The 72,089-nt window shown below is 35.1% G+C and overlaps 1 protein-coding gene across 1 annotated transcript; it reads left to right on the top strand.

Moving 5' to 3' along the window:
• The first annotated feature begins 29,620 nt into the window (after positions 1-29,620).
• Positions 29,621-64,294, top strand: LOC131039231 (uncharacterized). The gene is made up of 2 exons (XM_057971936.2): positions 29,621-29,950; positions 63,021-64,294. The coding sequence occupies exon 2, from the start codon at positions 63,057-63,059 to the stop codon at positions 64,008-64,010; it is 954 nt and encodes a 317-aa protein (XP_057827919.2). The 5' UTR covers positions 29,621-29,950; positions 63,021-63,056; the 3' UTR covers positions 64,011-64,294.
• The last annotated feature ends 7,795 nt before the right edge of the window (positions 64,295-72,089 follow it).

The raw sequence follows: 72,089 nt of genomic DNA, 5'->3' as shown, positions 1-72,089 counted from the left end.
TGGACCCATTTGGCTTTATCTTTATCTTACCTACAAGGATAAGATCATCTCCAATATCAACTGTTAAGGTTCATTTGAGTCGGTTGTGCTAACAATGCATGCACATCCTCTAAAAGCTTGAACCTTTCCTCAAACTTTGTTTATGAGTGTTTGCCAATTGGTGATGGTTTGTGGTGCAAGATGGTAGAACCAATCAGTAGCAACACCTTGGAGAGTTTCAACAAAAAGTATCACTAAAACATCTTCATGTTCCACACCAAGCACACCACATGCAATATAGAAGGCAGCAATGTGCTCATCGGTATGTTTTCTATCATCCTCGTAGAACTTGGGAAATTTCTTCCTTGAACCATTAGGAAGAGCATGTAAAGGCAGATTCAGATTCAACGGACTGAAAGTATTCCCCCAAGGACCTTGGACAGCCATTTTACATGTCCTTGGTGAAAGCTTGAGAATTACAAGAACATAAATTAGAATGAATATGATATTGGTATACTTCAACCAAAAGCATGAGGCCTTTGGATGTGTATCATATCCCTAGCAGAGTCACCACAAATTATTGGTGGAAAATTTTGTACACCTGGGAAAATGTGCAAAATTATGGTTTCAACCAAAGCGTGTTAAAAACTCTCCTTAATTTCGTTGAATGCAACCTTTCCTTCTAGACTCCAGTGGAAATTAGTTTTACCCTTCATCATATCAACGATATGGCGATTCTTCTCAGCAAAATCAAGAATAAACCTATGCAGGAAATTAATCTTTCTGAAGAAAGAAAGAATAGTAGTCTTACTAGTAGGTAAAGGAAGATTTTAAATAGATTTAACCCTTTCTGGATCAATTTTGATCCCTTCATTCGACACAACGCGTCCAAGGAGTTTTCCTTCTGTCACCCTATAAGTTGACTTCTTAGGATTAAGAGAATTATCGTGATTGCAACACCTTTCAAGCACATATTGCAAATGAAAGAGATGGTTCTCATGATCTTTAGAGAGAATAGTGAGATCATCTAGGTATACAACAATATACTTACCAAGGTGTAGCGTTGTAAATTGTACGCCCTTAATTGGGTGATATAATTCCACGCTTAGTTTAGCACCCACCTTGGTGTGTTGTGTTACCCCCATATTTTTGCTCGTGCCTAGAGTCTCATAATTAGTTAAAATCAGTTATTGTTAATATTTTAATGCTGAAGTTTTTGTGGCCAAAGTCCATGTCAAGTGAGAGATTTTAATTGTTTTATTTTTAGCTTACCCATATGCCCAAACAATTAAATCTCACATTTTATGTGTCATATGCAAAAATGATTTCTGGGTTATGCTCTACTGGGCTCATTTATTCTACTGTTAAAATTTCATAACAAACGGAGCTCTCAGTAAAAAGTTATGCAGGTTTTTCTATGGCAGCCCAAAGGAACAATTATCATTGAACTTGAACCTTGAACAATTATTATCATGGCAGCCCAAAGGTTCAAGCAGTTCAAAAGGTTCAAGGTTCAACACGCAGCCAAATATGAAAACAAAATGATAAAGAAAATATAATATGAGTGCAGTTTGTGTTTTTGAACCTTCTGATTGAACCCCGCAGGTTCAAGGTTCAATCAGTTCAAAAAGTTCAAAAACTTCAAAGTTCAAATTTCGGGTTCATTGTAATTTTTGGTCTTTGAACTTGAACTTTGAACCTTCTTTGGTTCAAGCATGCAGGTTCAAGGTTCAAGGTTCGATTTCAAAAGTTCAAATTCAGAATTCCAAGATTCATCAGATGCAGGTTCAAAGTGTGTGAGTTCCAGATTTTAAAAAAAAGTTCAAAAATCCAATAACATTGGCATGGCTAATGTTTGTAATTTTCAAAGTAATTTGGAACCACAGATTTTCTGAGATGGAAAAATAGAGGCTCGGTGCGAGGGGCATAACGTTCAATTGAACCGTTGGATCGCGCTGAAATTTTAATATGTTTTAGAAAACCTAGTTTTATAAACTATCACCGGAGCGATTTAAAAAATATGGTAGGATTAAAAAGATATTTATCTCTAAGTACAATTCTATCAAAAATTTCGAGATAAAAGATTTGAAGCAAAATAAATAAAAAGTTGTCGGAAGAAGAGGATAAAGGAAAAGATTAATTAATAATCTTTTCAAGAATCAGTTATTGATAACTGATATTCTTAGCTATATATATGTAATGAAAGAAAAGAGAGAGGGTTCTAAAACTGTGATTTTGGAAACAATAGAAGAGTTTTTTTTTAGGAATTGTGGGAAGTGTAAACGATAGCAGACTGTTTTACTTGTTAATTTCAGTGAAATACTCCATCTTCGAATGGAATGGAATGTCTGATACAACTTTTGAAACCTGTGCGTTTGAATATATAAAAGATTTCTGTTGGGATATTTATATGTTCATGTATTGGATTCCTTTCTCTGATTTTTATCTAATATCAAGTCTGTGAATCAATCTGATGAATGAAATTGGCTGAAAGCATTTGAATATTCTGATTCCCCTTGTCTTATGAGGCATGAGCGAGTATCAATCAGAGTTCAAATATTTTGATCACTTTATATAGGTTAATCGTTATTTGAAGTTTAATGTTTTGTTATACGCTCCAATAATCATTGTGAGACGTTTATTTTGTGTTGACAAGTGAATGTTAAAGCCTTTCTTTGCTTTCTGGTTAAAAGTGAATTATATGATAAATTTTGGTCAAAATTCATTGTAAATCTTGTAAAGAGGGAGTTGTACCTCTCAATTCAGAGGAAGATTATCAATTCAATGATAATCTATCCAACTGTTGGTGCTCTTTGTCCTTTATCCCGGGTATTTGGAGTTAGTATGTGTATGTATTTGTTGAAGGACAAATCTGTTCACTAACAGATTTTTGGTGACTCTGCTGGGGAATCGGAATCAAAGATTAGTGCATTTTGTTTCCTCAGATTTTTAGATTTATCTATGTGTGTGCAGGATTGGCAACTCTGTTAAATCATCATGCAAAATCAAAAGGTTGCAAAAATGGGGAAAAGACCAAATCCCACCATCTTGGAAATTCTTGAGATGGATGATAAAGTGTTGCATGACTTTTGGGATCGCTACAAAGAAAATATCACTGAAGCTGTAAAAACAAAGAAAAGTATGGAAGATGACCATGTATCTGCACTTTTATGGATGAGCCTATACACTCGGTTTCACAAGTTGAAAGAGCTGGAAGAAAGAACAAATTTGCTGCAAGCACATGAAGAGAGAATATCACAACTTAAAGAGGAATTAAGAGTTGATGATGAAGATGCTCCAGCTATTCCATTTTCTTTTCATTCTTACAACTATCCAGTCTTGAGTGAGCAAGAAATCCAAGGAGTAACGATTCAGCCTCATGAAGATTTAATATATGATCAAGACAACATTTGAGGACTTATGAGCTTGAATGAAAAAGATTCGTTGAAATCTTTTTCCTCTCCAGAAGTAGAAAGTTTCAGTTTTGAAATTATTGAAAATCAGCTTATCCCAGCAAGTTTTAAAGAAGAAAGTTTTCAGATCAACACACAGCCAGATTATGCAGCCTTCAATTTTATAGAAGAAGATGGTAAGAATGATTATTTGCAAGATTTTAATGAATCTATTCTGGAGTCATTTCACTTTGAAGATGCAATGATATTACTTGAAGATTTATCTAGTGAGGCTTGTGTTAGAAATAAAATAAAACCTTTCTCTATTGAAGATTTTTCTGAAAATGTGAAAGAAAAAGAAGCTTTTGAAAATAATCTAGAGCAAAAAAGCAACCAAGTTGTTACAATGGTGCAGTTTTCAGAATTTTTGGAGGTTTTGAAAGACATTTCTTTCTGTGAAGAGGAAGTCATATGTCAGTTTTTGTCATCCATTGAAGGAGAAGACTCTTTTACAGTAAGCTCAGGTATTGATGCATTTCAGGCTTTGGTTGTGGATAGGGAGTTTTCAGAGTTGATTGCAGTAAAAAAAGATAAAGTTTTTTCAGCTAGTGTAGATCCTATGCTTGATGAAGTCTTTTTTTATTCCAAGCTCAATATAAATGTTGAAAATCTTTTAAGAGTGGTGATTTTAATAGTAAAAATTCTAAAGTTGATGCAGCCATTCCTTCAGAAACCTCTGACTGTTATTATTTGCAATCAAAAATAGAAAAATGCTTGAATAGTACCATGTAGACAGTTCAAGAAAATTCAGAAATTTATGATGAAAGGTGGCTTTTTGAAGATGATTCGAGAGTTAGCATTAAAGCAGTCGCCAGAGGGTCATTATTCTTAGCTACATTTCATGGTCACAATCCATTGCTGAGGAAAGGCTCATATTTTTCCCAGCCAGTTAACGGTTTTGCATGAGCAGCATGGAGTTTCCATGTGGTAAAGGGATTTCCCACCTCTGTACATATTTGTAAATAAATTTTTGGTGTGATCTAGGTGCAGCTTGTCTTAGTTTTTCAGCCTTGGTTTAGTGTGGGTTTTGGCTTGTTAGTTTTGTCTTGTTGCCTCTTCCACCCTCTCTCTAAGCAGCTCCCCATGCTTTGTTTCTCCTTGACTCTGTTACCCAATGGATGCTAGGCACTAATCTCTCCCAAAGACATTCTGGATTCTCCTAGTCCTTTACACTCCTGGTCCCCAATCAAAGCCAATGTTACCCCCATATTTTTTCTCATGCCTAAAGTCTCATAATCAGCTAAAATCAGTTATTGTTAATATTTTAATGCTGAAGTTTTTGTGGCCAAAGTCCATGTCAACTGAGAGATTTTAATTGTTTTATTTTAGCTTACCCATATGCCCAAACAATTAAATATCACATTTTATGTGTCATATGCAAAAATTATTTATGGGTTATGCTCTACTAGGCCCATTTATTCTACTATTAAAATTTCATAACAAACGGAGCTCTCAGTAAAAAGTTATGCAGGTTTTTCTATGGCAGCCCAAAGGAACAATTATCATTGAACTTGAACCTTGAACCTCCTTAGGTTCAAGCAGTTCAAAAGGTTCAAGGTTCAACACGCAGCCAAATATGAAAACAAAATGATAAAGCAAATATAATATGAGTGCAGTTTGTGTTTTTGAACCTTTTGATTGAACCCCACAGGTTCAAGGTTCAAGAGGTTCAAAAACTTCAAAAACTTCAAAGTTCAAATTTCGGGTTCATTGTAATTTTTGGTCTTTGAACTTGAACTTTGAACCTTCTTTGGTTCAAGCACGCAGGTTCAAGGTTCAAGGTTCGATTTCAAAAGTTCAAATTCAGAATTCCAAGATTCATCATATGCAAGTTCAAAGTGTGTGAGTTCCAGATTTTAAAAAAAAGTTCAAAAATCCAATAACATTGGCATGGCTAATGTTTGTAATTTTCAAAGTAATTTGGAACCACAGATTTTCTGAGATGGAAAAACGGAGGCTCGGTGCGGGGGGCATAACGTTCAATTGAACCGTTGGATCACGCTGAAATTTTAATATGTTTTAGAAAACCTAGTTTTCTAAATTGTCACTGGAGAGAGTTAAAAAATATGGTCGGGTTAAAAAGATATTTATCTCTTAGTACAATTCTATCAAAAATTTTGAGATAAAAGATTTGAAGCAAAATAAATAAAAAGTTGTCGGAAGAAGAGGATAAAAGAAAAGATTAATTAATAATCTTTTCAAGAATCAGTTATTGATAACTGATATTCTTAGCTATATATATGTAATGAAAGAAAAGAGAGAGGGTTTTGAAACTGTGATTTTGGAAACAATAGAAGAGTTTTTTTTTAGGAATTGTGGGAAGTTTAAACGATAGCAAACTGTTTTACTTGTTAATTCAGTGAAATACTCCATCTTCGAATGTAATGGAATGTCTGATACAATTTTTGAAACCTATGCGTTTGAATATATAAACGATTTCTGTTGGGATATTTATATGTTCATGTATTGGATTCCTTTCTCTGATTTTTATCTAATATCAAGTCTATGAATCAATCTGATGAATGAAATTAGCTGAAAGCATTTGAATATTCTGATTCCCCTTGTCCTGTGAGGCATGAGCGAGTATCAATCAGAGTTCAAATATTTTGATTACTTTATATAGGTTAATGTTTTGTTATACGCTCCGATAATCATTGTGAGACGTTCATTTTGTGTTGACAAGTGAATGTTAAAGCCTTTCTTTGCTTTCTGGTTAAAAGTGAATTATATGATAAAATTTGGTCAAAATTCATTGTAAATCTTGTAAAGAGGGAGTTGTACCTCTCAATTCAGAGGAAGATTATCAATTCAATGATAATCTATCCAACTGTTGGTGCTCTTTGTCCTTTATCCCGAGCATTTGGAGTTAGTATGTGTATGTATTTGTTGAAGGACAAATCTGTTCACTAACATGTTGCATCTTGCATTTTAAATTCCCTTTAAGAATTTAATTAAATCTAAGGTCCTTTTTCATCCCTCTACACATCATAAAATTGGGCCCTTAATTCTAGGTGTGCCCCCTTTTTTTTATTCTTTCAATTAATTAATTAATCAAAAGCCCTAATTATGTCATATTTCGACCTTCAAGGCACAATTTCACATATCTAAACACCTTGAATTGTCGCACCAACCTGGGGTTGACTTTATAATCATAGTACCTTTCATCCCTAAAAATTTGGAAATTGATCGGACCATGATAATTCACCATGGTTCCAACTTTCTCCTTGAATTTTGAGATCATGTTTTGGCGGTATTATAATTTTTAAATCCGACTTGGTGCAAAATTATATCAATTATAAGTCAGCCTATCATCAAAAACAAAGATAGGAATTCATACATATAGCCTTTCCTTTTCTCATTTGAAAAATCCAACAACTCTAGCAATTGAAGGAGACTATTATGAAGTGAAAGTACAGGTTATGTGGAGTCTTCAACCAACAAGTCGGACATTCATCAAGTCTTCATCAACCATTTTTCATCATCAATTGAAGCTTTGAAGATATTGGATAATAATAGGAGATCACCAACTGTTGATTGGCTTGTACCTCTCCCTTAGGGTTTGGTATGGTTTCATGTTATTTTCATTTCCTTATATGAGCTTCATAACACTTATTTTCACATCTACATTATTGCTTTAGATCCATTATTGTATTTGTGATTTGAAGCATTGACATTTACATTATGTTCATTTATTGTTTTATGCTCATATTGTAGGATAGAACTCTAATTCTTGCATTTTAGCACATTTAGGATCTTATATACACATAAGGTTCTTGTACACACATTTTCAGTACATTATTGGCTATTTGTGGAGGTATAAATCACCAAAACAAGGGGTTTGACTAAGGCAAAACCCTATATAGCCACCCAAACACCATTTTCCAAGTTACAAGTGCAGGTGCAAAAATCTAACGGACTCATGCTCTTCGAGAAAGACAAAACACAGGTGCAAATCCAGATCCAAAAGCAACCCTCAATTTCCTAAGACCAATGGTGACTAGTGCACATCTGAATCTCATTTCTAGTTTTGTACTTTGTGTCATCACTTTAGATCCTCTCTCTATCTTAGTTACTCATATCACTGTATTTTGCATATCTCATCTTCATAAGCAACAAAGGAATAGAAAGCCTAAAGATATTCCTTGACTCTCTCTCTCTCTCTCTCTCTCTCTCTCTCTCTCTCTCTCTCTCTCTCTCTCTCTCTCTCTCTCTCTCTCTCTCTCTCTCTCTCTCTCTCTCTCTCTCTCTCTCTCTCTCTCTCTCACGTAAGAAGTAGTCAAAAAGAATCATTTCCTTAGGATCTTTCATATTCTAATGTGTGCATGAGAGTAGGATTAGGTCCTAGATCATGTGATTCCATTTTCATACCACACACAAGGATACCATAGAAGGTTAAGTCCATAGCTCTTTAGAAAGCAACACCTGCATTAATCAACCCAAAGGGAATCCTATGATATGCAAATGTGCCCCATGGAGTAGTGAATGCAGTCTTGTGCTGATTTGATTCACTTAGCTCAATCTGATTGTATCCTGAAAACCCATCCAACATGGACATCATTTGAGCTCCTGCCACTGTCTACAACACTTGATCCACTATTAGTAAAGGATAATTATCCTTTAGTGACAGCTAATTCAGATTTCTAAATTCTACACATATACGTATTTCTCCATTCTTTATACACACCAGAACTATATTTGCTACCCACGTTGAATGGTGAATAGGAAAAATAATCTGAGAGTTCAGCATTTTTTGAATTTCTGAGAGAATAGTACCTAAGATTTTAGGATTATATTGGCACTGCTTCTACCTAAAGGGTATTGTGTCAGCTTTAAGAGGTATATCATGTTGCACCTCCTTAGGATAAAAAGACTTGAGATCATCATAAGAGTATGCTAGCACATCCTTGTATTGGCATAAAAGTTAAATAAACTAATCTTTCTTTTCAGGAGTGCAATTGTTTCCAATATTTACAAACTTTGGATCATCTTCTGATCCAATGTTGTACTTATCATATCCCATAGAAGAGTTTGGATTCACCTATTGTTGTTTCTTTATATAGCAATCATGCTTCTCAAAAAACTTCCCAAGTAAAACTAAACCTTTAGGAATCGTGTTTCCCTTTAGTTGGAGAATCTCTTCATCTGATTCAAATGTTGTATTTGACATTGAGTCAGAAGAAGAAGAATTACTTCCTTCAAAATACAAATTGTTGAAATTATCCTCAGTTTGAAGGAATTCTATAATTTGTTTGTCATCATTGAAAATTTGCCAATGATCCCAATTGTCAGGCACATTGGATATACAGATCAACTCAGTGACATACTTTTCTTGATAAAAATCTTGATGTGGGATTAAGAGAGTAGCTGAAACTGCAAGAGAATCAGCCCTATCATTATATCCCTAGGTACTACCAAAATATTGAAAGCATCAAAACTTTCAATATTGTCCACACAAGGTTGTGGTAATTCTTAAGTCTTCCATTCCTAGTTTGATACACATTTCTTATCTGACAAACTGCTAACTCTACATCACCTTATGCATGGAGATTCTTGATTCCTCTTTATGAGAAACCTCCATACCCAACAAGAGTGACTCATATTCAGTCGTGTTGTTGGTGTTGTCAAACTGTAATATAAAAGAGTAGGGAAATATTTCTCCCTTGGGAGAAATAAGAACAATGTCGGCTCCTGGCCCATTAGCAGCACAACTTCCATCAAATTCCAAGGTCCAAACATAATTAGAGCTACTGGTGCTTTCTCCTTAAAAGCTTTGAGAACTTTGAGGAGAACTTCTATCTTCTACACCTAAAATAGGTGATTGAGTTTCTTCTGTCATAGTAGAACATTGGGCATATTTTGTTGGAATGGGAGATTGAGTATTTTCAACTGTGACATAAGACTTAGTAGAGCTAGTTTCTGATATTTGATCCTCAATAGCATCATCAAACCTCTCACTATCTAAGAGAAGTGAATAATCTGAACCATCAGATGGCTAATCTTTAGAAAATTCTGACACTTCATCAATATGCAAGTAATAATTCCCAAAGCCTGCAAATTCAAAAAGAATTTGAGCATGGGGATCATTAGACTTGACCACAATATACTTATTTTCCCTTTCAGGTACCAATTTTTGCACAACACCTTTAAGTTATTCTTGCCTCGGTCATGTCCATGTTAAGTTCACCCCCTACATCTTTACAAAAGTTACGACCAACTAACTTTCCATAAGAAGTAGGAACATCTGCAACTAGGACATACATATGTATCTTCTTGTCAAGGAAAGTTGTGAATGTGAACTATGCATCCTTTATTTTTCCAATCAAAGGCATTTGTTTATTTTCCATAGAATAACAATTACCAAAAGTTTTAGTCAGGGTTAATCATAGGGTATGAGCTACCTTTGCTGGCATAACATTATCGGAAGCTCCAAAATCTAGAATACAATTACTCAATTTGAAACCATTAATCAGGAAAGAAACATAAAAAGGTTATATCTTTCCTAGAACAGTTGGTGGAGTGCTCATCAAGTTATTAGGCAAGTTATTGGGTTCTAGAATAATGTGATGTAGAGCCAGGTGATAACCTTCTCTCACCCACAACTACTATGTCAAATCAATTTGTTTTGTTTAATCAAGGTTTCAAACAACACACCTACCAATTTCTCAACTCACACAACAATTTGTGTGACCAGATCCATAAAGGATTAGTATCTTTCGGTACTGATGGAATGAAAACACTCTACCCTTGTGTGAATGCTAGCCAATCTTCTGATACCGGTGGGATGGAAACTTATTGGATTTTGTCTATTGGTGGTCCATCCAACTCAAAAAATACATAAGATCTGACTGTCAAATGTGTTAGGTGGTACTAGTCTCACAACTATCCTATTTGTCTAGTAGCCCTATCGGTTGAGTTCTCCATGCACAACTTAATAAAATTTCAAAGGAAAAGACAAGATAAGGGAAGATTTAGATACCCTTTATCAAGTTACAAAATTCCCCAAAAGTTTATACCCTAACCCCAATTTTGAAAGGTCCATACCCTTACGGTCCTTCCAGACCTAATTAAGCCAATTAGGCCTAATTTACAAAGCAAGTACCCCTTTTATTATTCCCTCGACTAAACCAACACCTTTTCAAGGTGGGTTAAGGTGTAAAACCACCAAATCCAAGGTTTCAAGACTTGGTCTCATCTTCTTTGTCTACTGCAAGTGATTTTCACTTCTATAGTTCAGACGATCACATAGAGATGCTCGCCTAGGGTCAATTCAATCTCTTCGGGCTTGGAGCCTCACTGAAAACCAACACCAAAATATTATAGTAAAATGTCCCCTCTAACATTTTCCCACAGTTTTTTTGGTCCTCTGGTGAAAATGTCAGATTAAGGGCATCTTTTCAGTGAAACCCTAGGTGTTGGCAAGGTTTGTGACTAGTTCGAGTAGGTTTTGATGGATCTCTACAACTTGATTATCTCAATACCTCAAACTTGATTCAAATGAAAGGAAAGAGACTTCCCCAACTCATCCAATTGGATTCAGGCATCCACAAATCCGTACCGGTCATAAATGAACATCAAACACTCAGAATTTTAGGAAACTCCAAGTATATTGTATTGCTCCAAAACTCCAAAACATCACCAAATTAAACAACTTCAACAACAACAACCCTAGAATCAATCCAAGTGGGCCTAATATAGCCTCCCTAACGGTTTCCAACCAACTTTTCAAACTTTAGAATTGTTGGAGGATTAGTTACCCCTTTTTTTAAAAATTTGCAATGACAACAAAAGTTATCAACTTGCACTTTTTAAATTTGGTGACTCCAAGGTGCATTCGGCCTATTCCAAGGATTGGTCTAATGTTTCTAATACCAATATTTATTGCCTGACTCATGCCTAGACTCCTACTGACCCACATGGTCATTTGTCCATGGTGGCTTATAAAATGCAACCATGACAATGCCTTACACCAATTGGGTCTTATTGACTCGCAAACCTATCAACCTACTACATATGATGTCAATGTGACAAGTCATTACATTTTCACCTCATGGGTGATATTAGACTCTTTAGGCTTCACTTGTGTCTTTGGGTGCTCCTACACCATACTCCCCGGGTGGTTGAATCTCAAGTCCACTTGAGATGAGTTCCTGCAATGTAGTCCCATGTTTCTTCACCTGGTCTTCATCCATCCATACTGCATCTGCCTTAGGTAGTCCTTTCCACTTGACAAGGTATTGTTTGTAGACCTTATTCCTAGTTTTCTTTGCAATCTTGGTGTCCAATATCCTCTCAAGTTTGGGTGGCCCTTGACTTGGAAATTTTTTCAGTATGTCTGCAGCATCTTCCATTGGGAATGTACCATCTTCCTACCCTGTACCTTTGAATGGTGTCAAATATACAACATTAAAGATTGGGGATATACCTACATCTGAAGGTAATTGGATTTCATATGCATTGTTCCCAAACTTCTTGAGTATTTGACAAGGTCCAACCTTCCTCATCATGAGCTTTGTGTGTTTCCCTTTTGGCAATCTCTCCTTTTTTAGATTTGCCCATACCATGTCTCCAACTTGGAACTACACATCTCTATTTCTTATGCCAGCCTGCTCCTTGTACTTATTTGTACTTCTCTACAATTGCATCCTGACTTGGTCATGAATCTCCTTTATCCCTTCAACAAATTCTTCTCCACAAGCACCGATATGTTCAGTTGAGGGAAAGTTTCTCAATTCCAACACACCTCTTGGATTCAACCCATAGACAATTTGGAAAGGGCTTCTTCTTGTACTCCTATTAACGGATTCATTATAGGCATATTCTGCTTGGGAGACGATGGAATCCCACTTTTCACCATGCTGCTTGGTGAGGCACCTTAACAAGTTTTCGAGTGACCTATTGACCACATCTGTCTGGCCATCTGTTTGGGGATGATAAGTTGAACTAAAAGACAAGTTTGCGCCTAACTTCCTCCATAAAGTCCTCCAAAAATGCCCTACAAATTTCACATCTTTGTTTGACACAATATTCAAGGGTAAAGCATGTATTCTCACAACTTCATTAAAGAAAAGGTTTGCAACATATGTAGCATCACTTGTGCTCTTGCATGGCAAGAAATGTGACATCTTGTTAAACCTGTCAACAACCACAAAAACACTGTCAAAACCTTTTTGAGTTCTTGGCAAACCCCTCACAAAGTCCATGCTCACACTTTCCCAAGGTCTTGAAGGAATGGGAAATGGCTAGTATAGTCCTGCGTTTGTTGTTGTCCCCTTGACCTTTTGACAAACCACACATGAATCCAAAAAAGTTGTAACATCTGTCTGCAATTTAGGCCAATGATAAAATCTTCTCACCAACTCAAGAGTTTTGTCTAATCCAAAGTGTCCTTTGATGCAACCACTATGCTTCTCCTTAATTATGTTATCCCTCATTGAACATTTTCGGATGCATAACTGGCATCCTTTAAAAAGAAGACCATCCTGAATCAAATAATTAGAATAATCTAAATGATACCTACTATCAAACTCAGTGCATACCTTATGGATGTCTTTGAAATCTTCATTTGTAGAATACATATCCTTGAGGGAGTCAACTCCCACACTCTCCGATTTGATTTTTCAAACTGTTAGTTCCCTCCTACTAAGAGAATCTGCAACTTTGTTTGAGACACCTTTCTTGTGTTTAATTGTAAAGGTGTAGGCCTGAATGGACTCAACCCACTTCATATGTTTATGGCTTAATTTCTCCTAACTATTTAGGAAGCTTAGTGCCTGATTATTTGTATACAAAACAAACTCTTTGGGAATCAAATAGTGCCTCCACTTCTTTAGTGCTTGAACTAATGCATACATCAAAAAATCATAGGAAGAATATTTATTTTTAGCATCATTCAACTTTTCACTAAAAAATGCAATTGGTCTACCTTCCTGGCTGAGTGCTGCACCTATTTCCAAATGACTTGCATCACATTCAATCTAAAAGATTTTGTCAAAATCAGGTAAGGCAAGAACTGGTTGTTGGGATACCTTTTTCTTCAACATTTAAAATGCTTCATTTGCCTCCTTGGTCCATGAAAATTTGCACTTTTGTCCACCCCTGATAGTCTCTAACATGGGAGCACAAATCTGGCTAAAATTCCTGATAAACTTCCTATAAATGGTAGCAAGGCCATGAAAAATCCTTACATCACCAATTGTTCTAGGAGTTGGCCATGTGAGAATGGCATTCATTTTATCAGCATCCATTTTTAGATTTCCTCTAGAAATCACAAACCCAAGGTAAGTCAGTTCTTCCTGCAAAAACACACACTTTTCCATGTTTATCATTAGTTTCTCTTCATTCAACCTTCTCAAGACCATATCCAAATGTTTTAGGTTCTTCTCCTTTGTCTTTCTAAACACTAAGATGTCATCTAGATATACTATGACAAATTTACCAATGAACTCCTTCAACACCTCATTCATGAGTCTCATGAAAGTGCTAGGGGCATTTGACAATCCAAATGGAATCACCCTCCATTCATACAATCCTTCATTTATTTTAAAAGCATTTTTGCATTCATCACCTACTCTAATCCTTATTTGGTGATAACCACTTTTTAAATCAATCTTGGAATAATATCTTGTACCTCCTAAACAATCAAGCAAATCTTCTATTCTAGGCATAGGGAATTTATACCTGATGGTTATCTTGTTAATGGCTCAAGAATTAGTGAATAATCTTCATGTTCCCTCCTTCTTTGGTGCTAACATAGTCGAGACTACACAAGGGCTCAATCTCTTCCCTATCAAACCTTTATCAAGCAGCTCTTGGATTTGCCTTGCAACTTCCTCATTTTGTAGGCTGGCTTGTTTGGTAAGGTGGCACCGGGAATGAAGTCAATGCAATGGCTTATCTCCCTTATTGGTGGTAGGGCCCTTGGCAACTCTTCTGCAGCTATGTCCTTGTATTTTCTCAACAATTCCTTCACCTCCTCAAGGATTTTCACCCTTTTCTTTTCTACCTTGCCATCTGCAGTGGGTTCTTCTTCTTGCCTTGGTACTGACATCATTGCAAAACAAGGTGTTCCTTCTTCCTTGATTTCCTTGAGGAACTCTTCTCCTTCCATGATCATGATCTTGGCCTCCTTCTCCTTTTGATCCTCACTATTATCAAGCAGGGGTATCAATTCAATTACCTTTTCATCTTTGGTGATGGAGTGGGTGTTCTTGTGTCTATCATGATGGGCCTTGAGGTCATATTGCCATGGCCTCCCAAAAAGAAGATGACAGGCATCCATCTCAACAATATCAAACATAATTTTATCATTGTATGCTCCTATCTGAAATTCAACCCATGATTTCTCCTCTGCCAAGGTTTGTTTTCCTTTAGTAAGCCAAGAAACTTTATATGTAAATGGATGAGGAATTCTTCTCAATTTTAGTTTATCTACCATTTCTAAGGATACTAAATTTTTAGTTGAACCCAAATCTATTATAGCCTTACATACCTTGCCTCCTACTTTGCATGTGGTCTAGAAGAGTGTCTTCCTTTGTGGAAGTTCAGTATTACTTGGTACCTTCAACAATGTTCTCCTCATCATCAAGGCCTCTCCTCTCTCTGGAAGTCCATAGGAATCATGTGAATTGACACTCTGACAATCAGTATCTTGAACCAAATGTGTTCTCCTCTCTCCTTGGGAGCTTGATCCGGTATTCTCAGGGAACTTGGCTACGGTATGACCTACTTGATTGCAGTTGTAGCATCTCAAAGGCTATGATCTTCTTCCACCAAATCTACCTCTATGATTGGGTCTTCTTCCTCTGAAACCCCCTCTTGTGTTACCATCTACATGTTGACTTTCTTGATTAGCCTCTCCTTGTGGCCTAGGACTATGTCCTCTACCATTCATATGGCTTCCATCTCTGAATTTTTTGCCCCCTCTACCTCTATTATTCTAATCATTCTTTCTCTTTAACTTCTCCTCTGCCCTTAGTGCTAATTGAAAGCACTTGTTTACTGTCTCAGGTGCTAGTATGTTGATCTCATCTTGGATACTATATTTCAATCCACTAAGATATCTTGCCACTTTCTCTAGTTTCCTCCTCATGGTGTTTGGTCCTTAGACTCAACCTATGGAGCTCCTCGGTATATGTACTCACATCAAGGTCTTTTTGTCTCAAACCTTGTAACTTCTTGTAGACTTGGACTCCATAGTCTACTGGGATGAATTGCGCCTTCACTTTTGCCAACATTCTATCCCATGAGGTTATCATACCTCTACCTTCCTTCACCCTCTCTCCTTGCAGGTAATTCCACCAAGTGAGCGTTGCTCATTTCATCCTAGACTTAGCAAAGATAACCTTCTTATTCTCAGGGGTCTCATTGCATTCAAAATGGTTGTTCAATGCCTCAATCCAATCCATCACTTCTTCTACATTTATTTTCCCACTAAACATAAGGATGCCATCTTTACTTGATGAGGATTATCTGTCAATGGACTTTAGGACCTTAACAAATGCTCTCTGATCTGCAGGTAACTCAGCTTCTTGCCTTAGGGTTTCTTCTTCTCCCCCCTATTCTTCTTCTCCATCAGAGACACATTCACCCTCCTTTCCTTTGCCTTTGGCCTTCTTTAACTCCCTCACTCTGTTTTCAAACATCTTCTCAAACAACTTCTTGATGGCATCTTGAGACATACTCTTAAAAGCCATGTTTCTAGCCTCTCCCTCACTTCCTTCCTCGGGCATACACCAAAAATCACTTTCCCCAAGTGATCCAACTCTCTCTGATACAAATATGATGCATAGCTAGGCAACAAACAATGTGATAACCTTCTCTAACCCACAAATACTATGTCCAAATCAAGTTGTTTTGTTTATTCAAGGTGTCAAATAACACACCTACCAAGTTCTCAACTCACACAATAATTTTTGTGACCAGATCCATAAAGGATTAGTATCTTCTGGTATGGATGGAATGAAAACACTCTACCCTTGTGTGAATGGTAGACAATCTTCCGGTACCAATGGGACGTATACCTATTGGGTTTTGTCTATTGTTGTTCCAACCAACTCAAAAAATCCATAAGATCTGACTGTCAAATGTGTTAGGGAGTACTAGTCTCACAACTATCCTATTTGTCTAGTAGCCCTATCGGTTGACTAGTAGCCCTACCGGTTGAGTTCTCCATGCACAACTTAATAAAATTTCAAAGGACAAGAAAATATAAGGAAATATTAAGATACCCTTTATCAATTTACACAATTCCCCAAAATCTTAGACCCTAACCCCAATTTTGAAAGGTCTATACCCTTACTGTCCTTCCAAACCTAATTAAGCCAATTATGCCTAATTTACAAAGCAAGTACCCCTTGTATTAGTACCCTGGCTATACCAACACTTTTACAAGGTGGGGTAAGGTGTCAAACCACCAAATCCAAGGTTTCAGGACTTGATTCCATCTTCTTTGTCTACTGCAAGTGATTTTCACTTCTACAGTTCTGGTTGTCACATAGAGATGCCCGCCTAGGGTCAATTCAATCTCTTCAGGATTGGATCCTCCCTACAAACCAACACCAAAATATTATGGTTCAATTTCCCCTCTAACATTTTCCCACAGGTTGTTTGGTCCTTTAGTGAAAATGTCAGATTAAGGGCATCTTTTCAGTGAAACCCTAGGTGTTGGCAGGGTTTGTGACTAGTCCGGATAGGTTTTGATGGATCTCTACAACCCAATTATTTCAAGACCTCAAAATTGATTCAAATTAAAGGTAAGAGACTTCCCTAACTCATCCCATTGGTTTCAGGCATCCACCAATCCGTACCGATCAGAAATGAACATCAAACGCGCAGAATTTCAAGAAACTCCAAGTATATTGTATTGCTCCAAAACTCCAAAACATCACCAATTTCAACAACTTCAACAAAAAAAACCTTGGAATCAATCCAAGTGGGCCTAATATATCCTCCCTAATGGTTTCCAACCAACTTTTCAAACTTTGGAACCGTTGGAAGATTAGTTACCCCTTTTTACAACATTTTGCAATGACAACAAAAGTTGTCAACTTGCACTTTTCAAATTTCGTGACTCCAAGGTGCATTTTTCCTATTCCAAGGATTGGTATGATGTTTCTAAGACCAATATTTATTTCCTAACTCATTCCTAGACTCCTATTGACCCACATGGTCATTTGTCCATGATGGCTTATAAAATGCAACCATGACAATGCCTTACATCAATTGGGTTTTATTGACTCACAAACCTATCAACCTACTACATATGATGTCAATGTGACAAGGTCGTTACATTTTAACCTCATGGGTGATATTAGACTCTTTAGGCTTCATTTGTGTCTTTGGGTGCTCCTGCACCATAATGGGAGTATTTTCAACAACATGACAAGTGTCCTTGTTTCTAACAAACTTTCTCAATCTATCAAATTGATGTAGGTTGTCTTGTAGATACTCAACCTCAAACATTTGAATTTTAGTCTTCTTAGCATGGTCAATAATAACAAAATCTTAAACCAAAACAACTAAGGAAGAAGGAATACTTTCAGCTTGTGGCTTGGGGTTAGGTGCACTAGGCTTAGGATCATTAGAAGAAATAAAAGGAGGGTCGTTACCACTTCCTTTATTTCTTGAAGCATCCTTAGGAAGAAGCAGCAGTGTTCCTCTCTTGGAAATAGTAATGGGTACTTGAAAGTCACCATTGTCTTTGTAGCTTCTTCTTTTTGAGCTATCCATGTATGGGAACGTGTCATCACAACATATGCTTGACTATGAATTCCTTCAACTCTCACTGAATCATCATAGTGCATATAACTTATGGTAGAATCGTCAGCTGCATCATCATCTTCTTGGTGAAAAGCTACAATATCTTTGGTTTGAAAATCAAAGAATGAAAATTCACATCGATCTGTTTCATGATATCCCACAACTATGTTTTGCAGAGGTGGCTAAAGCGCAAGCCTCTTAGGAGGAGGAGGCAACTTGGACTGATTCTTAGTAGCATAACTAGTAGTAGAATTGGGATATGTTCTTCTGGGAATATCCTTATAAGGGGCATCAAAAGAACCTTGGGAAATCTACTTCTTCAAAGCAAGAAGTTCATTTGCTAATGTTTGCACCATATGATCAGTAGTGCCTGAGGTAGACACTTCTGATAATGAGTTTACTTTAGATCGGTTGGGATCTCTTCTGATTTTTCTATCTAAGATCAAGTCGACCTCAATTTTTGTAGCCATAGTTTGAGAAATGACCAGGTCTCTTGGAGTATCTCTTCTTAGTAGAAAACTGACTTCAGGAAGTTGTGTGTTGATGAAAAATCACTTAAGATTTGCATGAGTGGGTTGAGAAACAACAAGAATTTTGTTTTCCAGCTTATTAAATTTGGCAATGAATTTGCGCATGCATTCATGCGTGTCTTTCTTCATTTATGTCAGTTGAGCCGACAAAGCATGTTCATCCTCACCAAGCTTGCAACATTCCTCGAACTTATCTTTGAGTGTATTCCAAGATGTGATAGAACCCGCAAAAAGATTATATAACCAATCAGCTAAAATACCTTGCAAAGTTTCTACGAACAACCGAACCGCAACATCTTGATGCTCTACTCCAAGCACACCACAGGCCATATAGAAGGCCTTAATATGCTCATTGGGATGATGTTTTTTGTCTTCATAGAACTTATGAATATTCTTTTGTGAGCCTTCTGGAAGAGGATGAAGAGGTGGAGTTAAGGCCAATGGACCAAAAGTTGCCCCCCAGGGAACTACCGCAGTAGCAACATCAACCATCTTGGGAATAACAGGAATAGAAGGAATTAACGGCTTGATAAAGAAAGGTGAGGCTTCACTTGGGATAGGATTTTTCTTCTTGGATGGTGGGAAGCTGGCAGTTCGTGAAAGAGAAGATGTAGTAGTAAGGAGATCAAACTTCACTTGTTCAGCCAAACTTGGTATAACTTCCTAAGAACTTTCACCCTTCTTGCGGTGAACACAATGACAAACTCCCTCCAATGTGGAGAACTAGAAAGAAACCTAAGAAAATAAATTCTTAAAATAATAAGACACTAAATTTCAAACAAAAGTGTGAGGCTTCAAATTGCGTTTGATCCCCAACAGAGTCGCCAAAAATTGTTGGTTGAAAATTTTGTACACCTGGGAAGATGTGCAAAGTTGTGGTTTCAACCACAACACGTGCATTAAAAACTCTCCTAATTTAAGGGAAGGCTCCCCTTTTCTACTATTACTAACTAAACACTAATCTAACTGGGGTGGGATAACATCCCTTTCTCTTTTTTCAAAAAAAATGGTATTCTTCTCTTTTTAGAAAAGAAACAACAGTTAAGAAAACAAATATAGAAACTTAAGGAACTTTAACAATAACAAGAATGTTTATACAAAAAGGAAGTGAAGTTTATGTGAAAGCTCAAAGTCTTCCATCACTTCTCTGGGACAAGAAAATGGAAACAAAGCTCAAAGTCTTTACTTTTCACTATCCTATCTACATTTCTAAAATAATTAAAATAAGAACAACATACAACATATAACAACACAAAGTCTGATGATATGGTGCACTCCTAAACCACTACAAATGGGAATAACTACAAGCACAAAGTCTTGTATTTCCTCTCGGTTATTAACACTTGGCTATAATAATTTAACCCTTAATACTTGTAGCACAAAGTCTACAAGAAATCATATCAAAGCTCCTTTCAACAATCTCATTAGAATCTCAAGAAAATGCAAAAAAATATACCAATATGATACAAGAACACAATAAATATAAGGGCAAGACTTCAACACAAAGTTTGAAACTCAAAAGCCTTCTTGATATTACTTGACAAAATAATTTAAAAGTATGAAGCACAAAGCCTTTATGATTGTAAATTTATGCAAAGTTTTCTTGCTTGTTGAAAATGATAAAAATTACATAGAGCACCCTCCAATATATATAGGAGAGGGGCTAAGAGAAAAACGTGGGAGAAATCCAACTAACTAAGACTTATTCCACAACTAACTATGACTTATTCCAAATTACAGTCCTATTGTCTTTCAACTTGTAATTTGTTTACATGTAATTACAAGTTACAAGAATGCAAGTAATGTGATTACTAGCAATTACAATTTTTGGCATTACATGTAATTTATCAAAGGGAAATTACAAATGCATAATTGAAACTAATCTAAGTGTCCAAGACACGACTCTATTTACATCATCCTCTGTCTAGGAGGTCTGCATGCTGCTACAAGATGTTGGCACTTGAATTATTTAAGATTAGTGAGGATATTTGTCCAAGAACATCAACTTGCATCATTGATCTAGTTCTTATGTCATTTTCCAATGAACTCTAATCTTATCTTCTTGCTTGGGGTAATATTGATTCCTCAAGAGAAGTTATCTCTATGCATATGACATTATACTCTTTTCATTTAATGTCATCAACATATGACAACACTGGATTTTGCTTACTGTCCTTACATGCATTGAAATCCCTTGCAATTGGATCTCTAGGACCCGATTACAAGTACAAAAGTATTTAACATTCTTGCAATATTGGCTTACAATTGGGTTTCAAAGACCCGATTGCAAGTAATAATATAACGGCAATAGAAAGACTTCCAATCGGGTTTCTAAGACCCTACTGCAAGCAACTTGTAATCGGGTTTCTAAGACCCTACTTCAAGTAAATTTAACTTGTAATCGGGTTTCTAAGACCCTATTGGAAGTAACTTGTAATCGGGTTTCTAAGACCCTACTGCAAGTAAAGTTAACTTGCAATTTGAGCAAAAAGTTCCTACTTGCAATGACATCAAAAAATTCCTACTTGCAATGACATCAAGAAGTTCCTACTTGTAGTGGCATCAAAAACTTCATACTTGCAATGACATCAAAAAGTTCCTACTTGCAATGACTACAAAAATTTCCTACTTACAATGAGGAACTCAAAACCCGAAATTGCACAAAAAGCTAGGAAAATGAAAGCAAAAACCAACCAAAACTTGGACAACAATGACAAACACACCCACTAATGATTTTACATTAACAAATATGAGTTTTAACCCTCATAAAATATGCCATGGAGAATAAAACTACAAATTTTGAGTAAAAATTTGTAGGGGTTGTCAATTTTTTGAAAGTTCAAAAATTGAGACAACAAATATAACATGGTTTATCATAAAAATGTTGATGAGAAATATACAATGATCATACAACTTAACTAAGTAAATTTTGACTAAGTTAAAATGATAAATGGGAATGAGGTGGTAAATAAGTTCTTAGTATATTCAAAACAGTTTAATTTTATCTTTATATTGATTATATATTGTGATTGATGGGACAATGTCTAGATCTAATCTTGTAATGATGTGAAAGCGGTATAGAAAGGCTAAGAATAATGTTTATAATATATAAGATGAGTCCACTTTGATAATCCAATCAAAATGGTTCGATGATTGTCCCCTTGAATGCAACTATTTTGTCTACCTATTGACTTGCATGATGTGTTTGCATTTGGATTTACTCATGTTAGAGACAACTGGGGTATTATAGTTTACCTTAGGAGTTTGTTGTAAGTGGAGGGAGGTATTAAACCTCCTTGGAATTTATTCAAACACCTTTGTCAATGTGTAAAGATCAAATACATGCAAGACAAAGATATAGAATGTCTATAGTCATGTAGTATCAATTGATTTTGATACAAATTTGATGAATTCAATTGATAAAGTGTGTGAGATTATTTGTAATGATAATTTCTTCTCCTTAATGATCTAAGGCTTCTTCTCAAATACAATATCCCATATGATTAAATTCTATAATAACAATATTTAAAGTGATAAATATAAGATTATAATCAACTTACATATAAATTTGAAAAATTAAACATTAAAATAGTACCTAATTTATAAGAACAACACCAAAAAAAAAAATTAAAAAATAAAAAGATATTTAATATGCACTAAGTTTCTCCTCTACAATAACTTTTTTTTTTTTTATTTCCAAACTCTAGACCCTAAAATGTTATATTACCTACAAGAGGTATTATAATGGTCTAAATGCATGAGTCACAAAGGATCTTAAAAGGGACCAAACCTTACCTTACCTTTGCTTTAATGTTTGTGGATACCATTTTCAAATGGAGGATAGAAGAATGCATATGAAAATGAAATGGATAAATTTAACATGCATTGAGAACTATTACTAGCCTCTACACTATTGAGAGATGGAGTGACCTCATTGAGAAGAAACATGGATGCATGTTAATTGGAAGGGCTTTCATGTATTGAGAATGATAGATTTTTCTATAAAGGGTAGACAACTTTAATTGTTTTTGATTAATGAAAAAGAAGGTTTTGAAGGGGCCCCGAAACTCTATACAAGCAAGATTAAAACAGCAAAGCCACGAGAAACAGAGAGAAACAGAACAAAAAGAAAAAAACCAGCGGAAAACCGAGAAGAACCCACAAAAGCCCCTAAAAGCCAGCAGGCTGTCCAGGAATCAGATTTTATCCAGGGCTTTAGCCAGGGTGCTGCTAATGGAGGATAGACAACTTTAATTGTTTCTAATAGATAAATGATAATTTTTTAGTGTGAGATAATGGTTTTTTTTACATTTGTGAGCTTGAAAATATATAAGAAAAAATTCTATCGATTAATAAATAAAATGATAATCACACAAGTGTATTAGAAACTATAATTGATAATAAACAATTTAAATTATTAGAAAGTATTTATTGTTATAGTTATCTTATTACAATAAATGTTTTGATTCATATAATTTTTAGACATTAATTATAACAATTATTAAACTATTTAAAATTATTATTTAGACGGAATATAGATATCTCTATCTTGAGATCCTTATGACCTTGTCATTTAGGTACAACCTTAATAATATTTAGAGATAAAATATTATTAATAGATTCTTAAAAAAATATTATAAAATATTAGAGAATAGTTATAATATAATATTTATAGTATATATAATTTAAGAGGATGTTCACATAAAATTTTATATTTTCTTAAGAGAATAGTTATTACTATAGTATTTGTAGTATATACAATTAATAAAGATGTTGACATAGATTTAGATATTAATTTAGAAAAATAAATAATATGTTAATAATAAGTACTTAAATTTAAAAAATAAAAGTGAATAGAGTCTATATCATCATATTCAAAATGGTGTTTTATGAATTTTTGTGTTGTACACAAAAAACGTTATTATTTTAATTTTTATTTAAAAGTCATTATTTTAATCCTTAACTATTAAGCATTGTATTATCTATTTAACAATACAAATACACATTTAATAATATTTATTAGTTAATTAAGATTCAAATAACAATGAAACAATTAACAAGTGCCACATAGTGGCTAGTACTTGCCTTGTTTTTAGTATAGTTTTAATAATAATTATGATTTAATTTTAATAATGATTATATTTTAAAAATTATAATAATTAAGATAAAAAAAAATTAAACATAATTATTTCATAATAATTAAAAATTTACTAGAAAAAATAATATAAATTAAAGAAATCTTAATAATTTTTTTATTTCACAAAATAAAGTTAAATAATTGAAATAATTTTATATTTAAATCTACTTAAAAAACTAAAATATAATAAACAAAAATATGTAAACAAAACTATATAAAAAATTAAATATTAAGAAAAATTAAAATTAATAATAAATAACAATAGTTTGATAGATAATAATTTTATTAAGTCAAATTAATTAAATAAAAATAGTAATAATTTTTTAAATTCATTGTAATTTAAATATAATAAAATATATATAAAAGTATAATTAGTTTGAAACATATTAATTCAATAAAAGAAAATTGTAACTAAAAAAACAAATCAATTTATTTTGTTATACCATAACATTTTTTTTACTTATGTAATTATTATTATAAATATATAAAGTTAAATTAAATTAAAAAATTAAAGAAAAAGAATAAGTAATAATATCGATTAAATTTTAGTAAAGACTCTTGAAATGAAATGTCGTTGTACAATTAGACTTTGGTAAATAAAAAGATTGAAAAAATTAAAAGTTAAAATTTGTTTTTGATTGATTCAAATTAATTTTTTTAATAACTAGTTAACTGAAAAAACAAAAAACTCATTATAATAGTATTGCCTAACAGCAAGTACTAATAAGAGATAATTTAGACACTTATTATTTTTGTATTATATAAAAACATTATAGCTATTATTTTAGTTTTAATTTAAAAGTCAACATTTTAATCCTTAACCATTAAGCATTGTATTATCTATTTAACAATAAAAAACACATTTAATAATATTTATTGATTAAATAAAATTCAAATAACAATGAAACAATTAATAAGAAAATAATCCTAAGAAGACTTATCAGGAATACACATTTAATAATATTTATTAATTAAATAAAATTCAAATAACAATGAAACAATTAATAAGAGAATAATCCTAAGAAGACTTATCAGTAATCTCATTTGCCCTTGACTTTTTGTATTGAAAGGCTTTATCTAACTGTCGTCAGGGAAGTTGTTGAGAACTATTAGTATAAAGAATGCAACTGATGAAGAAGGAAGACAAACTATATAGTGTGGTCTGTGGAGTAAGGTGATGAGACCAGCTCTTAAGCTTTTTTGTTGCTCTTGATGAACAGCTCTTTCAAGTTTTGAAGGAGATAAAAAACACAGAGGGAGGGAGATAAAAAGATCGTCTACATCTCAAGGTAACAAATGTTGTCCAACACATTTGTTTGTTATTATTTTCTTTAGCCTGATCTGAAAAATCCCAAAACTAAGATCTCTGCATTTCTCAACTGCCTGCAGGATTAAGAATGAAGATCACTGTTTGAACATCAATAGTAGACAGTTGTTCCTGTGTGTATGCACTTCAGAGCAGGTAGGTATTACTAAGTTTTAGTGATCCTATATTTTGTTTTTAATCGGTATTAGGAAATGCGGATGATGGTTCTTTCTTCAGTTATTCTCTTTCATTTTGATGATGGTTCATGGTGTATGATTTGAAATGTATCTAAAAATTATTCGAAAAATATTCCAAAGAAACTCTTTAGGTGATTTGGCAGTTATATTTCCTTTAAATGACTGATTTTTATTCTGGTTTCCACACTGTCTCTTCAATGTTATGTTACTGGTTCTCTGTCTGCAGGCCCCGGATTCATATCTGATTCAAACCCAATTCGGTTTCCAGGTTGATCCAGCCTGAGATTCCACTAGGTGCTGTTATTTGACTGAAATTCTGTAGAATCTGAACCCTTCAAGAATTTCGTAGAATCTGTGAGAACCCAAAATGAATTCAGGAGATTTTGACAATTTGTTTTGTTCCTGTTCCTTTTAATCTGACTGGAAACAGTGGAGAACTAAAAAACAAAAATATGGGCTGGTCTGCTCTGCAGTGGGGCAAATCCGGGAAGAAAGTCATCCCAGTTGATGGAAAACAATTGAATCATGATTTTTTTTTCCCCAAACCCATTAATCTGAACCTGGATCAAATTCAGAATCGATTATAGTGAGTGGGTGTTGCTCAGAATTTTTATGAGATTATATGAGCCTTAAAAGATCTTTTAATAATGGACTATTATAAAATTTTAGGCTTTTTCAATAGATCTTTAGTCTTTTGGTGAAGTTGAATGGTTCTTATTGAGCTGGTCTAGAATCGAGTCTTGCTGAGTGCAAGACTCCAACATTAAATGATAAATTTATCATTTTTAGCTCAAAATTTCAACAAGGTGGCGGTCTCATGATTATTTTTTAATTTAAAAGAATACTAAATTGCAATTATATGATTAGTTCATAAAACTATGTTCGATTGCTAAGTAATTGGGACTTCTATGTTCTTAGATGGTTTTTATGTTTCAACTATGTATCAAGGCCTATAAACTCTTGGGATGCTTCCTAATGATATTGTTATATTGATTCATACTAGTTTTAGATTATTGTCATTTTATTTTTTTCGGTGACATCATTTCAACTCTTCAACTTGGAACAAATGTTTTATTCATGTTTATCAAGACCTGCTAGGTTTATTGTGAATTACATGCTTTATTTTGGTCACTCACAAGTGAGAACTTTTGAGAAGCCGAGACACATTGTCAATTGGTTCCCTAACAAGTTCCAAGTTTTTACCTACTCAGACAATGTTATTATGGCGGCTATCAAGATTGGTCAAATGTAGGTCATTTTACGCATGGCAACTCTATCCTTTAGATCCAATTATCTCCAAATTTCATAGACAACTCCAAAACATGATTTTGAACACATTGTCATTATGGCCTTTTCTCTACATGTAGATTTAAAGCCATTTATTTACTAATTTTCATTTTATTTTTTTAAATAAAAGTGGCAAAGCCACTAAATTTAACAGAGTTTACATATCTAATGGAGGGTTGAATTGAAACAAAATCCCCATGGAGAAAAAAGGAAACCCACGTAGAGCCCTTACAAACCAGAATATATCCCTATACAAAGGAGACCTGGGTAAACATACAAGAGATCTCAACAGGCAAAGCCCACAAAAATCAAATTACAACAATTTGCGATATAGAAGAAAATACATTTCAAAACTTGAGGCCATGATAGCAAATAGCAAGGTGGTGAAATGAGATGCCGCACTAAATGAAAGGACACCGCCAGTTGCTCAATCCCTCTTCCAGAGGAATTTGTTGCAAGGGATGGGCACATAGTAATAAGCCATCAAACTAAGACGCAAGGCTCAATAATTTGTGCATACCAATGAAACAATCCAAAGCATTTGTCATCACCCCTGCATCCAGGAAGTCTAGCAAATGCTCTGGGTCAAGGAGAGAGTCCTTATACACGTCATAGATTATAAGAAAGAGCTCAACACAACACCCATTAGAAGCAATTTCATCAATTTCTTAGAAACCTCAAATCATAAAATCACCAACAATGAAAGAGTAATTAAAAAGTGTGTTATCAAGAGTAGAGAGAGAAGATATGTGGCTTCCATTTTTAGTCCTTACTCATTTTCACTATATGCTAACATTTTTAGTACTTATTTTTACTATAAGCTAGTTTCTTAGTTTTGTATGTTTCCAACTTTCACAATTTATCAAGTCTTTAGTCCACTTGTCAACCTTAGTTCATGTAGTTGTAAATTAGTGTTAGGCTAGTTGGAGATAGCCAAGTAGGTAACAATAATTTGCACATTTTTTGCATACACAACCACACTTAAGAAGAACCTAACCTTACACATTTTTATAAAAAGATTCATCATTAAGGTTCAAATTCACTATCAATGACTTATGGATTTGTTGTAATAATCAGCAAAAACATTTTAAATCCTTGATATAAATATGAGTGGAGAATAAGGGCAAGGGTTGAATTCAATCGATACTAAATGAAGTAACAATAATCAAAGAATTGTGAATAAAGATAAAGGATGGGCTAGAGCAAGACCTTCAGTGGTGTAAGATCATTCAGGGTCACCAACATATAGAGGATTAACACCTAGCCTCTAGAATTTAATTTAATTGTCTAATATTAAAATGATGGATATGCAATAATTAGACCTTGTGTAGACCAAATGAAAATTGAGGCATAATTTAATATGATAAATGTAAATGAGATTGCCAAAAAGTCCTTAGCTATATCAATACACTTTCATTTTGCCTTTGGATTGTATGATATGTTGTGATTAATGAGACAAATTCTAGATCTAATATTTTAATAATGTGTAGGTGGTCATTGTCTCAGACAAACCTATTCACATGATCTAGTCCAAATGGTTTGGTCATGTCCTTGCATGCAATTGCCCTATGCACCTATCAACTTTCATAATGTGTTTGCATATGGATGTACTTCTATTTGAGATAAATAAGGTGTCGATATACACCTTAGATGTATATTGTAAGTGGAAGGAACCATGCAATTTCCTTGAAACCAAGTCAATATTTGTCATAACCCTATTTTTTAAATATTTATTTAATATTTTCATATTAAAATGTAAAAATAATAATAATAATTAATTTAATATTTTAATATTCAAGATAATATATACTTACATTCTATATTGAAAACTATAATAATTAGAAACTTAAATTCTATATAACTTACATTTAACTTGAAATGATTCTAATTCCTTAAAAATATCCATTTATTTTCTAGAAGGGAAAGTAAACATTTTTTTTAATAAATTTAGCAATTAAAAAGAAAGAAAATAAAGAGACCTTTTCTTTTTTAGCTTCCCACGTGGGAAGACATGAATATAAGTAGGTTAAGAATTTAATTAAGGAAAAAAAACTTAGTATATGAAAAGATTTTTTTTTTAAACTAATAGGGGAAGAGCATCAGTAGTTGTCATAGCTAACTTCGCGCACCCACAGATCCTAAATGGTACATCGGTTTTTGATTTATTTATTTTTAGTTGTCTTCATATGCGACTTAACTGCTTATAGCTATCGATCTGGCTTTTGGGTAGTAACGATGCACGTTGTGGAATCAATTATGTGCACAAAGGTCAAAAAGTACACATTTCAAAGTGTCGCCTGATACCTAACTAAAGATGTTCCAGTAACCGTCAACTCAAAATCGCTAGTACTTGTTGACAAATGTCCCAATAGTGGTGCACAAATGTTCCAATAATAGTACACAAATGGGACAAATGTTCCAATAGTTGTGCACAAATGGGTCAATTAATTACAAAAAATAATCGACTATTGGTACAAAATAAATTTATTAATGGTATTTTCACTATGACGACTATTGGAGGGTCAACATGACAATAAAATGATGGTTATTGGAACTATGTTATCTATTGATGCTCTTCCCCTAACTTGTAAAAACAATTAAAGAAAGTTTCCTTATTCCACGTAGGAAGTAGTTTTTGCAGATAAGGAGGAGATAATAGTCAAACTAGCCATGGAAAGGGAGTCATCCAAATCAATAAATAAACTTGGACAATGGTGTATGTTTTTAACTCCGATTAAGACTGAAAAGTCGGAGACGTTGAAGACTTTCAATGCACTGGCAGATGGCAGACTGCAACACTTCATGTCTGCAGATTGGAGTTATGTCAATTGAGTTATGATGTTGACAGAAGCCCATGCCTAATAAAATTCTTACCATTCTTGTCATAAATATGTTACAGTCAACCATGCTCTAAAAACCAGCCATCCATAGCTATTGAATTTTCTATATATTGCAGTGAGTTTGTAAATTGTTGGGTACCCGAGGTGAGATTAACTTAGTAGATCTTTAAGATGGCTATGGTATTTGTGAGAAGGAGAAGAAGCTCAGGCTAGATGTTTGTACGAGGAGCAAAATGTGAGGTGTTCCAGAGCATAATATGAGATGGAATGTCTTAAGGATTACAAACTGTCAAAATCAGAAAGCATAGTTTAATGCTAAACTTTGGGCCCGGGCAATTTGGGAACTTTTCAGATTTTGTTTGTGCTATGATCAGCAGATCACCATTACTTTTTCCTTCAAAGGAGTTCTATGCAAAAACCTTGAAGGCTATTAAGGTAGAAGCAAAACTGGAGGCTTTGCTACAGGTAGGTCCTCTGATAAATGCGCATCATCTATTTTCATGACTGATATATTATGGAATTCTCTACTTGTATGCCAAAATAAATAATAGTACCTCCTTATTCAGAATCAACTATTGATTTGGAAATAACTGTCTTATAGCTTAAGTCCAGTCCATATATCCTTGCTCAGATCTGTGTATGAAAATAACTCTAGGAGAAAAATTCATTCCTATCTCCCCCATGCATATCTATTTATCTAGGTTCAATGCATACATATTGCTCTCTTGAGATGCTTGTCCCTCGTAAATCTCAATGATGTTCTGCTCTCATTAGTCTCAGCTCTTCAAATCGCTATAAGTTTAGCCTTGATAATACTAGAACATGGTTAGCTGCCAAGCTATAAATGGAGTGATTCTATACATTTAGAAGCCATTGGTTCCTATTAGGGGTCATCGCTAATATGGCACCATTTAATAAAACCCAACATCTTCCTTTTTTGCAGTTGATCGGATATAACATCAAGACACTGGTCAGTCTTAAATCACACACATTAAGTAACATATTAAGTTTAGAGAATGTAAGTCAATTTTGAGTGTTTAACACTTTTAAGTCTAGAAGTGCATTCTTAGTGTCTAGAAATGCATTCTTTGTGTGACCACACACCTTAAGCAACATATTAAGCTTAGAAAATGTCAGTCAACTCTGAGTATTTAATACTTTTAAGCCTAAAAATGTAAGCTTAATGTGTGTGATTTAAATCATTCTCAAGACACTCTAGATGTTTGTTCATGATTTCTCTTATCATCTTATCATAACACAATCTTTTGTCCCTGAATTAACCCAATTTACATGCATACCTCTAGTTGGACAAAAGTTATCAATCCTATACAATTCCTATACGTTGCAGCATTAAGTTTCTATGATCTTGGGATGAAGTCTTACCATAATCCACTAACGTCGCCAGTGAGGGATTTAGCATCCTTTCCCATTTGGGAAATTTAAATTTCTTAACTTTGTTCTTTCATTAAGAAGTATTATGCTTACTTAGTGAGATCGATGCAATAGTCATCGCAGGTATAATTAGTCAATAGTGTAAATACATATTGATTATCTAATGAGAGACTTAGAGAGCAAATGAATCACGTATTCAGATCTCTTAACAGTTGACCTTTGATGAAAGTTAATTAATGGAATTAATGAGGAGAAATATTAATTTCCAAGACTATTGAATTGTCTTAATTAAGGATAATAATTATAAATATGCTATTAAAATGTGAAGTGATGATTAAAAGTGTTAGAATTTATTTATAAGTAACTGTTTGTAGTTTTTCAATAGAGATATCGGTTATAGGCAAAACCCGTAAGAATATATGATTAAAATTGATGATATCACTTAAATTGTTTCAATGGTGTGATCTTGATTTAAACTTACATAAAATCATAGGTACTCAGTTGATATGTATACCACTAAGTATGGTAATCCATAAATCACCTAAGCATCTATTTTATAGTTATAGATAGCTTATAACCATCAGGGAATCCATTATTATGTTGGCAAAATTTAAGTGAGATAATAAGTAATGATATTAATATATCCTTATATTCAAAATGAATATTGTGTAAATGAGAATAAGTTTTAAATATATGAAAGTATAATTGTAGTTATCTTTGAAGCGTTAGAATCCATAAATCCCTATAAGGCCTTTAAGTTACTCAAAGTTAGAGATTATTTTTATAACTATTTCATATTATGGAGAGATCGTAGATTTCTTTAGACTAATCGGATTTTTTTCAATATGGATAAGTTGTGAGTTATTATTAGCATCTTGAAATTAGTTAAAGTTGTGGTTTGAGGATAGAGTAAGCACCATGTATCTAATATTACAAAGTTACTAAGAAATTCCTATTTCATAGTTGTTAGAACTACATTGCTTATGAGATTGCATGGTATTCTTATCAATACACATCGATGTATAGGTTGCAATGACAAGATAGTACCTATGGTTGTTATGGTTATTGGTTAAATTCTCTAGAGGTTATCTAGGGATGTGATCTATTTCATTAACCTTTGAATCAATATAGAGTTGGAATATCTTGAGTAGTTAGATTCCCTTATTGAAGATCAAGAGTGTTAACAATAAGTTGTTAATTTAATATCTTAAATTTTGTATCTCTATTGCAACATCATTTAATGAATATTCTGATTAAGAGTGGTCTCATTGAATGAGTTATATCTTAGATACCAGAATACATCTTTGAGTAATTGAAGTGGTGATGATCGTTTGCATAAATATGTGTTTAGGCTTCTATAAATGACTCAAGGTCCCATGGTTAATATTTGAGTGTGAGATCCTTGCCATGTCTCTTATACTGATTTTAGCTTTTGTATTTGTTTTAAGCTCAAATGCAAGTTCGATCAGCACATGTTATCATGTGTAAAATTTTATTTCGAACTAGTTATATATGCTTGTACTAATTTCAAAGAAGATCATGCATATAGAGATGCTTATGTGAGCCAAGGAGTGCTTTAGTAGACTTGGGTATATTCCCAAGCTATTGCTTTTGTGGACCTTTGCATGTTCATGTATGCTTTATGAACTCATGTATGCTCTTTTTTTCACTTGTATGCATGTTTGCATAGTTGTGGGTTGTGTATTCAATGTGTTTTAATATTTGTTGGACGAGTGTCGAATATGGAGTAAAGAGAAGGGTGAGTTCCCAGAGAATATTAAGTCTCCGCTTAAACTCATATGTCGGTAGTTGGCTCGAAAAGAAATTTGGCCAAAGTTTATGTTGATCTCTTAGTGTATGCTTGCTTTAAGTGAATCATTATATTTTCACTCTCTTCCATATCTTAGTTTTGTTACAATAGCATCTTAGATTGTAGATACACTAAGTTGCACCAGATTTCATCCCCTGTCAATTTTGAGTCGTTGGGCGTCCTTGTCCAAAGTCGGAGGTTCTTCGTGTCATGAAGAAATCCGGGGAAGCGTAAATGCTTCGTGGTTGTGTGATAAAGCGCTTCGGCAATGTTCTCACCCGTGGTGTGCTCGTGGGAGATAGATGTTGGGAGCCCTTGTTAGGATGATTATCAGCTATGTTTTATATATTCAATGTAATTGACCTTATGGTCTTTTGTAACTAAAATAAAATTCTTATGTTTTGATAATCTTTTGGGACATGTATTTAAACATTTTGTCAAATTGAAACTTTTAGTATCTATGTATTGTATATTAATAAATTTGTAATAATTAAAGATTAATTATGTGTAAATGGTGTATTTTGTTATTTCAATAATATGGAGGTTCTTTACAATGTGTAAAGATCTAAGACACGCAAGACAAACATAAATGTTATTGATGGTCTTGTAGACTCATGCATTAATCTATTGATGTTGATGCTAGCTTGATGGATCCAGCTAATAATGTGTTTGAGGTTCTTTGTGATGATAATTCCTTCTCACAAGGTCTTCTACTTAAATACTATATCATAGGTGCTCAATTTGGCTTCTTTTGACATATAAGTTAATAGACAATAGTCAAATTCTAGAATACATATTTAGAAGCAATAAATGTACAGTTGTGACCAACTTATGTACAAAAATGAAAAATAAATCATTAAAACAATACATCATAACACAACTAAAAAATACATAAGCAATTAAAAAGTAAAAAGACAAAATATTCATTTGTCATCCAAATAAAATATATTTTCAAATTCTCAACCTTTACCCTAACATATTAAAATTAATATTACTTATCAAGATACAATAATGCTCTAAACATATGAGTTGGCATGGGACCTTAGAAATGATTAACGTTAACTACCTTTGTCTTATTGATGGTGGTATGTGGTTATCACTTTCAAGTGAAGAAACATAAAGGAGTATATTATGAAAAAATAAAAAATGCAAAGTTAACATGTGAAGAACTATTACTAATACTTAATAGCTTTAAGAACTACAATACATTTACCAATAAAAACTATGAATATGTACAAATTAAAAGTGTTATAATATATTAATAGAAGATACAATAAATTTATCCATAAAAATAATAATATATATAATATTTTAATAAATTAGAAAATTAAATTTCCTTATAACTAAAAATAATTCTAATAAATAAATATGTAAAAACCAATTTCAAACAACTAAATATAATTTTGTAATGTAAAACAACTTTTCCCTCAAAAGCTTACGGGAAAAAAGCTCATCAACTAGGTAGCAAAAAGATACTTAGACAAGATAATCACAAGAACAAAATCAGAAGTCTAGTTTGCAAAAATTTCAATCTACTCAACTTTTTGCGCTTGAAGTAATCATCTAACGGGTGTCTGGTAAGCATTTGACACGTATTATTAGAGAGAAGTTGGTCGGTCGGTCAAGAACAACGATGACGAAATGTACATCTGCAGGGAAAGCTGATGAGCCACCTCATACGTGTTTTTGTTGCTCTATATAACAGCTTTTTCAAATTTTGAAGATGAGAAACCAGATAGAGAATTAAATAGATTGGCTTCATCACAAGGTAAGAAAAAATCTCCAACCCCAATCTACTATGAATTCCAATTCTCCAATATTTGTTTTGTAATTTATCATTTTCTTTAGCTTGATCTGAAAAAATGCCAAATCTTGAATCTCTGCGTGGATATTTGCATTTCTCAATTGTCCATTGGATTAAGAATTAAGATCTCTCTGTGGTTGCTGAATACAGGGAGACCTTGATTCTTAAGGTGAACATATATTAGATTACTGGTCGGTAGTTTTGTATTTGTATGCATTTCGGTTGAGGTATTATTAAATTTTAATAGTAAGTTTGCAAATCTTTTATAATGCAATATTTTGGTTTAAATAGTCTTACCAAGTGATTCCATGATAGCACAAAAGATAACATGGAACTTTTTTTTTATGTTTCTGCTTCACTTATAAGACGAGATAAAAAGAACTTGAATAAATTGGTTTACAGACTCTATCGAAGTGCATCTACTTAAAGAGATCGTTATTCTGATGCATTAAAATAAAATCTCCGAGTTTTGTTTTATTACGGTTTTCCTTGGTGAGATAGTGGGGAAGGCTCCGGTAAAATATTTTACAGAATGGGTGACAGAGAGAGGACGGTTGATCCGCATTCCCCATCACTCATTTCTGGATGGGGGTAAATTGGGAAAACCCGCGGGACGCATCCTCGGGTTACACTGATTTATATTCTTTGATTATGGAGTTCATAGTAGCTAGTCACAGTATCTAAAAGAGTACTTCGCTTAAAGATGAATATAAGTGGAGGCTGTTGGACAGAAACAATGAAGTAGTTGAAAGACTGGGCCCGAATTTAGGATCTATAGTATACTTGACTCTTTTGTTTCTCGCATTGCAATCATTCTGTTTTGAGAACCATGCATTAAAGTGTTGGAATCTTATCACAAAAATTTTTGCCCTTAAGTGGCATTTTTCAGGAATAGGTGAATCCAATAGTCTAGGAGGGGAGCTGATCAATTTGTTAACGCTCAACTTAGGCCTAAGGGCTAGAAGTATACGTTAAATCTTTAATCGATTGTATCTTATCATAGCTTGAGTGGAGAAACATTCCAGGTATCATCTATTCGTAAAGGTGTTAGATCCAGATTCATTTAGGTTGGTTTCCGCTTTCTTGCCAATAGGCCATTCTAGAAGATGTGGAAGTAGGTTGATTGATTTATAAAATCTTCTCTGCCAAATTGTGGCAAACTTATTCATGGAGAAACTTGAGGAGAATGAACTTTAATCGTCCCTGTTCAAACTAAAGTGGTGGTTTCAGTATGTTAACAACACCAATGTGAATTGGCCTTACGGTAGGAAGGTGCTCAATGATTTCTTGGTATGCCTGAATGTACACTCAGAGCATATTTGATTCACTATGGAAGTATAAGAAAATCAGTATCTTCCATTTTGAGACATTTTAATCACCTGTAACAGTCATGTTCCTCTCTCAACAAGTTTACAGAAAATAAAACATACAGCTGTATACATCAGAACTGATTCTCACTATTATCTGTCTTAGAAAACAGGGGTTATGGATATTCTGTCTACTACAGCTGTTAGAATCTTTAACCCTGATCACCTCAAGAAAAATAGAGAAATTCAAATAACAATGAAAAGTCATCAATCAAAATGGCTAGTGTGATCGACAATTTAAGAAATCCTATAACAAAGCCAAAAGACGAATAAGAGTTCCTTGTAATGCCCCCTTTTGGGATATTCCTAAATTTTGCCCTAAAACCACAATTCCGATTAAAAATAAGAAATGTGATACATTTTAGAATATAAATTTACCAATTGAAATGCCCTTTTAAGAGAATTCTTGGTTTGGGTCTTGCACACAATAATAGTCACTGGGAATTGACATTAAACCGCAAGCCAAGATAAGATCTATTTTGACTAAGCATTAGTATGGTGCATGATATCATATAAACATTATTCATATTAAAATCTAATTAAGCTAATAGCCATTCCGATGTAGATTTCTATAATAATCTCATTAGGGGTTCGTTGAAACGTTTGCAAACCACAATCTCAAGATTGGTCGCCCTTGTATTGTGAGAGCATGGAAGGTTGGTCACCCTTCGATCCCTCAGTCCACCTTGGAGGCTGGTCATCCACCTTGATCAAGCCCAAGAGCATGGAAGGCCGGTCTTCCATTCCACCCCTTGGCCCACGAGCATGGAAGACTGGCCATCCATTCCAACTCAAGGTGACGTACTTGATAAGAGCATGAAGGCCGGTCTTCTTTCACCTCTCATGAACTCGGAAGGCTGGCCATTGTTCCCATTTGCAATCCGTTCTCTAAATTCAAAATGGATTATTATATGAATTTGTTATCATATATTTATAATAAAGAGAAGCATTTAGATTACTTACAAACATCAATAATTTCAGCAAAGTATCACTCTAGCACGAACACACACACATATATGCCTTTAATTTACTCTGTTCACAGAATTTATCTTTTAAATCTATTTTCTGCTATTAAATATTTATTTCTGCTCTTAGTTCAGTTCTCATTCCTTAATTCCTTTTATACTTGTTCTTTGATCATTCAATTTCACTTGATTGATGGAATGTTGTTGAATGATTGATGGATTGAATGAACTCCTTTGATTGTATGAATTGAGGTATTGGCGAGTGATGATTAAGTCATTGTTGATTAGATGAGTGATGATGTAATGAATGTCAGTTTGATATATTGGTGAATGATGATTGAATGAATGCTGATTTGATAGAATGATTTGCTGATTGATTGTTTGCTCGATTTGGTTATAGATGATTGCTTTTGTGGATTCATGAGTGATGATTGATAAGTGATCCTTGAATGCTTAGAACAATTTCTCCTTTAGACTTTGTTAGTGAAAGGGTCACCACCCTCTATTGCTGCCTTTTGAGAATAATAAATTATTTTCCAAATTCTGCCTTGGATGTCCTCCTCAAATGAAACCTTCTCCCCTTTATACTTTCCAATGTGAGGGAGAGTCGCACCTCTTCATTATGTCTTCCTTTTGCACAGGTCACAACCTTTCACAATTAACAACCTTTGAAAGAGTACAACCCTTCATAATTTCTACCCTTTGAAAGAGTCACAACCTTTCATAATTACCACCCTTTGAATGAGTACAACCCTTCATCATTTCTTCCCTTTGAAAGAATCACAATATTTCACAATTATCACCCTTTTGAAAGAGTTACAACCCTTCATCATTTCTGCCCTTTGAAAGAGTCACTTCCTCATTTTCTTCCCATTCCTTTCTTCTTCCATTTACCCTTGATTCCCATGTTCCATCCTTTCTTCCTTCCTCCATATCCCCTTTCAAATGAACTCTTCTCCCTTTCATATCTCATGTTTGAGAGAGTCGTTACTCTGCATTTCATGCCTTTTGACCCTTCATGAAACTTAATTAAATTGTAATTATATTCAATTTTATTTTTTATATTTTAATTTTACTATTCTTATTATTAAATCCCATTTTAGAAAGGGGACATGCATTCTTACATCTGAAATTGATATGGGTAATTGAAAATCTGACATTGCATACATACAATGTATCACAAACAAGATTGCCGATATTTTTATTTGATGAAGGGTATTTAAAACTCACAGAATTCTTAGCAACAACCTGAAAAGCGCCAGAGGTCCTATTAATGCTACACTTACAAAAAGGGTTTACAAAATCCCTTGCTCATGAAATTCTCTTTATTGATGAGACCAGATATTGTTATCAAATTAGTAAGGAACATGCATCAAATATCTAATGGACTAGGATGAAGCTCTTAGCAAACATGGATGCCACTGAAAACACCAACTTCACATTGAAAATATCAGATTTCTGTTCTTGCAAAGTCATTGGATGGACAAAAGGATTCAATTACTATGGAAATTAAGAAGTGACCAAAAAATCTTAATAGGGATGATGATTGGAAACTTAGTTAAGCTTGGAAGCCACTTATCACAAACTTAGTCTCTAGATCAAACTTGTCATAATTAAACTATCGTACCTTTACTTTTCCTTATTATTTTAGATACTTTTCTTGCCCCCAAGCAATTTTTAGCCTACCTCTTTCCTTGTCATTGTTAAGATGTTTATTTATAGGGATGTTAGTTTTATCTCTTGAAAGTAATGACTTCAAGCATTTCCATGATGATGGATCAGGAAGTGGTGCCAACAACATTGGATTATTTTTTTATGTTGTTCAACATAGAAGAATTACTCAATGAAAATGAAAGTGAAACGAGGCAAACCTTAATTTTTTGATATGTAAGTGAGGGAATCTATTGGGGCCATTTGCCAAACACAAAACTCTTAGATACAATGAAAACAACAAAGATGCAGACCATCAAAACCAGCATAACTAAACCTGCTTAAAAGAACCAAGGGACTTAAAACAACTACAAACCTCATACCAAGAATTACTGTATAACTAACAAAATACAAATCCCCGAAGGAAAGGGGATACAAAATTAATCATTCTTTGATGTCAACCTCCTCCCCTTTGGGAAAGAAGGGCTTCCATAGTCAATAGAGAGTCATCAGTGATTACATCCCTAGCTTCTGGCCACAATATTTCTGCTTCTGATTTCCTACCTATGCATTTCTTAAGAGAAAGGGCTGAGAGTACCTCCTGAATCAAGAGAGAGAGACAACCCTAGCTGTCACCCAACTCCTAAGCCTAAGAGAGAGTTTAAATCTCAAGGTTCTCAGCTTCACAATTCATAATTCACTCAGTTAACTTCTCAGCTGCCTCCAGACTATCATTTTCAAACAAAGAGTTAGAGTCCTTGAGAGGAAAATATCTGCCAATAGAAGATTGGTTATCATTAGTAATCCATTTGTGTAGTTTTTACTTTCCATACTTATGCCCAGGATTGTTGTTGGGCCCACAATTTGTCGTTGTTTTTTGGAATATCATTTGTGAGATGGTATGAGATTCTCTGGATGGCAAAAGGTCTTCCCCTCCTTAGAACATTTAGATTCCATACCATTGTCATCATTAATCATAGAATCAAAATCATAATGCTAAGCCATCTCAGCCAGCTTCATAGCCTTCAAAATCTCTGACTTCCAACTGAAAACTTTTATCCTGTGCCACCATTAATAACCATGATTCCTCCATAAGAAATCTCCATCTAGAGTGACTGCTTTCTTGACCAAATGTTGGAGCCAAAAAAAAATGGGAAACCAGTGAATGTGAAGAGTTACAATCAGAGATTCTGTGACCAAGCTGATTGCATCTGAAACATTTGAATGGTAAATCTTCATAGTTCACATTATAAGCCCACAATCCTTGCATTGATAGGATGCAAAAGGCATGAAATACTTGTTTGTAAATATCTGCAATAATGCAAACCCACACAAAACTATTCCGGAAGCTTTCATCCTCATAGTCAAATTTTACAAAAACACCAAACTGCTTGGAAAGTAATTTGACAACAATAGATTTTTTGAGATCCAAAGTAAGTCTATAGAAACAAATCCAAAGGGGAACCATTGCACTAATCCCTTAATCTGGGTTGAATAAGGGACTTCATGGGCACACATACAATATGACATCTCTGAAAAACCTTGGACCATTCGACTGCTGCATGTGTATTCTAAATTTGTATGTTGGTGATGCTGCATGTGTATTCTGAATTGTTTGATTTACTGAATAACATTGGGTTGCTTTGGAGTGTGGTTTTTTTCTCCGAAAAGGGTTTCCCCCATGGTTAGAAGAAGTGTCATGAAACTTTATAGGAATAAGAAATGGAAATGCTAGGCTGGTGTACACCTTGTATTAGTACACCTTGTCTTATTGTATATTTCTTATTTTATGTTCATATTGTTTGTACTTGCTATAGTTATAAAGATTAAATAACTTGCATGATACTCTCCTGATTAGATTGGTGTTTGAATCATTTTCATGTATCTTGCTTCATTTCAATGAGTTCTAATGAACCCAAAACACAAATTTTATGTTTTGAGATTTTTGAAAGATATTTACCCCTCTCGATGTTCTTTGTCTTCAGGAGATGAGGGTTTTTAGATTTTTTCTTTCAATTGTATGCCATGTCATATGGCTAGATATTATCTATTGCAATAATAATCATGAGCAAGGTTAGGGTGTGTTGATGTGATTTTTAGCACAATTGAACACAGAATAAAATACCAAAAGCATTCTATCCTCTCTTGATCAAAATCTTCATGGATGCTAAATTGAATGATCAACCAAGATGACTCCAAGGTTTCTATAGTCAGGTTTTGACGTGTGGATAGCTCAATTGGTTGATAACTTGATGTGATTGCTGGTAATCCAAGGGGACTTGCGTTGAATACTTGAATGTTGAAAATTTAGATGTTGTTGGAAGATTCTAACTATTTGCTTGGAAAATAAAAGAGCAAAAGAGATAGGGTTCAAGAAATATAATCTAATCCTAAGAATGCAAGAGCAATGGATTCTAAGTTTAGTGTGATCTTCTAAGGAGAGCGAAATGATGTTCAAATCACTATCAACAACAAGGATACCATCAAGGCAATGCATATCAAAGTGTGAATAGCAATTGAAGTTAAGCTCATTTAAGGATTTCAGTTGACCACACAAGGCAAACTTACAATTTGCAAATTGCTAGTGGTATGGATATATGATTTTCACCATTGATCATGCACAAAGTTCTTTCATTCATCTAATTATCATTATCTAACATGAAGATCCAACAAGAAACCATGCAATTGTAGAAGAAACAATACATTTCATCATAACTTCAATGAAAAGGAAGTCTATTTACAAATTTGGCAGCAATTTCTGCCTTCTCTTCCTATACTACTCTTGTTGCTATCTGCTATTACTGAACTATTAACTTGCTTACTGATCTATTAACTATTAACCTGTTATTAACCTTAATAAATGAGAATATTTGAGCCTCTTATAGATAGCTCTTTACAATGAGTGGCTCAAATTGATTCACAATCGATGGCTGAAATTACAAGATGGAAACCCTAATTACGGTTTGTTACAACAAACTCCTTTTGGCCAATGAGAAAATTACATTTAGGTTCAATATTGAATGTGAACCAATAGAAAATGATGTTAGCTATCTCAAATTTTGCACCTTTGTGGATGAGTCAGATACATTGCATTTGGACATGCTAACATGGAGCCTGCTGATTGGGTGAATAGTGATTGGGATGCCACCCTCAACCTGCTTGTACTTGATAGATTTGATACATCATCATGAAGGAGTGTTGATGCCTTGGGCAATATCTTTTGATACTCAACATCTTAAAGCTTGGTCAAATTGCCTTATCTTCTAACTTTGATTAACTCTTCTGAACCTATCGTCTTGTCTTGATCACTTCGCCTTGGAGCTTCCAACTGGCTATACTGGCAATGATTCTTGGATTTCATGGGCACACATACAATATTGAACAATTACTTATAGCCAGTGATAGCTTGTGACAAACTCCTAGATCAAGAGGAGTTATGCTCGACTATGCTTGGGATGGTGTTGTGACGTATTCACACATCGCCCCATTGCAAATGGGGACCCCTGCGTTTTGCTTTCTAGGGTTTGTTTTCTAGGTATTTTAGGGTTTTGTCTGTTAGCCTTTCCAAGATGAGTGTTGTCGAGGGGATTGTTGGATTGCAGGCTTTGCTTGAGCTAGGGTGAGTCCACAGGGCCCCAGAATTAGGGTTTCTTTGAGAGTCTTCCTTAGGGCCTGGTTTTGCTCTCGTTGCTAATTGCGTCTTGCTTTGTGAGTGGGTACCATTCTTGAAGGTCCGAGCTAGGTCGAGTTGGTGAGTGATGAAGTTTGAAATGTCATCCTGATCTTCAAATGCCCTAAAGTTTGGCTAAGTCTGGAATGTCCTGATCCTGAAATTTGACTAAGTCTGGAAAACTGAAGAATCCTCCAAAAACTAGATTTTGCAATATAACTCCTAGAGGTCCGAAACCACTCTCAAACATCCTGAAAGTATATATGGAATATAACTTAAAGTATAGGTTTCTTCTTTCTTATACTTAAATGTTATATTCCATAAAATGATCCTGACAGAGAGACCAAAATGTCAAATTTCGCTCCTGACCCTTCCAAAGGGTCCAGAGCAAAATTCTCCATAAGACATTCTACTTTGACCAAAACCTAGAACTAACACATTCCCAGGCTTAAATGAAGGTAAAAACGCTTGTTTGAATGAAGAAATGTGAAAATGAAGTCAAGGATCCAACCCAAAAAGTGATTTTCGCTCCTGACCCTTCCAAAGGGTCCAGAGCGAAAATCTTTGTATCTCTCATTTCCTTTCAAATTTTGACTAAGTGTTGGTTTCTAGGGCATGTTGGGGAATGAATTGGTATGTTTTTGCCTTGAGATGGAGTTGGCTGATTTTGAAGAGCAAGATTTTAGCCTAAAAGAAAATTTCGCTCCTAACCCTTCCAAAGGGTCCAGAGCGAAATTCACTATAAACCTCTTTTGCTACTTTGTTTGGGATCCAATCCTTGTTCCTTAGGTGGAGAATGATCTAAGTTTTCTTCTTGAGGTGGTTTGGAGTTGGAGAAATGGAGAATCAAGCTCAAAACATGATTTTCGCTCCTGACCCTTCCAAAGGGTCCAGAGCGAAAATCTTCATGGACCTCATTTTCTTCCTTGTTAGGCCAATTTCTTAGTGTCCAAGGCATGTTGGAGGAAGGATAAACATATTCTTGCCTTGAGGAATGATGGAAAGCAACAAAAGATGAAATTTCAAGCCTAGAGAGGGAATTTCGCTCCTGACCCTTCCAAAGAGTCCAGAGCGAAATTCCTTGTAAACCTAGTTTTTTGACCTTGCTTAGGCTTCAATCCTTGTTCCTTGGATGAAAAATGATGAAATGTATCTTGTAAGGAAGAGTGGATTGAAAAAATGAAGGATTTTAGCTAAGAAGGTGAATTTCGCTCCTAACCCTTCCAAAGGGTCCATAGCTAAAATCCCTTATTTTCCTAGCAAAGTCAAGTCAAACTTGGGTTTTTGTAGCTTGGATGGGTGAGGATAAGTGTTTTCTTGCCTTTTAAGGTGGATTCAAGTTGAAATGATGGAGGAATAAGCCTAAAACAAGATTTTCGCTCCTGACCCTTCCAAAGGGTCCAGAGCGAAAATCCTAAAACCCATCATTTTCTCCAAAATTTGTACCAAGCCATGCCTAGACCAAGGTGAGGGATGCCCTTGAGATTGTCCTTGAATTGATTGTTGTCTCAAAAAATTATGATTTGGGGCTAGAAAGGGAAATTCGCTCCTGACCCTTCCAGAGGGTCTAGGGCGAAATTGTGCAAAACCTATCTTTTCCCTTAATTTCATGCCAAATCTAGTGTGGATCATGATTAAAGAAGGCCTTAGGAATGACTCCAAATTGTCAATTATTATCAAACTAGAAGGAATTGATCCAAAAAGTGATTTTCGCTCCTGACCCTTCCAGAGGGTCCAGAGCGAAAATCTTGAAACCACCTATTTTCCTTGCAAGTCTAGTCAAACGTTAGGTTTTCATGGCTTGGATGGGTGTGAGGAGACATGTTCTTGCCTTTTGAAGTTAATTGGTGTTGAAAATGATGGAAATTAGCCCAAACCAAGAAATTCGCTCCTAACCCTTCCAAAGGGTCCAGAGCGAAAATCCTAGGATCACTTACTTTCTTTGCAAGACAAGTTAAAATTTTGATTTTTATGGCCTAGATAGGAGTGAGGCAATGTGTCCTTAGCCTTGGAGGTGAATTGAAGTTGAAAGGATGGAGGAACATGCTCAAAACTTGAAAATCGCTCCTGACCCTTCCAAAGGGTCCAGAGCAAAAAACACTAAAACCATCCTTTTCTCCAAATTTTGTGCTAAGTCAGACCTAGACTAGGGTGAGAGAAGCTATTTGGAATGCCTTGGAAAGATTATTATCCACCAAAGATGCAAATTTTGAGCTAAAATTGGAATTTCACTCCTGACCCTTCCAAAGGGTCCAGAGCAAAATTATGGATAGGTCCTGTCCCTGGCTAGTTTCTTGAGCGAATTCTCCTTTTTGGGCCTTGTGAAGATCAAACCAATGTTGCCAAGTTGAGAAGTGGGTTCAATATGGGGGATTCCAGATGAAGTGAAGTGAAGAAAGTGAAATTTAGTGTGAATAGGAAAGCAAAAAGTGAATTTCGCTCCTGACCCTTCCAAAGGGTCCAGAGCAAAATTCATCAAAGTCACTATTTCCTCTTTGTGTCAAGACAAGATTTTGATTCCTAAGGCATGAAAAGACTGGAGAGAGGTTGTTTAAGCCTTGTAAGATGAGTTGAAGTGAAGGAAAACAAGCAAAAAGAGAAATTCGGTCCTGACCCTTCCAAAGGGTCTAGGGCGAAATTCTCCAAATCAACCATTTTTCCCTTGAGTGAAGCTAAAATGTTGATATCTATGGCATGGTTGAGGCTGGGTGAGATATTCTTGCCTTGTAGGGTGAAGTGAAGTAAAGGAAGTGTAAAATAAAGCCTAAAGAAGGAATTTCGCTCATGACCCTTCCAAAGGGTCCAGAGCAAAATTCTCATTATCACCTAATTTGCCCATGTGAGAAGCTAAAAGGATGGATCCCTAGACTTTGTTGGACTAAAACAAGAATATGCTCACCTTCCAGAAGATTTTGGAGTGAAAAAATGGGGTAATTGAGGCCTAATCAAGAAAATTTCTCTTGACCCTTCCAAAGGGTCCAGGGCGAAATCCTTTGAAACTGATATTTTTCACCTTGTTGGGGACAAGCAAGGAGCTAATTGTGAGGTAACGTTGAAAGGAGGTCTAAATGAGCCAGGAATGCAAAATTCACTCATGACCCCTCCAGAGGGTCCAGGGCGAAATTCTTATAGGGTCTGTCCCTGGAAAGAGTCTTGAACTAACTTCATTTTAATATCTTTTGTCGATGATTTAAGGTGTGAAATATTATGTTGAAATGAATTTATTATGTGTCCTTGATCATCTTTTGATTTGTTTTGCAGATGAAAGAAGATCAAGCCAAGACAAGGATGACCTTCTCCAATCCAGCATCATCAAGGACGACCTCCTCCAGTCCGGCATCAACAAGGACGACCTTCTCCAGCCCAGCATCATCAAGGACAGCCTTCTCTGGTCCAGCATCATCAGGGTCGACCTCTTCCAGTTCAGCATTCGAAGGAAAGGTACACCATCCATCCTGCACATCGAAGGCAAAGGAAGTTAAAGCAAGGGTTCGTTGAAGAAGCAGACAGTTTCAGAAGAGTTAATTAAAGCTAGCTTCTGAGCAACATCAAATTGAATATCTACCAAGTTACAAGTGTCAGACAAGGTGGCATCCCAGTCATCACTCCTCCAGTCGGGTTGGTCCACTTCAGCATGTCCAGATTCAATGTACCTGACTCATGGGAGATGGCACAAACTTTGATGTACCTACCCTGATTCTCCATTGGTTGAATATTCCAAAGAAGACATGTGTCCAAATAATGCAATTATTTCATTGGCCAAAATTGAGTTTGTTGTAACAAACCCTAATTAGGGTTTCATTGTAAAATCTTGGCCATTGATCTCAAATTGATCTAAGCCATTGAATTGTATTGTGGGCACTATATAAGCCCTGGCTCCTCATTTGTAAAGGCTAATAGTTAGTCAATGGTTAGCTAATAGAGAATAGTTAGTCAATAGTTGATAGTAGGTGAATAGTTAGCTAATAGTGAATAGTCAGTTGATAGAATAGCAAGAGAAGACAAAGATTGTTGCCAAGATGTTGTAAAAGACTTGTAAAACTTCATTGAAGAAATGGTGAAATCTATGGGTCTATTCAACAATTTGCATGGTCTTTATACTTCTCAGATTTGATTTCATGTTATTAGATGAGTGGAAGAAATGTGTTTGATTGATGGTGAAATTTGTATATCCATACTACTAGCAGTTTGTTGATTGCAGACTTGCCTTGTGTAGTCAACTAGAATCATTCAGCTTAAGCTTAACTTCAATTGTCGCTTCTTCATTGATATGCATCAGCCTGATGGTGTCTATGCCTGTAGCGATGATCTGAACATCATAAATCTTTCCTCCGAAGATCGCACTAACCTTGTGGAGATGGTCCTGGGATGTCAAGACAAGACTTAGTTAGAATTTCATCAAAGGTCATTCATTGCTCCTACATTCTTAGTGTCAGAATTAGATCCTTCCCTCGCCCTCATCCTTTTTTCTTTTTTTCAAAAATCTAGGCTAGTGAAATCCTATGATTCCAACAAATCAGACGTTTAGGTTGTCAAGTGTAAGTCCCCTTGTGATTCCAGCAAAATCACATCATACCACAAAGAGCTTATCCACGAGTAGAGAACCTACATACAAGAACCTTGGAGTTACTCTGACTGATCCTTCGGCGAGATCTTCAGCAGTCAGAAACTTTAGTCAAGAGAGGATAAGATACTTCTGGGTATTTTATTCTGTGTTTGGTCGTGTACAAAAGACACGTCAACAGATGGTTAATGATGAAGTGCCTAGCCACAATGGTTCCTGTTTGAATTTTACAAAATCTCTTGGGATAATATGGGTTGTGACCTATTTAAAGTTTATTTTGAAGCAGAACATTTCAATTCTCTAGGTCCTATAATCAAGAAAGGAAAGATCAAGTTCATGGCTAAAATTGGGGATTTAGAATTGATCTACAATTAGAGGACCATCACTCTCTTGAATGTCTCCTATTGCCAAGTGTAACGCCCCGCCAAGGAACCCTAGAGGATATGAGCAAAATACATCAATAATACAGGGAATTTTTTTTTGAAGTATTTAAGTGTGAACTTACATATTGTATGCAAGGATAATGCTCATACCTCAAGATTAGGTCATACTGTCAATAAGCGACAACTCACAAGTGGAAGGTTTAACATCTTAAACTTCTAACAAACAAAGGGTGAAGTCTCCCAAACTCTAGGACAAGGTCAATGGGTGTTTAGGGTCACACAAGGCCATCCTTGAAGATGCAAGGCTCAAGTCAACAAACTGAACCATCCACTAGGTCCTAAGTGTCATTGTTGAGCCCCGACGAAACCCTAGTCGCAAACGGACACCCAAGATTTCATCCCAACTCCAACAAAACCATCTCCACTCACCTCTAAGGGTTCCCCGACATTGCTACCTTCACAACGTACTGAAATAGGGTCAAGAACTCATGACCAAACTAGGAGATGTCTAAATCAACGTCCTCAACTACACAAACCACTTCTACGTTCATTTTAGAGCACCAATAGAAGTGTTCCTACAACATAACCAAATAGTATAAGAAATGATGAACATACGAGATCATAACTTGTGCCTAATTCTAACACTGGAGCACATAAAGATACACTAATCCATATCATTAAGTCATAATTACACCCAACTCCTCTTGGAGTGTTCATTACATACATAATCAATGATACAATACATGTTTCAATATACAAATAATTATGTTCTTATAAGAAAGAGAGAATGAGAAGGAACAAGTGTTGAGGAGGGTGGAGAAACTATCTGAGCTGATCACAATCCAAGTCCACTGGTCTCCAACGGTGGTTTGCAATGCCACCCAACCATGTGGAACCCTTAGGTCCACCCCACTGTGCTCATGGAGATAGTCACACAACCCAAATAGTCATACAAGCATACAGGGGAAGAAGTAGGCTATCTCAATGCCAATAAAGGAGCATGCACTTAACATGAACCTCTCAATCACAAGAATCATAATGCAACATCAAGATAAGAGAAGAAGGAGCCATAACCACAAGGAAATTCAATTCACGTACAAAGTGAGGATGCACTCAAGAAGGAGGAATAACATCAATTCATCAAGTATGAATCAATTCAACATCCAACACCTCAATAATCCAATAACACCATGGCCACATACAAGGCTACCACATGAATCCAAAATGAAAGATCACCAACATGGAAGGTACATCATCTTTTAGGTGCTACTCATATCTATAGGGTTGGGTACATAAAGAACAAGAGAGTGGAGTGTCATTGCGTAGCTTGAAGGGATGGCTCATGCAGAACCAAACATTCTCTCATATGGACAAGAATGTCAATCATGCAAGAACCAACACCACATGTGTTGGCATACCACTCCGAGTAAGAACAGTGCCTACATGTGTGGGCATGCCTTCCCAAGACTTCCTTAGCCTCGTACTAGCGCTCAAGGAAAGTTTAGGGCACCAATTATCTTATTTAAATGTTTTAACCCATCCCGAGTTTTATTTAATGTTATCAATTGATTAAGAAACTCCCCAATGTGATTGTCTGCATACCACTTTGGGTCGGGTGCACATTGGTAGCCACTCCTGTCATCGACTCTACTACCCACCCTAGGCTCAATGAAATCCAAAAACATGAAACCAATGACAAAGATATCAACTTTGAAACCAGGTTTTACATCAATTTGAGACCAAAATCATCAAATATACTCAATTGCCCAAATGGCCAAAATGCCATAAAACGGATCCAATACGATCCTAAGTTGAAAATCTCATATATAAACATATCATTCCACATTATAATATCAATTTATAATCCACAAAATTCACTTTATCAAAGGCCAGTTTGGACCAAAAACCAATCATGGAGACCATCGAGCCTCAACGAAAGAAATGGAAGGAACATGAACAATTGCGCAAGACTGGGCAACAAATGCGCAGACCATCACTAGCGGACCTCTAAAACTCAAAAATTTGAGAAAACCCATTGATTATCATGCACCCAACATCAAAAAAACGCATTCAAAATGCCATTCCAATAATCCAATAAAATTCTGAAGACGTCTTTCCATATAAACCCACAATTTCATAATGTCAACATACGATTCATAGAATCGCCCAAATGAAAATCTATAAAGAGGAAGAATGCTTAAATTCACATTACAAATCATTTGCAACTTACAAAAGTTGATTCCATTAAGAAACAAGGGAGAAATTAAAGATCCTACCTCAAAACTTGATAAAAACTTCTAAATGAAAATGCACAATGAGCGCACCAAAAGAGGAAGAGATTTCCGAACAATCGGTAGAATTCACCACTCCAAATCCTTTGAGCCAACACCCACAAAAATCCACAAATTCAATCTCCCAAACTCAACAATTCAAATTCACCATGTAGGATTTTGAGAGCGCGATGAAGAGAAAATAAACTGCAAATACTATAATGTCCCTTTTTGTAAATGCCCTAGTTTTTTTCCCTAAATCACAATTCCAAGTAACTTTCCTACTAGGGTTGGGAACATAAAATTAATCATAAGATATCTCTAATTTATTGGGGAAATTCAACCATAGGGAAGCTAGAACAAGGTGACTCAATAAGGTGCCTTAGAGATCCTCTACTTTAGGTCCAAGAGTGGATATACCATCCCTCTTGGCCTCATGTGACCCATGCCATCCATATGAGGTGGTGTATCTAGTGAGGTCTTCTATAACCATTCCCCTTCATCTTGCCAACCATTTCTCACTCCCTATGTTTGGACTTCTTGGTATATTAATTCACCATGATAAAGGGATGAGGAGTATTCACAATAGGGTGGCCCAGAAGTCTATCCCTTCTTAAGCTCAAAGGCAGTACCCCTTGTACCCCCTTGGCCTCATAGGACCATTCGGTCTCCACCTTGAAGAGTACCCCATTGTCGTTCCCCTCCTTGTAATCCCTCATTACCCCTACCATGGTTGGAAAACAAAAATATATATAGAACATCCTATATTATGTCACGTATTCTATATATCTATTAATTAAATAGTCATAAGCAACAGCACAATATGAATCAGCAATGAACAGATGGAAATAATATTCATTATGCTATATTAGACCGTCATAAACAACAATGCATCATTAATCAGCAGTGTGCAGATATAAATAGTATTCATTTTGCTATGTATAGGAACTCGTACCAAAACCACAATATAGAATTGAACTACTGTATACTCAATTTCTTAATAGATGCCCAATCTGATCTCCTTCGGTGATTGATTGATTGAATGAATGAATTCCTTTGAAATGATTTGAGGTATTGGTGAGTGATGATTAAGTTTTTGTTGATTTGATAGAATGATATGCTAATTGATTGTTTGCTTGATTTGAATGATTGGAATGATCTCTTTTAGACTTCATTGGTGAAAGGGTCACCACCTTTCATAAGACTTGAGTCACCACCCTTCATTAGAATTGAGTCACTACCCTTCATTGCTACCTTTGAGAATAATAAATTACTCTTCAAATTGATCTCCCTTCCATCTCTTCCTCAAATGAACCTTCTTCCCTTTATATCTTTGAGGGAGAGGTTACATCTCTTCATCATGCCTACCCTTTGGCAAGAGACACAACCTTTCACAATTTCCACCCTTTGAAATAGTACAACCCTTCATAATTTGTTCCCTTTGAAAGAGAACCTTTCTACTTTGAAATATCCCCTGCTCATAAATGACTGAATATGCAAGGAATATCGTCAACACTTAGCTAGCAGCTTGTTGTTCTAGTTTTCTGTCTGTAATATGTATAATCTGTTATGCGGTTACTAGGCTGCAGTATAACTTGCGAGTTATGTTGTTCATGGCTCAAGGAATTTTGTCAAACAATTCATTCACAAAGTCTCAGTCTGTTGGTCTTAGTTTTAGTCTGATTCAATGTTGTTTTACGGCACTAAGGATGCTTGCAAATGATCACTTAAATTGTCTAAACTAACAACACTTTGCATAATTACTTCAATCCAACACCACTAACACATATTCATGACTTTCAAGGGTGGAATGAATGTCTACAGCTAATAGGCATTTAAACAAACAATTGGCATACCACTAGATAAATAAGTAACATATAAGATCTGAATGCAACCTTATTACTCCTTGATATTTTGAAACAATGGTCTCCTTACAATGACTCAAATGAATGCCAAACACTTATCAATTAACAGTGAGCTTCAGAATGTCTAAAGACTTAAGACAGCCATTAATGCATGCATACAACTGAGAAATTCTTAGAGATTTTGATACCAAAATGAACCTGGTAAAATCGCCTAGCTGAGAAATGGAAGAAGCAAGCAATATCGCCAATCTTTAAGCCTCCAATGACCAAATTCGACCCTCCTACCAAATCGCCCCTGCTGCTGTTATGGAGGTCTGAGAATTATCAATTCCTAATGCCAAATTCTTCTCCTTGCTTCCTAGAATGAGCGCTAACCCTTCCCAAACAAATTATCAATGTCAAATGCCAAATCGGGTGCAAAGATGTGTGTCTATGAACCAAATCGTGGAATATAGCAGACTGGTACAATTTATATTCAGAATTGATTGGTCCCTAAACTCCTCTTATTCTTCCTTCCAAATTATCCAAAAAGGATCGCCTATCCTCCCTTGTGCTAGCGCTATCCTCCAACCTTAAATGTGATGCTTTAATATTGGAGTAAGAGCAAAATCGTGGAAACAAGAGGTCTGGTTTGATTATGATTTAGAATTGAAACTACCCCTGTAATCACCACAAAATCTCCTCCAAATGCTTCTACAAAAAATCGTCCTTCTCTAATGAAAATCAATGCACTTGGGATGTCCAATATAATAATCTGAAAACACCATGAAAATGTAATAATCCCAATAAGCACAATATGGAAGACTGAGTTGTCTCCCACTCTCAGCTGCAACCCCTCCGAAGGTCTTTCACTCCCTCAATTATGCTATCAATGCTCCCTCAATTATGCTATCAATGGGAGTTTTCGTTCCCAAAGACAATACTCTGCAAACACCCCCTTGGTTCTACAAAACTCAATTCAATATCAAAAACCAATCCAAAGCTGCCTTGAAGCTCAACTAGATCTCCCTTTATACTTTTTCAGTCCATCTCTAGAAGCTTCTAGAAATAATATTATTTTAAGTTACTTTATGATATAATATTTAATTAAGTCACTTTATTAAATTAATTAAATATAAAGTCATCTTTTAATTTTTTAATATATTTGATAACTTTATAAATAATTAACTTAATATTATTAATTAAAATAATTAATCAAGCTATCCAAAAGAAATATCAATAATTTGGACAACTTAACTAATTAAATTAATTAATTATTTTTACTCCAAAAATGGGGACATTACATACTTCCCACTCCTTTCTTCTTCCATTAATCCTTCCTTGGTTCACATGCTTCCATTCATTTCTTCCCCCCTCCTTTTCTTTTCAAATGATCTATTTTCCCTTTTATATCTCATGTCTGAGAGAATCATAAATCTTCATTCCATGCCTTTTGAGTGATCCTTGAATAATTAGAATGATCTCTTCTATACTTCATTGGTGAAAGGGTCACCACCTTGAGTAAGACTTGAGTCACCACCCTTCATTAGAATTGAATCACTACCCTTCATTGCTACCTTTGAGAATAATAAATTATTCTTCAAATTGATCTCCCTTCCATCTCTTCCTCAAATGGACCTTCTTCCCTTTAAATCTTCCCATGTGAGAGAGAGGTCACATCTCTTCATCATGCCTACCATTTGGCAAGAGGCACAACCTTTCACAATTTCCACCCTTTGAAATAGTACAACCCTTCATAATGTTTGCCCTTTGAAAGAGACACAACCTTTCTACTTCCCATTCCTTTCGACTTCCATTAATCCTTCCTTGGTTCACATGCTTCCATTCATTTCTTCCCTCCTTTTTTCCTTTTCAAATGATCTCTTCTCCCTTTTATATCTCATGTTCGAGAGAGTCATAACTCTTCAGTCCATGCCTTTAATTTTATTATTTTGTGTTTTAATTTATTATTATTAAATCTTATTTTAAAAAGGGGACATTACAATTTCCAAAATATAACTCACTTTTGAGTGGGAAATAAAATAATAATAATTTCAACTTAAAACTCAAGAATCACAAAAACTTCAAAATGACCCCCAAGATAAAATCATGGAATTTTCATTAAATCAAATACATATAAGGCACATTTAACCATTAAATATTAAATCACCACTATCATATTAAAATATAATTAATATAAGTATGTAATCGCGACAATTTACAAACGGCTGACTATGCACGAACAATTATTACGGGTCTTACACAAATATGCATTAGGGTAATCAGACTTAATGAAACTAGTAACCGGGGGTTTAAACACATATAATTAGGCAAATTGTCCAAATTAGGAGCAATGGCTATGGTTGGGTAACCAAATTGGTCTGTGTGCTATCTCCTGTAACCACCGTTGGGGAAGGGTACGCTCAGACCTACGAAGCCAAGTGGAGCCGATACCCAGTACCTGTAGCCACTAAAACATTCACACGTCAAGTGTACCTTCTCATGCACGCACGCACACACACACATATATGTATATAACTAAAATCATTGGAAGGGGATTTTAATGTCGTATGCATTCTCATATATTTGAATGATGTGATATCTTCCCTTTCAAGTCCAATTATCAATTAAAGCACATTAATAGTAATCACATCTAATTAATTGCATTAAATAATGAAATCAATATTATTTAATTGCAACGATGAGCATATAAATATTTCTTGAATAGGGTTGACATCATAACATCATCATCATCATAATGATCCACTAAATCTAACATGTATCAACTACATCGATTAGCATTTAATACCATAAGACACAACTTGCTTCATTTAATAATTAATCGAATTCACATTACATTTCCATATTAACATTGATATTTCAAATCACAATAATACTCTATCTCAACACGTCTTCCCAATGCCGAAATCACAATCTAAACCAGGTAAAATATCACCCACAACCAACTCATAATCAAAATCAAAAGTAGAATCATTGAGTTCTTACAAGTCAAAGCCAACCATAAAGTAAGAACCCATAAGCAACATATGGCAAAGAAGCCTCAGAAACTAAGGTTACAACCACAAATATCTACATCACCAGAATGCCAACAAGGTACAACCGTAGGTAAAATACCGAGACCACAACAAAAAATATGCAAACAAGAGGGGTATTACACCAAGCTTTAGCCTTGCAAGTCAAACATCTCCTCCTATTTATGATTGATCCTTCATAGATTAGATTTATTCAAAGTAGATAAATTTTGACAATGTCATTGTAGTCTAGGAGGGTTTAGAATGAGAACAAAAATTAACCAATAAGTGCTTTTTATAAAAAATGATTTTGAAAAAGCTTATTATAGGATTGAACAACATTTCATTCTTTCCATGCTTAAAGCTTTTGGATGTGATCCAGCTTTACGTAGTCGGTCTAAATGCTCTTTGTTGATGCCTCCACTTGCCTAACCAGCAATTTGACCATTTGGCCTCTTTTGTTCTATTAGGGTTGACCTCTTGCATATTCACTTGATGTTCTTGCTGCTGAATGTTGGACTATCTTCCTACCAATGTGTTTGGCAGCAACGTTTCAAAGGAATTTCTCTTCTTGGAACTATGTTGTAGTAATCAGTCAAAGGGCACTTTGTGGAAGACTCCTTAATGCTCATTGAAGATGAGAACAGCATTTGAGTGTCTTGACACTTTTTTGTTTTGTTTCGGACTCCAGTATCTAATGGAACAAGATGAAGTATTATTGTCGATCTTTTTCCCATTTCCTAGCTTGGCTCCATACCTCGAATGGAAACCCATTGAACACAAGGAAATTTTTTTAATTCCTAGGAATTCCTTTTGCCTTCCAATCTTTCTAGTCCAGCTCCAACAATATATTATAGTCAAAATCTACATCTAGATTTTCATTGGGCCAATACAAATTTCATTGTCAAACTTTGGATTTTTGCTACCTACCAGGAGATTCGGGTGGGCTATGCCTTATTGATGTCAATAGGTAGGGTATTTCTCTTTGTGCGAAATGGATTATCAAAGTATGTGATGGCAATGAAGCCTAAAAATTTTTACCATGAAATTGCATTGCCATATGTGTATGCTATTGGATTCAATTCTCTTTCTATTGCTTCAATGCATATGAAAATCAATGGCACCTTTGTTGCCAAAAGTATTTGGAAAGCATGGGAATCTATTAAGCCATGTATGTTCTGGAATGGAGACAGATTTTACAATGATTTATCTATCACCCTACACTCAATATGGTGGCCTCCCACTCTATTGTTTCAAGACAAACCTTGGGTGGCCACTCCCTAGATTCATTCCCTCAAGTTCTTCAGAATGAAAATTGGAAATCTTTTGGATTCTTACTTCGAGATAAATTCCATATGGCTTTTCAATCCTCAAGCCAAGTCCAAGTATAGATTAAGATAGGTTGACCATGAAATCTACCAAAACCTATGTTCCACGATGTTTTGGGAACAAGGATGGTAGGATGCATTTTGGGGATTAACCTAGTTAATCTATATTAAATGCCATGCTTTCTCTATTGAAAATTCTAGAGCAAATAAAATTTAAAACTTTAAAGATTACATTATTGCAACCATAAATATAAATATTCAATTATGTTGATTTCACCTAGTTGAGTTTTACATTGATATGCAATGGCTTGTAAAGCTTGTGGTTTCCCATTAAAAAAAATCTCTACTGCTAGCAACCACAAAATTAACATTTTTTTGTATTATATACAAATGATTATTTATTCTATTTAATTATCTAACCTATATTAACTATACTAATGAGTAATATTCCAACATTCTTGGTATTTGGACATTCCTCAAGCTTTTTTGAAAAGATTGGAAGTGGTTTGTCAATTAATTAAACTTCGAAGAAAAGTTAAATATGGCTTTCTTCTCATGCCAATAGTGGCATGTTGTGATGCTTAAGTTGTTGTGTTGTTGTTCTTGCCATCAAGGTTCAAGCCCCACCGGTTCATAGCTCCGGGTTAAAAGCGTTTACCCCTAAAAAAAAAAATGGCTTTCTTCTCATTTGTCCATGGTCCAAAATATTAATAGGAGATGGTCCTTACAATCACTTAACTTTATCTAGGCCAAACAGTTTCAAACAAACTAGAAAGCTATTGTGGAACCTAAAATTACTCATTTCACACATTGTTTGTTTTACCAAGGTCTTCCAATTGGCACCCATTTGATTCATCTTGGCATTTCCAACCCAAGGTGTCCTTGTGGGCAAAATAAAACCCTTTTCATCTTTTCTTGAATTACCCTTGTGCTCAAAATGCTTGGCAATGGATATGTGATTTTAACTAGCCTTTGAGGCCGAAATTGTTCGCATGGCATAATGTCTTGCTAAGATGTGGGATCAAATTACTTGTTGAGTTTTTGAGCTATGACATGCTTTCATATTGGAGAGTCTTTTTTTCATTTGGAAAAAGATCGAAATTATACTATTTTCACTATTTTTATTATGGATACTAATTGTTCTTGTAGGCACCTAAAAATGGTCAACGCTTGCGAAGTCATACTTTAACATTGGCGCATTGCCTTATTTTAGGTTTTTGCGTCGCATTAACATTTCTTCTATGTTGCGTACTTGTTCTTTATCATTTGTGAGCATCGAGTCCTTCTTCTGCATTCCTCATTTTTATCACTTTTGAATTAGGGTTTTGTCCTCTTATCAATCTTGTCGTTTTGAGATCGATTTGTCATCGATCCTTGTCCTTGTCAATCTCGTCAATTTTGCGATCGATTTGTCATCGATCCTTGTCCTCTTCAATCATGTCAATTGGCGCATATCAATTTGGTCTCTTTATCAATATTGGTCAATTTGTCAACCAATTTCAATTGTTTATCAATCAAATCATTTATCAAGTCAGAATCATGATTAAATCAAATCTACATCAATTATCTTTTGTCAAGACCCAATCTTCTAAGGTTTTATGATTTATTCATTTAATCTTATTTGCCATTTTCCCTCTAGGTTAAATAATTTATTTATTTATCCTAAGTATTCTTGTCACAATTAAATATTTATTTAATTGGCTAATTAATTCCCCCTCTTTTTGTGAATTAATTAATGAATGAAAAATTATTAATTAATTCGCCTAATTTTCTAATTTCATCAATTTCTAATTTCCTAATTTTCATCATTTCTAAATTCTTAATTTCCACCTATTTTCTAATTTCCTAATTCTAAATTCCACCTAATTAAATTGTCTCTAGTTCTCCCTATTTTTGTGCTTCGGTGGAAGCATGAATTTCTCATGCGTCATACTCTTGGCATAGTAAGATGTCATAAGGTTCTAGTTCTCTAGTCTTTGCATTGGCAATATGTCATAATTCATGACATAGAAGGTGTCATAACCTTCTTCTTTCCACTCAATTGTGCCATTTTTGAAGTCAATTGCTTCTAATATCCATTTCATGCTAATTTGATCTTTTCTCCAATTTATCTATAAATTGGATGAATTTCTTCAATCAAAGCCTAATTGATAATCACATTATCGAATAAATTAGATTATCGAATTTCTAATCACTTTGTCAAATCAATCACGCTTCGAGTACTCTTGTGCCATTATCTTGTCTACTTGCTTTCATCTCATGTGTATGCACTTGAAGGTGAGATCCACAAACAAAGGCTATTTGGAGAAGAAAGAAGAACAATGGAGCCGCATGAAGGAAGCATTCAGATCTACATTTGGTTTGCATAGTCTTTAGTTTTGAATGTTTTTGTTTTCATGTCTTTATTGAGTGTGTTTAGGATAGATCATTGCATTTGAGCTTTCGTGATTGAGCTAGACTAATATTGATTTGCTTTGATGATTTTCAGATTCCTATCTACAGTTCTATTTACTTTGAAGCATTAGTGATCTCTAATGTGCTCATGCAATTTCAAGTTCAACCTAGTAAGTTTGTGTTGGACCTCCAACATTTTTAGACCCTTCTTGTTCATTGGGGGAATGAACCTTTCATTGTTGCAAATGTTCTACCTTCCTTGTCATGTTGTGCTAGATTCCCCATTGAGACTAGAGGCATAACCCCTTAGAGTCCTCACATCATTTCCCGTAGTCATCAGAGAGCCACTACTATATCTCCATCATTGCCAATGAGATAACTCTTTGCCTGGACTCTGCTTCCACCTTAGCCTTCTAGTTATCAAAGTGGTTTATCACCACCTCCACATCACTCATCCACATCCGCTCAATGGCATGGTTGGACCATTCCTGATTAGGGAATAATCTCTCATTGTTTCATCACCAAGATTTGCTCAAAATCAAGCCTAGGAGGATCCTAAGGATGGTGACAATGTTACTCATGATGGATGGAAACCTATGGATATTGAAAAGGATTGCTAGATGGTGAGTGGGATAACTTTAATGGGAAAGACCCCCTCCCAGTATTGGTGTTGCTCTTGTGGCTTAGTTTTTTTGATTTACATTTATTATATTGTTTTGTTTTTTATTAAAATAAGCAGCAAAACAAGGGTGTTGACCCAGTATACAACAGCTCGTAGGTGGCATGAAAGAAAGGCAGCAAAACTAGGTGCTTGCCCTATACAAGCTCAGGTCTAACAGGCCATCAATAGCAAGTCGGAAGACCACTATTAAAAGGCATGCCAAACCAACAACAACATAATATCTATAAACCCAACTCAAGAGTGGAGAGAATCACCCATAACTCGACACGGAAGAGTTTGGTGGGGGGAGGACTTACCTTTTTACCTGCTACAAACATCAATCCAGGCAATACTATTTTTAGAGACATCATTGCAAGTAGGATCAAGCGAGGAAATCACCTCATAGTTTCTGACAGCAATAGGAGTAGACTGTTGTTGCAGAACAACACCAGAAGCAAACTGTAGAATAGGAACAACAAGAGTACAATCTTGTTTTGTTAATATGGTAGTGGTTACAATTATGAGGCCATAGAATTTTTCAATTTGTGGCTTTTTCCATTTTTTGAAGCCACGTGTTTAATTTTGCTACCAACTCTGTTGGTCTGACTTTAGGGTGTGATCCCATGCTACCCATTTTTCGGAGGATTTGGTTGTATGCTTTAACACTTGCATTTTAATATTCTGTCAAAAAAATGTCACTGCAATTAAAATTACAAATTACTACTCAATTTTATAGGGAACTATTATAAATGCAAATGTAAAAAGGAAAAGAAATACAAAAATTTTAGCATACTCCTATCTTGCTACAAAAAAAGGTTGGATTTAGCCTAATTAAAGGACAAAAAAAATTTAAATCGTAGGATAGACTAAATCAACGTTGACTGATTCTGGTCTCCCAACTATCTTTACTGTATTTTTTGTTAATGTGAATCCAACATGGTTTGTTATTCAAAGGGAACGCTTCAAAATATAGATTTTTATCATGTTGTCAAGTGAGTTCCCATGTGCCCATGTTGTTGCTGGAGGATCCAAATAGATTTTCTAATGGTATAGAAGTCAAAAGTGGTAAAGAGATGGATTCACCGTCTATTCCAATTTTTGGTTCACTATCAAGGGAAGCTCCAAGTTCCAGGCCATCATTTCATTTTTTCTTGCTCTTGAATTAGGTTCATTAATGATATTTCAACTTTTGATTAGTAAATTATGTTAATTATATGTTAATCAAGTTTTGAAGGGATCTCAAAACCCTTTACAAAATGTTGTCTAACAAGTAAGCACACCTAAACAATAGTAGATAATTTGTCTACACAAAACAACAAAAAACAGAGACAAGAAACCAAAAGTAGAGGAGCACAACTATAGCTTCTTCAGAGTCTCAGCAACTTCCAATTCTTACTACCACAGGTACGAATACTTGGCCCAGCTTGATAATTTTTCCTTATTTTCTTGAATCGTGTGCTCTTCATAAAGGTCCTTCAACTTTTCAATTAGAATTCTTAACCCCTCAGCACTATTTTGGATTGTACATTGGCTCACCTTAACTACCCACTCAAGGTTCTCTTTTATGTCTTTGATATCCTTTTCCAAGACAACGATTTTTCTATCCCATTCCTTTTTCTAGTGTCCACACTATCCACAATCTGTTTGAGGTCATTCCTAAGGGCACTCAACTCTTTTTCCATTTTTTCCACATTAGGGATGGCTTCCTACCCCTTCATGATTTCAATCTCATCCTTCCTTTGAATCTCATTTTGGCTCCCCATCCATTCCTGCATGACAACCAGCTTCATGTTTATGCGATTGATCTCAATGTAAAACCATTGTCATCCTCTGTTACAAATTCACCGCTTCCCTAACATTGCTCAAAGCATTTGATAATTTCTTCCTATTGGTAGCCCTAGAAGCAAGAAGGGGAAACTCCATGGGAACATTTAGAGTAGGATCGGGAATAGAAGGAAAAGGAATCCCTATTCTTGGCTCCACCATTATAGATTTTCCTTTAACCTTGTTTCTGTCAAACTTATTGATCTTGCCGTCCTCGTTCAGCTTAGCTTCAAGATCGGTGATATCTTCATCAGTTTCTAACCTTTCAGGACTAACAATTTTCTCTTTCCCTGTCCTCATAGAATGGGATTTTCCTTTTCACTTAACACTAGTTATCACCATGGTTTCCTCTTTACCAACAACTCTTTTTCCCTCTTCATCACCTTTCTCATTCCCAATCCTATAATCATCAAATCACAACAAATCAGTTTCCCCCTTCCCTTTTTGATAGGAACTTAAGGAGTATCATCCCTACTCTTTCTGTTGTTCCTAGGAGTAATATTCTCTTCATACTCCATGAACACCGAGTGTGAAGGGTTGCCATGAACAACTTGGATTGAGTTCCTTGTATCTTCCCCATCACTCTAGTCCTCATAAGTCTCTTCCTTCCAAGATTCAGAGGAATCCTTATCCAAAATTTCTTCAACCATAGGCTCCTTAATATTTCTAGGCTTGGCAATTTTGTCCAAGGTTTCACCACTAGCAGTCGTGGCTTTCATATGATTAATGATCAACATTATTAGAGCTTTATAGATGATGGGAAATTAAGGATTTCTATTGGTTCATTGATGGAGTGCTCTAGGGAGTCCAATAGATAAAAAGGAAAAGAAACATGAAATTTATGCCTAAATTGGCTCAATGGAGTAAAATGATACCCGTATATAGACTTGAACTTCCCCTCAAGAGTCATGTACCTCATCACAATTTTTGCTACCACAGTCCAAAAAGGTTAAATGGACATGCATTCATGGCCCAAGCGTAGTTTAATCAACTTTCTTCTCTCGTTGTTCTTGTAGAAAATTTGCAGAGCCTCTTCCCCAACCTTGCAGTCTATGGAAAGGCCAGTCACCTGGGCTATGGATTCCTCATTAACAGTACTCTCCCACTTGAATGTCGAAATCTTTATCTTCTTCCATCCACAAACAAAGACTTCAGTCGACATATGGTCATTGCCATGAAATTTTTCCATGTATGGGACTAAGCCACCTTCTTTCAAAACATTCCACTTTTGAGGTTTGTAGAGGACCCCAACACAATTGGAGGGTTCAACCTTGTTATGATCTACCCCCATCCTTCTCAAACAGCCTTCCTCACTGTTAAAGGATCCACTTTGCCAAATATCGCTATAACCCCAATAGTCTCTATCCTAAAATTTTAGATGGTAGCTACTAGAAATACCCATGAGTGTGTGAGCTTCCCTTCTGTCATCATTACAACTTCACAATTTAAATTTGCCATTAGGAAGGTAATCATTAGATAGCAAGATTTTGGCTTGATTAGGGACAGCCGCATACTCCTCCCACAACTTGAAGTTATCATAATTCACCCCAAGATTTGCAAAGGCATAAGCTGATTTATTTCCTTCATGGTACACGTGAGAATTCCAACTCATCAAAGACTTCCACCAGTTTGGTTGCAGATTTGATCAAAATGTCAATGGTCCAGCTAGGATTTTGTGTCCTTTATACATTGAATAATATTTAGGGAGTCCCCTTCAGCCCAAAGTTTTGTAAAGCCCTTGGAATGGACAACCTTTATGCTATTGTAGGCTACAGCAGCTTCTGCATAAAGGTTAGTCTGAGATCCCAGAGGGAACGCCAAAGTAGATATAAACCTGCCCTTATCATTTCTTAACGCTTCTATGTTGATGTGGCTTCTCTTATCAAGATTTGAAGTAGCTAGCTTTGAGTCCTCAATTTTTAGGCATGTTTTCCTAATTGCTTGTCTAGGTGTAGTAGTTTTTTGGTTGGAGCATTTGTAGTTACTCTTAATCCTATATGCCATCAAACCTTAAGATCATTCTTCAATAAGCCATTTGGTATAGATAGTTGTTAAATATCGATACCGGTGGTTATTATATATCCATGCAATTCAGTTTTACAGGAGAAAGGAAGAATAAATTATAATAATCTACTAGTGATCAAAGTGAACCGTTGTCACTCAAAAGGACAACCAGTTACAGTCAAAGAACAGTGCAAAAGGAAGGAACTTTACAAGTTTGAAAAGTGACTAAATAAAAACTATGGAAACTTGAGGGATGATAGCAAAACAGGTAAACCATGGCCATATCACCCCTAGTATAAATACAAACAGTTGAATATTATCTGATCTTGAATCTGATTCAGATACTGATGCATTTCTTTATTTTTGTGGACCATTAGTCATTGGGTATTTAATATTTTATTTGGGTTTTGCACTTCCACTTTACTTTATAATACCTTGGGAAACCTTTTTATTTGTGCTTAGTTGTTCCTTTTTAGCTCACTTTGATTTCATTTGCAGATGTGAGTTTAGTATATTATGTTATTGAAAATGTCACTCCTAGCAAACTATAATCTACATGTATTTCTTCGACAGGAACACAAGGAAAGTTAGAACAGTCATCATGTTACCATGGAAGAAGCACAGAAGGATCAAAACAGTCTAGAAACAATGGAAAAAGAAATGAGGGAGCACTTGGAAGAGGCAAAGGAAAATAAAACTGAATACACTGAGCAAAAAGAAAAATCTGGTGTAAGGAGTAATATAGAGAAGAAAGAGAAGACCAAGGAAAGAGATGAAGATGATGTCCATGATGAGGATAAGACAGGAAAAGATGAGAAAAAGAATAAAGATAAGGATAAGAATGAAAAAGATGAGGAAAAGAATAAAGATAAGGATGCAGATGAGGATGAAAACAAGGACAAAAAGATAAAAAAGGACAAGAAAAAAGATGAGGACAAAAGCAAGGAGAAAAAGAAAGACAAGGAAAGTAAAGATAATGATGAAAATGAGGACGAAAGCAAGGATAAAAAGAAAGAAAAGGGAAAGAATAAAGATGGGGACAAAAGCAAGGAGAAAAAGAAAGACAAGGAAAATGAGGAGAAAAGCAAAGAGAAAAAGAAAGACAAAGAAAATATGAAAGGTAAGGACAAAAGCAAGGAGAAAGGGATAGATGAGGAAAATGATAATGAGAAGAAAGATATTAATGACGATCAAGGTATTGAAGAGATAAAAGAAAAGAACAAGAAGGAAAAGAAGAGTAAAAAAGAGAAAGAGAAAGGGGAGGGAAAGGATAAAAAGAAGGATAAAGATGAAGAGAGTGGAGGACTAAAGAATGTAGAGAAGATTAAGAAAAAACTAGTGAAGTTGGATGCTAAGCTGGCAGAAATACTTGAAAAGAAAAAACTACTCATGCAAAGTCTTAAAGAAGCTGAAGAGATTCAAAGGCCCACTGAAGAAAAAAATGCCTCTATTATTCATTCCGTGGAGCATGTTACTGAAACATTCAAGGAGGTTACGGTAGAAGATAAGCTCCAGCCACTAAAAGATAGCATTTTGGTTGGTGAAAATTTGAAACCTAATTAGACAGTTCTCACTATATCTGTTTGGAGTCGATATGGTTCTTCATAGACATTGCATTGCAAATATACTAAAAGACCCATGATCAGCTATGTTAGGTGGATAATTCAAGACATTTTTATCTCAAAAAGTTAGTATATGTTTTAATTAAAATTTGAAGCTAGAAGTTACCTTGTCTTTCAAGGAATCTGGGAATTTGTTGTAATGTACAATGACAAACAACAGTATTTGTAGAGACAGGCATGGAAAAATGATGTTAGAATAAAATATGGTGTAATTTCGTTAGTATATTTAAATTTGTTCATATGTAAAACTTATTTTCACGTTACGAAGGATTTACTTAGATACATAATGTGTCTGTTATTTGTTTTGAACAATCTCTACAATTTGAACCAGTTTTCCTTATTTTCCAGGATAAATAAAATTAAAAAGTAAAAGAACTAAAAGGAATAATCCCATAATTATGTGAATAGTGTATGAAATTGCACCATGGCATTATATTAGCTCTTAACTCTAGATTTATTTTTGCATGCATACCATAACATAGTTCATTTGTGAATACATATCAAGTAATATTAGTTATGCTATAGAAGGCTTAGGTGAAAAACAAACTTACCAAGTAGTATCAATCATGCCTAAAAGTTCAAAGAGACTTCTGCCCAGAAGCTGGCACAAGTCCCTAATTTCAGTGACAGTCTGCACAGCCATCTCATCTTAGAAGTGTGCAGTTGATAGTTGATACCGAACAAATTATTTTGAATTTTAAGCAAACCTTTTTGGCATTTGGAAATTATCAAGCAGTGTGTTTAGTATTAATTCGTCAAGCCAACTAAAAATTAATGAGAAAGTTGCATGATGGTTTAATTTAGTTTGAGCATCGACACTCCCACTTCAGGTTGCTTTATATCAGTCAAGTTTATCAATCTCACACAAATTTCTCAATTGCCCACAAATTGATCTGGAAAATGTTATAAATATTGTAGTTGTATCTGGACTTCCTACCAGTATTGGAAGTTCCATTAAATTTTTATCAAATTTTATGCTATGTGGACCAGGGTTCCAAACCTCTTTGTTGCCTTCTGCAATCAAATACAACCAAGTAATTTATGACTTTCCTATTTTTTGAGAGTGTCTTCCATCTTTTAGGGATAGATTGTTGTCACTTGATAACAAACTTGTTTAATAGCTTTAAATGATCCAATACAAGAATCTAAAAGTCCATTACAACAAACCAGATGTATAAGATCCAAGCAGCATTTGGAAGAATCATGCTAGCAGTAATGATTGGGAATGACAATAATTGGAAAGGCAATCAGTAGATGTCATGAAGTGATTTATATGATGACAAAGTTTAAGTACAGACCATTGTAGTTGCCTTTATAAAGTCTGATGCGTTCTTTGTTTTCAGAAGTGCAAGCGATGAGATTTCTTTTAATCTTGACTTTGCATGCATCAGGTAAGTGGCCAACGAGAACATTGATTCTTGGCAAATGAGTCTTGAAAGCGAGTCTTGATAAGTTACACATGTACTATAATCTCAAAGGTTAAAGGGAGTTGCCATTGGGGGACGGATACTATAAAGTCTTTTATTCTCTATTGGGAACTTTGTATATGGGTATCTTATCACACATTATTGGAACAATCCATATTTTAGTTCTTTTTGCATAGAACTCCTTAAGTTTCCTTTAAGATGAGTGTAGGTATAGTCTTATACCCACCATGTACCTTAGCTTTCTTTGATAGGTTATTCAGGTTACTAGTTATTTTCCTTTTTTGAGTATTAGGAAATTAGGAAAATGTAAGTTGTGCAAGCTAGCCAATCATAATCAATCTTTATTTGAAGTAATATAGCCAATATGATTTTCCAAGATTCAACTTAAGTTTCTATAAATGAAGGCTTCAACCCTTCATAATTTTGAGTGAGAAATATGGACAACATGAAGGATAAAATTGATATGATATTTTATCTCAACTTGTAGCGATTATTAAGGTAATGTAAACTTTGTTATTTGTTGTCATTTGAATACACTTTTATTGTGTTCATAGTGATTTGTTGGAATCCCAAACCTTTTCTTATTGTGGCATGAAATGAGAAGCCCACTTTTTCAAGATGGTAATAGAATTGACTTTGTGCAAGAACTACCTGTTGATGTGTTTTTTAGACACCTCTAACACAGAATAAAATACCAAAGGTATTCTATTCTCTCTTGATAAAAATCTTTGGATGCTAAACTATGTAATCAACCAAGACAACTCGAAGGTTTTTTTAGTCAAGTCTTGATGTATGGATAGCTCAGTTGGTTGATATATTTGTTGCTCCTCCAAGGGGTCTTACATATTTGTTCTTTAGGAGATGAACTTAATGATTGCAAGGAATGTTTTGGTCTTTAGAATGATATGCAATGTTGCTCTCTTGCTTACTACTACTAATGGATAATTGATTAAAAAAATTGCAAAAGGTTGAAAGGTTTGAACAATACTAAGCTAATCCTAAGAATGCAAGGACAAAGGACAACTTTGATGAAACTCAACTAGTCTTTGCTTCGACATACAAATAAGAACTTCACAAAGGCTAGTGCAATCTCATAAGGGAATTGAATGATTTTCAAATTACCATCAACAAACATAGACACCATCATTTGAATGCATATCAACGATTGAATGGTAATTGAAGTTTATATGAAAATTCAGTTGACCACACAAAGCACTTAACAATCAGCCAAGCACAAGTAGTATGAATATAAGAGTTTCACTATGAATCATGCACGACGTTCTATCATTCAACTAAGATACTTAAAAGCAAGTTCAAAGTAGCAACAATTCTTCAAGTTTGTCTCATTAGTTACGAATGAAAAAATGGCAGCTTATATAGAGATCCAAATAAAAATATTGGGCCAAGATTGCTCTAAAATGGATGGCTAAGATTGAGACAACTAAACCCTAATTAGGGTTAGTTGTAATGAACCAACTAATTTCTAAAATCAGCCAATGGGAAATGAACATCTTTTTGGCACAAAATACTAGGAAAAGACAACAAATGCCAAAGTCCATGCCAACTAAGATTGTAATAGATTTTCTTCTAGAACATCATTCCATTTGTCTCTCTCCTTGATGGAAAATGGAATGAACGTAGACATGACTATATCGATCTCCTCCATGGATATGCTAGGCATGACATCAAGTTTGAATTCAATGACATCCAACGTATCAGCACAAGTGACAAAGACCTTTCATCATTCTACCTCTTGTTTTTTAAATCCTTCCATGAAGACCACGAATGAGTAAACACCATTCAAGAGAGCAATTGAGAAGCCTATAGCTGGGAAGAAAATATATTGCACTTTTCTATGCAAATCAACAATGCTAAAACCTTCTCCATCAAGCATGTCTTGTACAAACATCTCCCTGGTTGAAACAATGAACCGATCTTGAATCCCTTTGAGTATTTCCTCCATCCTAACACAATCATCTTTTGCCTTCTCAAGAGTCTCCTTCCTTGTCATCAAGACACAATACCATCAATTAAAATTATATATTGCCTTTCCCTCCATGACTCCTTCATCTATTAGTACTTGCTTGGGAACTTCTTTCAATACTTGCAGATGTGGTATGGTCTTGTCTTGAATGCTTTGAAATTATTCCCATAACTCCATGATGTTTTGAATCTGGCATAGGAATGTTGTGACTTTGTCATATGTTTACATGAACTACTTGGTGAATATGCTTGATTGTTTGAAGGCATCCTCAATCCACCCTTTGGTCGTTTGAGCTATCACTCTTGTTTCTCCTACCCCTTCAATTTCTTCTTTAGAAAGTATTTGAGGTGGAACAGATGTCTCATCCTCCTGCTGAAATGGCAAGCATTGTATATAATCTATCAATTGCTTGTTCTCCTCTTTCAGTTTCTTCCTCTTTCCAGTCTCTATCCTTAATTGTTCTTCCATATTAAAGACTGGACATCTCATCTCTTCAACTGCTTGAACTTGAGTGATAGGACCAATATCAACTTCCCTTATGTCATAGTCTTCTGTTGTAATCTGATCTCTTGGTTTGTCAACTTTGGGAGTTGCCACTTGCATCACCCGAGAACCAAAAGCATCATTCACAATCCTAGAATACTTTTTAGGTTTATTCTTTTCTTTATTTTGATTTACTCATGCTAGCAAAGTATCCAAATCTTTTACTTCATCAATCACTATTACGATCTTCTTCTTCATTCTCTCTCTCAACCATTCGAGCACTTGGCTGATTTGTTCATCATCTTCCTCTAATTCATTATGTTGTTGATTTCCCTCAAGGGCTATAAATGAATCTTCATGAGGTTCTTGATTTTGATCATCAATGTTCATGCCTAGCATTTATCCAATTGTTTTAGCTTATTGATCATGTGGAGGCTCTTCATTGCGAGGTGGTGAATTCACTTCCACATCATTTTGCTGAATGGTTTCATTTGACTCATTGATGCTTCTTCTATCTTGCAAATTTTGAGTGACTCCTTCCCCTTCTTGTGATGTATACTTTTCCTTTGAAGTTGCATTCATGTCTACAAAAAGATTCACTTCTCTCACGAAAGAGTTGCTATTATTGGACTGAGTTGTTGCTGATTTGTCTCTTTTGTTGGGTTGGGTCATCATGCATTCCTTTTCTTTTCTTTCCTTGAGATTGTGAACCCTTAGGAAAATATTTCTTCATATTATGACTTCCTTCCTCTTGTGTGTTTGCTTCATATTCCATGCTTTCATCCTCAAATTCTTCTGAATATTCATATTTGGAGGATGATGATTCTTTGTTCTTCATTCCTTCATAAGTCAAAGAAATGTAATTCTCCCTTAATTTGTCAGCTTGATGAAGTATCCATTTCTTAGTGTTTTCTATCACTGGTTGATCAATTATGTCAAATTGAGTAATCTCAAGAGCGGACCAATCTAATGAAGAAGAGGTCTTCTTTTCTCCTTATCAAAATGTGGCAATACAACTCATTCATCCTCTTCAAGTTCATCTAGCACACGCAACACTTTTGTATGCCTGATTAATTTAAGTGATAGCCTTGACTGTAACCTCTTTGTTATCTCATAGTCATCTCCTGCATTAGCCCAATGATCCTCAATATGCATGAAACGATGGAACCTTTCCTTGTTCATTGTCTTGATGGTGTGGTAGGGATCGAAATTACTCCTTGATGTGTGTGTTTTGAGGTTGTAATATTGCTACTCTTCCTCTGATCCGTGTGCTACTAATAAGGTGGAACATGTGTCAAGTGACTTCCCTATCATCATGGCAAAAGTTGTTCTTGCTCTCTTCCTTTTCTTCTGAATTGAGTCATACTCTAGCAGTTGTAGGATATCTAGGAAGACGATAGGCATGTGAGGAGCATTCGGGTATTCTCAAGAAAGTGAATTTAGGGAATTGAGTATACCACGAGCCATACTTCTTGATCAAATTCATAGCTTCTTTTGATAATCTGATATGAGTGCCTCCTTAAAACAATCTTACAATATGCATTGTGAAGCCATCATTCACTCTCTTCTAGTGAGCAATGCTACTCAAATGTAGTTGAGTATATGCATCATATGCTAGCGTTTGCCCTTCAGTTGGCCCAATTGGTGCTCTACAATTCAATACTGTATTTTCCAAATCTAGCTAAGATGTACACCACATATGAACTCATATAGAAGGTTTTTGTTTGTTTCACATTCTTCAATTGTTCATGCAAATTATCACTTACTAAGCTTTCCCAATTGATGATTTTAGCTCCCTTAGCAACCTCTTCGATGTAGTACCACATCCAATGCTCGTATGATGAGGCTTGGGGTGATCTCATGACTTGTTTCAGCATCATCACCAACTCCCCAAACCATTCCTTGAAGTCTGATTTGAGAAGCTTCTTTGGTAGCCTCTTGTAGTGATGTCTAGTCTCCTTAATCATCATCACCAACTCCCCAAACCATTTAGGATCTCAACACACTTCTCAGGATTGCTTTCGTATAAAGCTAAGGCATCGTCTTTGCTTTTGTTGACCATAGAATCGTAGCTAGGTACATTGAATACCTCAGTAGCTGATATCTCTGAGAGGTGAGCTAGCACTTTGCTATCCGGTGCTATGATTTGCCTTTGTATGAGGTTGTAGTGTCTAGCACACTCAATGATCAGCTCACTGCATTGGACTGCTGGTGGGAAATCAGCAATGTGAGAAATACTATTCCTTGTGAGTTTCCTTGCCATATTAAAAGTGTTGTATTTGCCTTTCTCAAACACTCGATCCCGGAAGTCAGTGATATCAATGTGACCAAGGTTGGTATCACCAACCTTTCTCCATTTGGAGGAGAGCTTGGGCTAATGCAGTTGATAACCGGAATCAAATTGAAGTGAAGAGGGGAAAAACTAGGTTAAAAGCTAATTGCATATATTAAAACATGAAAGACAATAAAGCATTTAAAACAAAGCAAATAACCTTATACATTTTCTTCTCGTCTTCCTCCGATTGAGCTAGAAGTGGAAATGCACCCAATGCTTCACTTGATTTGCACCTTTGAAGATGGATTGTGGATTGATCTCCACTGCACAACAAAAGGGATTCGGATTGGATGCTAATGGATTGGCTTAGGTGAGACAAGATTTTGGCATTATAATGGTGTGATGGATGATTTTGGATCTCAAATGGACAACAAGACACTACAATGAAAGTGGATGATTTGTGAGGAATGGAGACTCCAGTTTATAGATTGGAGGGGGTCAAAATGGATAGTCAGAATTCAAGATGAATGAAGGGCTAGGACCGAAAGAAGGTGGGAGATCCAAGAGATTTTCCATAAAGACATTTCTTGTCTCCACACTTCTCAAGTACATGGGGAAGAGTTCCCCAAGTACCTTGGGAAGAGAAGGAATATAAAATTCCCTGGGAGAGGACAAGAGGAATTGAAAATTCCAAGATAATAGATTTTGTGGGGAGAATAAATGGAGAAAGGAATTAAAAATTCTTTGGGAAGAGGAGGCATGGGGATATGCAAGGATTTGACATTCCTTGGAAAAGCCAAAGTTGGTGGCATTTAAGGTTTCAAGGATGAGATGGGAAAGCCATTTATAGCAAAGAGTTGACACATCCCTAATGATTAGGGAGGTTGATTAGGTGGCTTAATGAAAGATTAGGAGTGTAAGTGGGCAAGTTAAGAGGATGGGACATGAGGAGAGAGAATGAGTGGAGGAATATAAAATTGGAGGAAATGATAATCATGATTAGAGTAGAATTAATTAAGTTAGATGACAAGATTAGGAGGGGTGATTTGTCGAAATCAGAGGATTAGTTAATTAATTGGAATTAATTAGCTAATTAGGATTTAGAAGGAATATTGGAGTAAATGATTTTAGAAGGATAAGGAATATAATTAATTTTGACAAATTAATTATAAAGGCTATAGTGATAAAATTAATTAAAATATGATTTAATTAATTTTAAGAAGAATAGGACTAACATAATCAATTTGATTAATTACGTGAAAAGGCTAAATTAATTAAATATTAATATAATTAATTTTAGGCATCTACATTTTGCTCCTCTTTGATATAGTGTCATGAAGTGACATTATATCAAAGAAGAATAAAATATAGTGGATAAAAGGAATTAAGACTAGTAGCATGATGCCCCAATCACCGGTGGGTGAGGAAGGATAAGGAGGAAGTAGTGGTATGCCACCTCAAGAGGACATGTGGGTTCTAAGAACATGGGTGTTCTCTCGAAATGGATAGGAGGACTAGGTAATTAAGGTTGTGAAAAGGATAAGGATGATGAAGGGGTGGATAAATTAATAAATTGGAGTCTCAAGATAAATGGACAGAAATAATGAAGGAGATGAATGGATGGATGAGTGGATGAATGAGATTTTTTGTGTAAAATGTGGAGAGAAATCCTAGTTTTGCTATTGCAACAGACTATCTACACCACTTACCATAAAAGTCAAGATGTTGTGAATATCTGATGTGTGGACTAGACTCTCAAATAATACGTTATCTCAATGAACACGAGTTCGCAAAAACTGATGATGGTGTAAATGCGATATTGTTGGATCATACAAGAGAAACCATCAAACA

The sequence above is a fragment of the Cryptomeria japonica genome, chromosome 10 (genome assembly GCF_030272615.1).
Source record: "Cryptomeria japonica chromosome 10, Sugi_1.0, whole genome shotgun sequence".
Classification (NCBI taxonomy): domain Eukaryota; kingdom Viridiplantae; phylum Streptophyta; class Pinopsida; order Cupressales; family Cupressaceae; genus Cryptomeria; species Cryptomeria japonica.
The sequence above is the reverse complement of the archived record's forward strand: the minus strand, read 5'-3'. Positions and strand labels throughout refer to the sequence as shown.

Coding starts and splice junctions, on each gene's coding strand:
- LOC131039231 (XM_057971936.2), top strand. CDS start 63,057: ATGGAAGAAGCACAGAAGGATCAAAACAGTCTAGAAACAATGGAAAAA.